General features: G+C 43.2%; 1 protein-coding gene across 1 annotated transcript; it reads left to right on the top strand.

Moving 5' to 3' along the window:
- The first annotated feature begins 40,053 nt into the window (after positions 1-40,053).
- smad6b (SMAD family member 6b) lies at positions 40,054-63,761 on the top strand. Its single transcript, XM_080027817.1, has 4 exons — positions 40,054-41,506; positions 47,461-47,517; positions 48,340-48,417; positions 62,871-63,761. The coding sequence occupies exons 1-4, from the start codon at positions 40,702-40,704 to the stop codon at positions 63,410-63,412; spliced, it is 1,482 nt and encodes a 493-aa protein (XP_079883943.1). The 5' UTR covers positions 40,054-40,701; the 3' UTR covers positions 63,413-63,761.
- The last annotated feature ends 8,328 nt before the right edge of the window (positions 63,762-72,089 follow it).

The raw sequence follows: 72,089 nt of genomic DNA, 5'->3' as shown, positions 1-72,089 counted from the left end.
ATTATCCCCTCCACCTTTCACTACACTGTAGAATTCAATTAATTATTGTAGGAGTATACTCTGTTATTCTTCTGCTACTGACACATACTCTCATTGTCTCAGAGCGACAGTGAAAACAACACCGTTTGAGACATGTTTTATCTGTGGTAGGTTGCAGTGTGAGGCAGGGAAAGAAGAAAAACTTCCTTGTGAAAGTAGGAATGCAAAGCATTCCCCACAATGCCACACTGCTGCAATTACTCCAGCGCCTGGTGCCGGGCCAAGACAATGAGATGACAGCTTGTGGTGTTGAGGGGGAGACAAGTTCAATTTCCATCTCTGCAGTGTATTGTGGGCCTGCAGGAGACCTATCTACACAGTAACTTTGTTTCTCAGACCTCTACTTGGTGGTCTGTGTCCAAAATTAATGTAATTCCATCTGGTATTTAGATCATTTGGTTTCAAAACATCTTAACCCAATAAAGCCTTGTCTCACATTGCAATTTTTGAATAATGAGCAAAGGATTTGGTGGGAGAAATAAAGAAATATCATGCATGTGTGTGAAGTTGTGCATGTGCACATGAATGTGTGGTTATGTATTAACTGCTCCAGCAATGATTTTCTCCTAGTTGTCCTTCTCTCTCTGGTCTTCCAGTTCACCATAGTGACTGATAGTTTTCACTCTCACTTGGCAATTAACTGACACAATCCTCCTCTTTGAAAAGAGACAGAAAAGAAAAGAAGTGAGATTAGCCAGTCTGGGGGGAGTGAGGGATGTGGGAAGGGAGCTTCCTGTTGCCAGAGTGTCTGCCTCCCCAGGCCTTGTCCACTGCCGCCAAGGGCCGCCTGCCCTCCCGCCACTGTTATCAGCTGGCTCAGCAGCGGCAAAGAAACGGCTAAACAAGGCAGTGTTTATCTGTGCAGATTGTATTCACTGCACATCCCAGCTGCCGGGCTGCGGCACCAACCAAATCTGCCCAGCTCTGCAAAGAAAGGGCCGGCAGACCTGCTCTCAACAACACTCTGCATAGAGGTGCCAGGGGTGCAGATCAAAAGGCGACAGCATCCCAGCTCTGTCCAACACTTCAGACCGGACCCCCCCCCCCCCCCCCCTTTCCATCAAAACCTCCCCTCAACTCTCTCTTATCCACATTTAGCTTTGCATATGTATGTTGAGGCACTTGTATTTAATGGTGCATTGCTTAAGAATGAGCTGAGTTTACCCTGATTCAAAATTAATGAGCAAAATGCTGAATCAACACGACCGTTAGTTATTTATCCAGGGCTGAGCAGAATGTTAGAACCTTTAATCAAAATTCATTGAATTCACGCTTAATGGTTGTCATGTTTATACAATTATCGTACAAGGTTTACGATAATTGTTTCTTTGTATACACTCCTCACCTGTTAACAATAAGCACATTAAATGCATGTCATTACTGATGCAAATATACTGCACTGGCTATCAGTTCATTTAGCAGACTAGATTTGAATGTAATTCATAATTCAATTAGACATACCTTTTCTTGAGATGCTCTACTAAATAATTATTATTTGCCTCTTAGTTGCCTTACAGTGACAGAAACTGTGATGGAAAGGTCTCTATCAGTGATAGAGAAGCTGTCCTGTAGGACCCAGTGTAACAAAGTTTGCTGCAGCAAGTTAGGTGTACTCTGCTGACATGATTCATTTCTTTACCTTATTTTCAGTAGCCATTAGTCTCACGAAACTCAGAGTCAAGGACCTGCCAGAGGGCTGCTCAGATATGCCGGATCTGTAAGCACTCTCACTATTCTAACACACACATATACACACACGCACACACACAGAAAACCGTCCCCCTCTTATCTGTAGGCCGAGGAGCCTGACTCCAGCCTGTGCAGACAGTGCTATCTAACTGAGCCATGTCTCTATATACACAAGGAAATCACCCACTCCTCATGAAGAAATTAAATCTGCTTCAGACATCCTGGTCCTGAGCTGGAGGGGAAAAAACATATTTTTAAAGGTTAACTCAGCTTTAGAATAGTCACTCACAAACCCTTGTTAAAAACAAAACACCAAAAACCCTTTTGGCCTTAAGTATTTGAACAAATCTCTCTTATTCCTCTGAGCATGTCAAGGATACCGTCTTTGGCGTATGCTGCCTTAGCCTTTGTCCCAAGCCATGTATCGAAGAAGCATTACACAAGCGGTTGCATTTTATTCAGACTTTTCACTAAATGGGCTGGGTTATGCTTTCTCTATTCTTGTTCATTGCCTGCATTTCAGTCACAGACAGTGGTTAGGTGGTTGTGTTGTATTAAAGTGAAACGGGCATACAGGACAGCACAGGGCTGGAGGTAAGAAGTCAGGGGTCAGAGGTTATAGGGAAGTGAGGATGGCTGACCTCTCAACAGTACAAACTGTTCAGTGGTGTTGACTTAACACTGCCCAGACTCTGGTGTGGTTCTCACCCTCCGTTTTAGCTGTTCCTGTCCCCAAGTGCTCACCACAGGAGGGATCAGCAAGATTCCTCATAATAACCCGAGGCAAGAGACACAGTAGGAGTTCTTTGACACTGATACTCCCAGGATCCTCGGTGGCGGAATATGCTGACTTATCAACACCACTTGATGAAACACGTGTTTTGGATTCCTGGAGAGTGTTTGGTGTTTCCATGTCAGTCAGACTCATCACTGTAGGAGGTGTCCCAGCTCTCACAGCTCCAGCCGCGAATTAAACACTCTGCTGTATCCTTGTGGCCATAAAAGAGGAAAGAGACATCCAGTAGGGTAGCTTTACAGTTGTGTATTCATATATCAATACCATTTAAAAAATCTAACCTGCATATGTATGAGAAGACTTAGTTATAGAGGCATTTGAAGTAAAAGTGGCATGCTTAAGGGTCTGTAAAGAAAATATGTATAAATAGCACAAAATAATATATTTTTGTTAAGCACGTAGTCAAACTGTTGGTAAACATGTTGTGGCAGGATGAAGACGCGCCACTTGTCTCACTTTTGGGACCATGAGAGGGAAGTTAGTTAGTTTGTGTTTACAAAGCAGAGAAACCAGTCTGAGAGCCTTGCTCCATGAATAATTGATGATTATTCAAAAGATGACTCACATTAGTGGTTTCTATGGTAATGAATCATTTTGACATTGTGAAGCTATGTGGAGTATTATTAGGCCTGGGCCTGTTTCGTGCCTCCGGCTAGATGTTACAGAGGCCCTTTACATAGATGCAGACACAGGCATCAATCTGGCTCCAGTGGAGGAGATAGGACCTCAATGGTTAAAGTTTCATGCTGGTGACAGGATGGCCAAGCTGTCTGATTTTACAATATCCCTCTTATTATGCAGCCTGGATGATATTATTTTGAAAATGGATAGTTGGTTAATGTGCTGTTGCATATCGTATAGTGAACCATACTAATAGTGTGCACACACACATTTAGCGTTTGCAAATAACTAGCTACTTTGAAAAAAACACCGTAGTGAACTATGCTAAATTTTTCCCTGCTTCCTGAGTATGTATTAAAATGTTGAAGTGAGCCTACAAGCACTAGATGTACCAAATTAGTGATTATAAATATTGAATGATTTATGTGTGGAATACCCTAATTTAATTTAAATCATCATAAAATAACTACAAAATATCAAATGTTATGAACACCACTGGGTAATGGGGTGGATGAGGCTGCTAAAGTGTATAATAATCAGGAAGAAGAATACAATAGACAACAATACTGAGATTAGCTTGTTACCTGCAGTGGCGGCACATGTAATCCGCATCTTCCTCCCAACCCCACAGACAATGTATCCACAGACTATTTCATCCTAAATCCTCCACTAACTTCATCAATAAAGGTCAGCCCTCTTACATGGGTCAATATTTCACTCAACATACTCTGGGTGTTAGTATTAATAATTGTTGTAGTTTTTTTTCAGACCCTCTTCATCATATAGCCTTTAGGGCATATCAAAGCCTGTTAAAATCATGCATCAAACTATTAAGCTGATTTGAAGATCTAAAAATCTGTTTTCAGCAGGACAGGAACAGCCTCAAGATAATATTCTTAACATTACATAAATCAGTCAAGTATTTGTACATGATTGATGCAGTGCATGTTGCAGAGCTTTATATTCAAAATTAATTATTTCCTTTGTTAATTTTGGGATATTTTTACTTGCTGTGCTGTGTACTCTAAGTCTCACTCATTCGTATATCTGGCATTTATAACTTCCCAAAAGTTTATTATCGCCAGTGGTCTAAATAATTTCTGTTTGGATGTGGACATATTGACAAAGCGGGTGTCCCTGGATCAGGCTAGAGAGGGTTTGGTTTGGGCAACACTGGGCTCTAATGGATGATGATGGATCTAATTACAGATCTTTTTCTCTCTATGTCTCTGTCTTTTTGCTCCCCTCATTCTATCTATTTAGCTTTCATCCTGTTGTTCCATCTCCCTCTTAAAAGCAGAAGCGTTCCTTTGTTAGCTGCTGTGGGACTTATTCTAAATTGACACACAAAATGTTCGATTTTTAAAAACGGTCCCTATGATTATGTACACTTGGAGAAATGGACTAACAGAAAGAAAGAAAAAGGACAGTGGGTTCTGTGCAGCGCTAAGCTCCAAACTACTCAAAAAACAGCATCTGCAGCAGCACACCAGGCCAATAAAAATGTTTAGTTAGAGCAATAATGGATGTTTGCACAAGTGTCAGTTTGAAATTATGATGTACTGCTCCCAAAAATTATAGACGAGTGTATTGTTATAAAAAAAACAACGTTTGCTGTTATTTCATGCAGGGTCAGCATTGTGCAGACCATCAAACATTATATAGTACCTCCAGAAGCCTATATCCACGTATGGCTGGCAGCTGTCACTGTATGGTAAAAAGTTGGTGGATTAGAGGCTTCTATGTCCTACAAGGACCTGATTGGAAAAATGCGTGGAAAAAGAGAAATCCGAGAGGTGGTGAGTGGTAGAGGAGGAATAATAGTGGAGAGAGGGAGGTAAAGGGATTGAAGTGGAAGTTTGCACTTGAGAGGAAAGAGAGGGGCAATGCAGGATTAGAGGCTAAGAGTAGAGCAGTGTGGAGAAAGGGATCATAGGGGGGGTAGTGAAAAGAGAGAAGAGAGACATAGCAGAGGGGAAGGCGTCTGCACCCACCAGCAGGCCATGGCTGTCAGTGGCAGGGCCTCTCTCCTAGCACCGGGGGCTCCAGGGCTGTGGCCACATAATGAAGGCTTGTTTGAGTTCACATTCAAACATCACAGAGAGCGCCTGGAAAAACAGTGCCCCACAGGCTACTTTTATTAACCCGGCTAGGATTCCCAGCCTTCAACCCTGTGCCAAAAGGCTTCCTCGCTTCTCATCCACACACATCCTGTCTGTCTGTTGAAAATGTGTCTGTCATGTAATGTTACGCCTGGAACCTATACGTATGTCAGTTTGGTTGTGAATCTGATGGTGTTCGAGACTGTCCTCTGTCTCACGGCTGTGAGAAAATGAGCAAACCATTTTCATAAGCGAGCAAGATTAATTGAGAATGATGCTGTTGCACAAGATAGTTTTGTGCTATTACTCTTGGCTGTTTCTTTCAATTGCAGAAGCTCATCTGATTGCTCTGCTATTTGTGTTTTCTCTCTCTCTACCTCTTAGTCATAACACACACATGCCTTGCTGAATGATGTCCCTTTGAGATTCACTGGGGATGATATTTGACTCAGAATTTTCCAATAATAGGATTTGAAGCATGCTTGCAACAGATAGTGGTTTTGTGGTGAAGGAATGGTGTGTATGTGATCCAGCTTCTGTATGTAAATACAGAAGTGGTTTGTGACTGTTGCTTTTATGAAGATGATTCTGTTTTTTTTTCATGGCTGGAACAATAGACCATGAACTTTTTAAATTTCGAATCAATTTGAAGGAGCACAGTTTTCAGCAGTTTCACTATGTTACAAGTCATTGGGGTTTTATTATAGAAACAGGGCTTTGTTTGAAAAATACCTCTCTTAGCTGGACACAGTAGGAAACAGAATAAAATCAATAAGAAGTCTTTGTTGTTAACTAGTAACCTTGGAGTTGAGCTTTAATTTAATTTAACCAGGGGGGCTGGTTGAAATGCAGCATTGTATAGAAGTTCCAACTTTTTCCCAGGGTCTCCTGTTTGAGGGGGGCTGTCAGTCCTCTGGACTTGCACAAATCCCCTAAAAACCCCTGGAGTCACTGAGGGTGTATCAGGCCGCTGGATCTGCTGTGTGCAGAGCTGGGTGACGGGCTGTGGTCACGAGCCAGCCAGGGGGAAAGGACAGCTACTGTGAGGGCGCCCGGGGAGCTGGGAGTCACTCAGCCACAGAGCCCCTGTGTTTGTGTATGGAGCGCAGTGCTCTTATCTCCCGCCTGAACTGACGCCACACTCTTCCTGTTTCAAATCTTTACTGCTGATTTTCTCTTCACTCCTGCCTCAGCCCCAGCCAGTTCTGTTGTTTTTTGGCGTTCTTGTTCTTTTCAATGGAGATTAGATTGAGTTGCTGTGGCGACACAAGAGACACAAGCATCGCTGGTTTGAATGAATGTAAAGCAACAACAATATTAGCTTGCTTTATGGCTCTTAACTAATAAATGAATTACCGTTAATCCCAATATATCTAGTATGATTGGATCATGTTTCAGTGCTGAGACTCATCTGTGGAAAAATAGTTGCTACTACAAAACAGGTTACAACACAGCAATTTGCTTTTCTTTCTATATGTGCTGTAAAATGTTATAGTGCATGATGTAAATCATGAGATGAAGTTCAATATTTTGAACATCTTATAATAAGTGGTTTTTCATATAAAAACTTACTGAAGATTTTTAATATTCAGATAATTTAACTTATTTTCATAGTTTTTTTTAGTAACCATTCCTGTTGGGGTCTCTATCTGACACAGTGATATAACAGTATGTGGTGCATCATGGGGGATAAGACAGGTTTTTATAAAAGTCCAATTTTATCGAGTGAAAATTAAAGTGCCTAGGAAGCCGTAACGTGTCCTTTCAAAATAGTGCAATTTGATGCCGACCATGTGGACTTATTATAAAGATGCCGACCAACACCGTTAATGACGCACAGCGTGTGTACAGCAACAATATGAGCTGGACACTATCTAACCGTATCAAACACACGCTCACTCTTTCTGTTGTCTCTCGTTCTGAGCGGAGCATAAACGGTAGGCTACAGCGGGGAAGACGAATGGGAGGAGTTTGACAATGCTCCCGGCCACTCCCAGCTCCATTTTGCGGAAGCGGGATCCTGGTTGTCTATATCCGATCAGCCAGACTAGTTATTGGCAAAACGTTCTGAATTAATGAAACATATTACGTGTACAGTATATAGATATTGAAATGCATTTCAGTATTTTGCAGTGTGGGCACCAGTGTGATTGCTGCCCTTAATAACTATTGTGTCAGGATTGTACCAAAATGGCAGGCCAGAACCCAATAGCACGACAACAAACCGTTCAGGTATAGCAACAAAGTTTAATAAAGAATCAAACCAGGTAGTAGCAAGGCAACAAAACCAAGAGGGGCAGGCAAAGGGAATCCAAAATCCAAAAGGATGGGTCAGAACACGAATAGGCAGGCAGGTAAACAGGCAGGAATTCGGAATAGGCTGGAGAGCAATGTAACACAAAGACAATCTGGCAGGGAACTGAGGGAATGAACCGGTATATATACTGTGGGGCTAATAGCTGATGGGGAGCAGGTGAGTGTGGTTAGGCCAGGTGGAAGTAATCAGCAGGGAGTGCAGAGCAGGGGGGAGTGGCCGGGTCTGAAATGACAAGAGAGTTAATATGGGAACAGACAAGTGACAAAAAACTAAATTGTGGCTGAAGTAGTGACAGAACCCCCCCCTCTAGGGACGGCTCCTGACGTCCCACCAGGCTGATCAGGATGGTCCCTATGGAATGTGGTGATGAGGTCGGGGTCCAGGATGTGGCGAGCCGGGACCCACGAGCGCTCCTCAGGGCCATAACCCTCCCAATCAACCAAGTATTGGAAACCCCTTCCCCGTCGTCGCGACCTGATGAGACGATGAACTGAGTAGGCAGGCCCTCCATCAATGAGCTGGGGGGGCGGCGGGGGTCTGGAGGAGGGCTGGAGCTGGGACTCTTTAACGGGTTTGATCTTGGATACATGGAAGGTGGGATGGATCCTCATGGAGCGAGGAAGACGGAGACGGACTGCAGCAGGATTGATGACTTTATTGATGGAGAACGGACCCACAAACCTGGGAGCCAACTTCCTAGACTCCACCCGGAGCGGAAGGTCCCGTGTAGACAACCAAACCTTCTGACCCGGAGTGTAACCGGGTGCAGGGGTCCGACGGCGATTGGCATATCTCTGGTATCGGTCGGACGAGCGCAGGAGAGCAGCACGGGCCCGCACCCAGGTGCGCCGACATCGCTGGACGAACGCCTGCACAGACGGGACACTGGCCTCTCGCTCCTGCTCAGGGAACAATGGAGGTTGATATCCTCGAGAGCACTGGAAGGGGGAAAGACCTGTTGCTGAACTTGGAAGTGTGTTGTGAGCATACTCCACCCATAGGAGCTGCTTGGACCAGGAGGACGGGTTCTGGGATGTGATGCAGCGCAAGGCAGTCTCCATCTCCTGGTTCATCCGCTCAGTCTGGCCGTTGGATTGAGGATGGAAACCCGAGGATAAGCTGACCGTGGCCCCCAACAGCTGACAAAACTCTGTCCAGAAACGAGAAGTGAACTGCGGCCCCCGGTCGGAGACAATGTCACAGGGAAGGCCGTGCAGACGGAAAACATGATGCAACATAATTTCAGCTGTTTCCTTGGCAGATGGTAACTTGGGCAACGGAACAAACTGAGCAGATTTAGAAAATCTGTCCACAATAGTAAGAATAGTGGTGTTACCCTCGGAGGGAGGCAGTCCGGTGACGAAGTCGATCGAGATGTGGGACCACGGACGATGAGGAACAGGCAGTGGCTGAAGAAGGCCCGCAGGGGCATGGCGAGCGATCTTGTGCTGGGAGCAAACACAGCAAGCAGCGATGAACTCCTTGGCGTCCCTTTCCATGGTAGCCCACCAGAACCGTTGCTTCAGCAGGGCTAGAGTGCGCCTAACCCCTGGATGACAGGCAAGGCGAGAAGAATGTCCCCACTGGAGGACCTGAGAGCGGAGATTCACAGGCACATACAGACGATTATCAGGGCAAGCACTGGGGGCCGGGTGGTCGGCCTGGGCCCGTTTGACCTTGTCCACAATGTCCCAGGTAACTGCGCCGATGACCATCTTAGTGGGGAGGATGCTCTCAGGATGTGTGGGAACATGTTCGGATTGGAACTGACGGGACAGGGCATCTGGTTTGACGTTCCTAGAACCTGGGCGATAAGACAGGGTAAAATCAAAACGATTAAAGAACAACGCCCACCTGGCCTGACGGGAGTTCAACCGTTTGGCTGACCGGATGTACTCCAGGTTTTTGTGGTCCGTCCACACCACAAACGGATTCTTCGCCCCCTCCAACCAGTGCCTCCACTCCTCGAGAGCCATCTTAACCGCCAATAGCTCCCGGTTTCCAACGTCATAATTTCTCTCCGCTGGGGACAATTTGCGGGAGAAAAAGGCACATGGATGTAACTTTTGGTCTTTACCTGACCGCTGAGACAGGACTGCCCCCACCCCGGAGTCTGACGCATCCACCTCAACGACAAACTGGCGTTCTGGATCTGGTAGGATGAGGATGGGAGCAGAAGAGAACCGTGACCTTAACTCACTGAACACCCTTCCTGCAGCAGGGGACCATTGGAAGGCTACCTTTTGGGAGGTGAGGGCTGTCAGGGGAGCTGCTACAGAACTATAGTTGCGGATAAACCTACGATAGAAATTGGCAAACCCCAGAAATTGTTGAAGCTTCTTACGAGTGGTGGGGACCGGCCAATCCACCACCGCTTTAATCTTGGTGGGATCCATGTGAATACTTCCGACTGAAATTATGTATCCCAGGAACGACACCTCAGTGGCATGGAACTCGGACTTCTCGACCTTCACGAACAGCTGGTTCTCTAGGAGTCTCTGGAGAACCCTGCGGACATGCTGCACATGGTCCTGTTCGGTCTTGGAGAAGATGATTGATTGATTGATTGATTGATTAAACTTTATTTCAGACATATCAAAAAAAAAAGAAAAACTAAAAGCATGAAAACACAACACAAAGAATATGTTCAAATGATTTCACAAATAAAAATAAACAAAATAAACAAAAAATAAACATAACATTGAATTGATATGCCTGAAAAGGAGTAGGAAGAAGTATAAACTTATTTAATCCTACCCCTTTTCCACAGCTCAATAACTTTATAATAATTTTTTATATATATATATATTTTTTTATATTTATACAATCCATATATCCATATATACTCGACGCCATTGCAAATGAGGGACACCCCTGAATTGGTCTCCCGAGGATAAACAAAAGTCAAACGAAAAATGAAATGAAATATCCACTACATACATCCATACAAAAATACATCCACCGTATGCATCAACACAATTCATACGTCCATATCTCCATATTTGTACAACTCACATATCCATATCCACACATACATATACTTTCCGTCTTAAATCTCTCCCTCATCCCTGTACCTGTTAAAAATCATTGCTTTGAATTTTTTTTTGAACTGAATCATGTTTGGACATTGCTTTAACTCCGTGCTCATACCATTCCACAGTTTCACACCACCAATTGAAATGCAATGACATTTTAAAGTCATGCGTGCAGCCAGTGTCTTAAAGTTTAACTGTTCCCTCAAATTATAACCACCCTCTCTGTCAAAAAAAAGTTTTTGAATGTTACCTGGTAGCAGTTTGTTTCTAGCTTTGAACATGATTTGTGCAACTTGATATTCAACCAGGTCATTGAACTTTATGATACGGGAATGTAAAAAGAGGAGGTTGGTGTGATCATAATATCCAGCTTTATTGATTATTCTTATGGCTCGTTTTTGAAGTGTGACTAGTGGTAGCAGTGAGCTTTTGTAAGTGGTCCCCCAGACCTCCACACAGTAAATTAAATAAGGTAAGATCATTGAGCAGTAAAGAATATGCAATGATTTGTGATCCAATATATGCTTTGCTTTACCCAGGACTGAGATGCTTCGTGACAGTTTAGATTTAACATGATTTATGTGAGGTTTCCAGCATAGCTTGTGGTCTATTGTCACACCCAAGAATTTATTTACATACACTCTTTCAATATTAACACCATCTATCTTGACATTTATATCACTATTTAAATTACAATTTCCAAACAACATGATTTTTGTTTTGCTTAAATTCAATGATAATTTATTATTGTCAAACCACCTTTTTAATTTGCTCATTTCAGAAGTAATTGACTCCAGAAGCTGCTGCAAGTCCTCTCCCGTACAAAAAATATTTGTGTCATCTGCAAATAACACAAATTGTAAAATATTTGATGTTTTACATATGTCATTTATGTAGAGAATAAAAAGAATTGGCCCTAACACTGACCCCTGGGGGACCCCACAAGCAATGTCCAAACAAGCTGACACGTATTCACCCATCTTCACAAACTGTTGCCTGTTCTGTAGATAGCTCCTCAGCCAGTTTAATACAACCCCCCTGATACCATACCGTTCTAATTTATTAATTAATATATCATGATTTATGGTATCAAATGCTTTTTTGAGATCAATAAAAACACCAGCTGCATATTTCTTTTGGTCCAGGGAATTTGTAATCTTTTCAATTAGCTCAATGACTGCTAATGAAGTGGATCGGTTGGGTCTGAATCCGTATTGGCTGTCAGTTAGTAAATTGTGTTTATTGATGAATTTATTAAGTCTAGCAGCAAATACTTTTTCTAAGATTTTTGAGAATTGAGGAAGCAGTGAAATAGGCCTGTAGTTTGTGAAGTGGTGTTTGTCTCCAGTTTTGTACAGCGGTATGACTTTTGCAATTTTCATTTTTCTTGGGAATTCACCAGTTTTAAATGATAAATTACAGATGTGCGTTAATGGCTTCGAAATTCCGTGAATTACCTCTTTGACTATTCTCATATCAATGTCACTATAGTCAGTAGAAGTTTTATTTTTGCATTTATTGACAATCTCTATAATTTCACTCTCTTCCACTGCTGTTAGAAACATTGATTTTGGATTAATGTCTATGAAATCATTAATCCTGTCATCAGATCTCACAGGAACAGGTATTTTTTCAGCCAGTATTGGTCCAACATTTACAAAATATTGGTTGAAGCCATTTACTGCATCATCCATATTATCAATAGTCATATCATTTTCAATAAACTCATGCGGATAATTAACTTGTCTAGAACCATTTCCAATAACATTATTCAGTATCTTCCATAGACCTTTAATATTGTTTTTATTATTATCTATTAATTTTCTATAATATTCTTTCTTACTAATTCTCATAATGTTAGTTAGTTTATTTTTATATTTCTTATATTTATGTTCAGCATCTTTGGTTCTAAGCTTTATAAACTCTTTATATAGTGTATTTTTCTTTTTGCAGGCATTTTGTAATCCCTTAGTTATCCATGGACTATCTGAATATTTTAATTTAATTTTAATTTCTTTTATTGGACAATATTTATCATACAACAATTTAAATATCCCCAAGAATATTTCATAACCTTTATCAATATTTTCTTCTTTATATAATGGTTCCCAATTTTGATTTAATAATTCATTTTTTAAAGTGTTTATTGCCTCTTCTGTCCGTACTCTTCTGTACTTGAATGTACTCTCCCGTTTTTCCCTTTTTTCCCTCTTGTAGTTGTTGTTGTACACAAGAAATACTGGCAGATGGTCACTTATGTCATTGATCAACACCCCACTCTTGGTTTTACTCTCTAAAATATTTGTAAAGATATGGTCGATCAATGTCGAACATGTTGATGTTATCCGAGTTGGCTTGGTGATCAATGGGTACAACCCTCTACTGTATAGCAGCTCCAAATAGTCACTAGCTGGTACTTGTCTCTGCAGACTCAACAAATCAATGTTTATGTCCCCACACAAAATATACATTTTCTTTTCGTTAAGCTGACACAACACTTTTTCTAGATGTTCATTAAATGTTTCTATTTTTGACCCAGGTGTTCTGTAAATACATGTAACAACAGCATTCCTCTTATTTTCCATATCAATCTCCACTGTAACACATTCAAATAAATCAGTAATGGCTGTTGTCATACATTCTACAATTCTGCATTTCAAATCAGTGGTCACAAATAAGGCAACACCGCCTCCCCTCTTATCTCTTCTACTGCAATGATGCAGTTCATAACCTTCCATACAGAAATCTACACCTCGATCTTCATCAAGCCATGTTTCTGACAGCGCTATTACTGAAAATTTATGTTTAAAAGACCTTATGTAATCCTGGATCTTGGCAAAATTTGCATACAAGCTCCTGCAATTAAAATGTATGACTGAAAAATTGTTATCCAGGTTAACTGTGTCATTAAACTTTTCTTCTGTATAGTAATCACACATGGAATCAATTGAGTTGAAACAGTTGTTTTCTGGATCAATATTGCATTCAAAATCATATAACTTGTAGTCTGTGTATTCAGATCTTAACAGTATATGGCCCCCTGTAGGCACGGGCAAATCCGTCTCAGTCATCATTTTCTATTATCAGTTAGATAACATGTCCATGCCAATAAGGCTGCGGGTGCAGGCCATTCCCTCAAACCAGAATCTTTTCGGTATAACTGTTGCATCCACGGCACAAATAGGCACTCCTGCCCGCATCCATCCACACAGTCCCATAAAGAAACTATAAAATATAGGCCTACATCAAGCAGCAAGTGCAACCAGTTTGAGAACAAAATAAATAATTTAGTCCACAATAAGTCCAAAGTGAAAATAAAAAATAGGCTCAGCTGCAATCCTGAGAAAAAAAAGATCTGGGGGAAGTCCCCGCGGCAGAAAACGAAAGTAGGGCTACATAGGCCTATGAAAAAGCAACGGTAGCAGAGGCAGTGTGGTTTTAACAGTTTATAGAGCTTGAGCCTGTGTCTCCATGGAAGCATTATAGATCCAGATCGATTAACAGAAAATATAGGCCTACTATATACAGTCATAATGAAGGTGGAAAAGTGCTTCATACCTTGTTCCAATAGGCGCGCAGAACTCCATTCAAAACTTAAAAAACATAGAACTATGAGGATAGAGGCTTTTCGAACGCCCTTCAAAAGAAGTAGAAAATAGAATGAATATCCAGCCAAAAACGTGGCTAATCTTCTGGTCTTCACCTGGCACGGAATTCCTATATTACCCAAAAGCATATTTGGCATCATCTTCATTTGTAGCGGTCCAGGTCTTTCAGCTCCCTAATCATCAACACTTTCTCCGCTTCAGGCGAGGGGCCATTCAACCTTATCAACACCTTGCAATCTCTGGTCCAGGTTGCCTTTATTTTGTGTTCCTTCCATAGCTGCCGTGCTACTCTAGCAATCTCAGCATTTTTAGATGTTAGGTGTTCGTTGATGTACACTGCCGTGCCTTTGAGCTTTTTCCCCTGCATCAATAGCTCTGTTTTGTGTTTACGACTCACAAAACGCATTATGATTCTGGGCTTGATCGCGCGGTCCTTACTTGGTAGAATGTGACAAGCTGCGATGTTGCTCTTGTCCAGGTGGATGTTCCTACTTTGAAGAAAGGATATTACCTGCGATTCGACCGATTCTTGATCTTGCGAGCTTAAACTTTCCTCGCCGTCTCTCTTGGTCGCCGCGGCAGCATACGTCCTCGGTTTAACACCAAGGCCGCTTATTATTACATCTTCTTTGCGGGTGAACAGTTCCATGTCTTGGATTTTACGTTCCAGTTCATCCATCTTCAACACTTTGTTTTCAAGTACAGCAATCCTGCGATCTTTTGCAGCCATACTTTCTCTGAGTTCTTTGACTTCTGCCAAAATGTTTGTGATCTCAGTTTGCTTTGCTGCAACGTCTCTTATATCTAGCGTCAATTTCTTCAGTGTTTCATTCATTTCTCTTATTGTTTCTTCCATCGTTACCTTCCTTGTAGTCATTGTAGCCTCTATGTTCCACAATAATATTAATTTGACTTGCCAATTAAGACTTATATCGATAGAATCAACAAACCATAGAGGAGCCGCGAGCTGCAGCTGCGTTGCGTCAGGGGATCTCTGAGGATGTCATCAAGATAAACAAACACAAATACATTGAGAAAATCCCGGAGCACATCATTCACTAAGGCTTGGAATACTGCAGGAGCATTTGTGAGTCCGAAAGGCATTACCAGGTACTCGTAGTGGCCCCTAGGGGTATTGAACGCCGTCTTCCACTCATCCCCCTCCCGAATGCGAACTAGGTGATAGGCATTCCTGAGATCAAGCTTGGTAAACACAGTGGCCCCTTGCAAAAGTTCAAATGCAGAAGAGATGAGTGGGAGGGGGTACCTGTTCTTAATGGTGACATCATTCAGACCGCGGTAATCGATGCAGGGCCGGAGGGATTTGTCCTTCTTACCCACGAAGAAAAACCCTGCTCCAGCAGGTGATGAAGAGGGACGGATGAGGCCTGCTGCCAGTGAGTTGTTTATGTATTCGTCCATGGTCCTGGTCTCCGGGGCTGACAGAGAGTAGAGCCTCCCCCTGGGTGGGGATGAGCCAGGGAGGAGGTCAATGGCACAATCATACGGGCGGTGTGGGGGAAGAGAGGTGGCCCGTACCTTGTTAAACACCTCCTTTAAGTCGTAGTACTCCGACGGGACACCTGAGAGATCTGGGAATTCATTAGAAGAAGGGGTGCTGCAGGCAGGTAACAAGGCAGATTTCAGACAGACCGCAAGACATTGATCACTCCATTGTAGAATGGAACCGGTTCTCCAGTCAATGTGTGGATTATGTTTAATTAACCAAGGATACCCCAAGACCACTGGCTGCTGAGGTGCATTAATCAGGTGAAAGGTTAGTGATTCAGTGTGGTTACCTGATATGCCCAGATGAACAGGAACTGTGCGATGGGTTACAGTGCAGAGGAGGCGCCCATCGAGAGCAGTAGCCTCAATAGGCTCGGCCAAGGGTTCCAGGTTAATACCCAGCTGCATGGCAAGGCCCCGATCCAGAAGGTTGGTGTCAGCTCCCGAGTCAATGAGGACAGCGACAGTATGGGACAGACCATTAAAGTTGAGCTGGGCATGAAGTAGTGCTCGAGAGGGACCTTCAAAGTTCTTGATGCGGCTCACCAGCGCCCTCTGGATTCCTGGTGAGCCCTGTCTTTTACTGGACAGGATGACACGTAATGGCCTCCCTCTCCACAGTACATGCAACAGTTCTCCCTTTGGCGCCGTTGTCGTTCAGCAGCTGACAGCCTGGTCCTGCCCAGCTGCATGGGTTCAACTGGGTCACTAGAGGCAGCAGCGGTAGGAAAACCCGTTGAAGTGGAAGGTGAAACTGGAAGACGTGGAAGGCTACGGGAAGTGCTGGTCAGTACCTTCTCTCGTCTCCTCTCCTGGATACGTCCATCGATGCGGATAGCGGTGGCGATGAGAACGTCCAAATCCCCTGGAGGATCCCGGGCCGCCAGCTCGTCCTTGATGGCATCAGAAAGTCCGTTGTAAAAGGCGTCAGCCAGGGAGGAAGAGTTCCAGTCACTCTCTGCAGCGATAGTCCGGAACTCGATGGAATAATCAGTCACTCTCCGGCTCCCCTGAGCCAGGTTAAACAGACCCCGAGCAGCCTCTCGACCAGGGGTAGCATGATCAAACACCTTCCGAAGACCCTCAGAGAAGGCAGCCACAGAAGAACAGAGAGCCGACTGCTTCCCCCACTCGGCGGCACCCCAGTTCCGGGCCCGCCCAGTAAGCTGGGTGATCATGAAAGCCACTCTCGACCTCTCCGTGGGATATGTGAGAGGTTGTAGTTCAAAAGTCAATGAGCACAGAGTCAGAAAGGAGCGACAGGTATCTGGAGCTCCAGAAAAGCGCTCTAGAGCACTTAAGCGGGGCTCTGGCCGGGAGACAGCAGGGACAGGAGGGCTGGTGGGTGGTTGAACCGCTGGGGTCTGGCTGTCCAGCGTGAGCTGCTGGAGCTGGCCGCTCAGAACCTCAAAATGCTGATTGTGGCGTTCCGAAGCTTCCTGGAAAGCCACTTCCATAGCGGTGAACTGTCTCGAATGCTGGTGTAGGGCGGCACCTTGTGCTGCCACTTCTTCCTTAAGAGCCTTTGTGTCGGCTGGGTTCATCTTTTGGCCAGATTGTACTGTCAGGATTGTACCAAAATGGCAGGCCAGAACCCAATAGCACGACAACAAACCGTTCAGGTATAGCAACAAAGTTTAATAAAGAATCAAACCAGGTAGTAGCGAGGCAACAAAACCAAGAGGGGCAGGCAAAGGGAATCCAAAATCCAAAAGGATGGGTCAGAACACGAATAGGCAGGCAGGTAAACAGGCAGGAATTCGGAATAGGCTGGAGAGCAATGTAACACAAAGACAATCTGGCAGGGAACTGAGGGAATGAACCGGTATATATACTGTGGGGCTAATAGCTGATGGGGAGCAGGTGAGTGTGGTTAGGCCAGGTGGAAGTAATCAGCAGGGAGTGCAGAGCAGGGGGGAGTGGCCGGGTCTGAAATGACAAGAGAGTTAATATGGGAACAGACAAGTGACAAAAAACTAAATTGTGGCTGAAGTAGTGACATATTGAGCATGTTTCTTCAAGTTCCTAAATCATTTTCAGGCTATACTGCATCATTGTGTTTTATTTGTTGTTGATTTGAGATATAATGCTTGATTTAAATCGAAAAAGTAATCATACATTATATATAGGGGAGAACGGGGGAATATGAGACATCGGGTAATGTGAGACACCCCCTGTATCTAGGCAACGGAACACATTTTTTGGTCAGGTGAGATTTACTGTATGTTTTCAAGCCCCTCTCATTTCCTCGTGGCCATGAAAGAGAGGACCTCATGGTGATGTTGTAAGCATGTTTTTTTCACAAAAACTTTTTTTGCATGTAAAAGTAAATTTTCCTGCTGTCAACTTAATCAACTGTTGTGCCAAAGCAAATTGAATCAGGTAGAAAAACTTATATCATACATGTTGATGAACTATGTGATGATGAAAACTGAAGATTAGCCTGAATTGCTGAGAGAGGTAGTTTTTTCTCAAATTGTGGCAGTGGGGTAAAGTGAGACAAATGCTGTGGGGTAAAGTGAGACAGTGTCTATGCCCTCTTTTAATGAATCCATTCTATTTGAGGTAACAAGGAGACTAGTTTGAATAGGACAAAAGACAATGCGGGCCAGAGGTGGGGGTTGAATGATTATAGGGGTGTCAGCAAGGGCATGGTTTGGCAGGTATGTATCTGGGGGACAGGAGTGACATTTAACTTCAATGGACTCTAAGTAATATGTCTTTATTAAATGAATGATCCCAATAAAACAAATGCAGAAAAATATTTATCAAAAACTCAAAAGATGGAAAATGACAGCTGGGTCTAGTCCTGTGTTCTGAGTCCCAGGCTGTTCAAGCTGGTCCTGATTGTCCTTTGCTCTGACCCCCAGACACTAGCTGGCTCTAAGGGTCTTGTGTTCTGACCCAAAGACTGTTTTTTAAACTAACTGGTTCTATCTTTCATTTGAATGATAAGTATTGAATATGAATTATAGGGGAGAACGGGGTAATCTGAGCCACTTTTTACATTTGCTCCCCTCTAAGCAAGCTAAAATGATTTATCACTCAAATTTACACATTTCCCATTAATTCAGGATGTTTCCTAGAAATGGGCATTAGTAGAATTTTTTCAAGACAAAGGGCTGTGAAAATATGATTGTTTTAAAAAACGTTGTCATGTGGCTCACTTTACCCCAGCTGTGGGGTAAACTGAGACGGACCAGAAAAATCAAGGGGGTAAAGTGAACCAGCTAGGGGTAAACTGATTCACTTACTGTTTCCACTCTGAAACTACCATAACAACACATATTGTAACAGTTAGAATCCTGAAAGCTAGCCACACATTCCAGAACTAATGTCGGACTAGTAAAAGAATGATGGGGTTTGGCCAATTAAGCAAAGCAAATTTTCTAAACACTTGAAAGTAACTCTGAACAAAATCAAATACAACATATTATAATTCAAAATGTTTTAATAAGATTCAAATGAAAGGTAGAACCAGTTAGATTAGAACACAGTCTGGGGGTCAGAACACAGGACCCTTAGAGCCAGCTTGTGTCTGGGGGTCAAAGCATAGGAAAATCAGAACCAGCGAGAACAGCCTGGGACTCAGAACACAGGAGAAGACCCAACTGGATTATAACATCAGCCTGTCATACTCTACAGCTAGGCCTACTCTACATTCCAGCCCTGAAGGTTACAGGGAAAGATGAGAAGGTGCTCTTTCCGTGTGGTTGCCCCAGGTTGTCTTCCTGGTGTATTTCCTTGGCATGATGGCTTTTCTACAATGTGTATGACATTAAAATAAAACATATGTTATGTAATATAACATAAAAATATGTTTAAGACTAAACTTAACGTGTGCCTCATGGTGGGGGAAAGTGAGACAGTGTCTCACTTTCCCCCACAGCATTTGACTCACTTTCCCCCACCACCACAATTTGAGAAAAAAAGTACCTCTCTTAGCATTTCAGGCTAATCTTTAGCTAATATCATCACATGGTTTTTATATGTTGGTAGTTCATCAAGACGTATGATGGAAGTTTTTCTACGTGAATACTTTTGCTTTGACACAACAGTTGATTAAGTTGACAGCAAGACAATTTACTTTTACATGCAAAATACCTATTTTGGTGAAAAAAACATGCTTACCACAGCACCATGAGGTCCTCTCTTTCAGGGCCATGGGGAAATGAGAGGGGCTTGAAAACATATATCTCACATGACCACACATGTTTTCCGTTGCCTAGATACAGAGGGTGGCTCACATTACCCGATGCCTCAGATTCCCCCGCTCTCCCCTATGTTGTATTTGATCAGAGTTACTTTCAAGTTAGAAAAATGTTTTGCTAAATTGGCCAAACCCCATGATTCTGTTACTCGTCCGACATTAGTTTTGGAATATTTGATTTTCAAGCTAGCTGTCAGGATTGTAACTTTTATAACGTGTTGTTATGGTAGTTTAGAGTGGAAAAGCTGGGGTAAAGTGAGACACATGAAAACCTTTTTTGAAACAATCATATTTTCACTGCTGTTCGCCCTGAATAAATTCTGAAAACGTGCATTGCTAGGAAACATCCTGAATTAATGGGAAATGTGTACATTTGACTGCTAAATCATTTTAGCTCACTAAGAGGAGAGCAAATGTTAAAAGTGTCTCACATTACCCTGTTCTCCCCTACTAATAAAACATATCAACCGAAAGACTTCAGTATGTAATACACCAAATCCAATTAAATTGCACAATGTGCTTACAAAACAAGTTTGGTTACTGTGGGGGTGCCTATCTTTCTTCTCCTGCTTTGCAAAATCAAAAACAGCCATCTAAAATACATAAACATTGAAAGAGCTGCCTCACAGTCCCCTACGTGGTATTTGCAAGCGTCACTACCAGTCTTCCTCTCCCCTGTCTGGCCTGCCCAGCTGCCTGGATGGCCGATTTTGATGGCGCCAAGCACTCTGCAACTCTGCCGTAATCAGGAACAGCGAGGGGCAGTCTCTATCACAGAGAGTTTCTTTCCCTTTCCTTTGTTTTCCACAGATTTCCTTCCTCGTTTTCTTAGATATTCTCTCCCAACTGATGTAAGTCCAAACAGAGGCCTATTTAGAAAGTAAACAGATGAATGAGGGGAGGTTCTAGGCTTGGCGTCCATGGAGTCAGGCTCAGAGCGGAGACGTCTCGCTCCACCCGCCTAGTGCTGACACAGCCTGTAAATATACAGCATGACAAATGGCATGGCTCTGCAGCAGTCCCCCAACCAATCTCTGGCAAGCAGGCCTGATGCCGGAGAGGCTAGCCGACAGGCCATGTCTGATTCACTGTCACAAGAGACACATTGTGAATAGGACAGAGAGACACTGTAACACAAACACTAATACCCCTCGAGTGGGTGACACATTGGGAAAACCCTTGGTTTGTGGCTCCAGTGTTAGCCTCAAGGAGAAGATCACAATGTGAAGTTTTTTGCAGCTCCTCGTCGCAAAGTGTGAGCTATAATGTGTGTCCCTGTTGTGTATGCTGCTGATCAATCACTTCCCTGTACCCATTTTTCTCTCCCATGGCTCTCTTTAAGATCGCTCTTGAGGCCCTGCTCTGGTTACATCTGGCACAGCTTGGCTGCTCATGTTTGGCTTCCACCAAATATGTGTATGAATGGGAACCTATAGTTTTACCATGGCAAATCTATTTTCATGCTTCTCTCTAAAGGACATCCTATTGGGGAAAATCCATCTGAGGAGAGCTCATATAACTTTATCCTTGTCTAACTTTTGGCAATAAGCTTGGCTATCATGCCTGCCCTAGTTATGTGCTTATTCTTAATAACTAAGTGAAAGGCCATACATGGGGAATCTATTGAGATGTTGATGGATCAGAACTGTTTTAGATGCAAGGTTTAGAGAAAGGAATGTCTTTGAGGAGTGTGGTGGACCCTGAGGGAAAAGGCTCTGTTGACCTCCAAGGATAGACCTGCAAACTGAAAGGGCTATGCTCTTTCCGGCTATGTTCTCTACCAGGATTTCCTTCCCTTCTCTTAGGCCCACTGAAGCACCAGGGACATGGGACGCAGTGGGCCACCTATTGTGAGCACCGAGCAGGTTTACTAGCTGAGGTCACACAGGGAGTCTGTGAGCGCCAGACTGGCAGGCGATCCACAGTTTCCTCCGAGATAGGAGATCAGAGTAAATCAGAGTTAGGAGTTGTTACCCTTTAAGAGTCCTAATGACCACTGCTCATTTCCCCCCAGCACACAGCTATGTCTGAGATGTGGAGCATTATGAGGATGGTATTTTGTGCTCTCATCCGTTTTTCATCGACTGGCTCTCCTTTCAGCAAACATGATATCATCCTGGTATCATGGCTAACTTAATGCAGCCAGTATTAGTGTTTTGTTATGTAGCATTAGCATATAGACTGGAGCTCAATTAGTCATGCTCTGGACTTATGCCCCGCATGGATACTGTGTTACCTCTTAAGAGGATTTAATTTTTCAGAGGCTGCCGGGGCCATGAAGACAAAAGACAAACCAATTGATTTTAATTTGTTGGCAACGTCAGGGGAGCCTGTTGGAATAGACACATGAAGATAAATCTCCTAAGCTCTAGTAATGACAGGACTGTAATGACAACCAGCTGATCTGGACAGAGCTACTGCTGCTGAGACTCTAGGAAACTGCTTGATTCTGACCACATTGTATAGCATTATCTATATCTATTGTTAAAACTTTCATGAAGATGTGAACAAACCTTCAGAATTTGGATGGTGAAAAGAGCACATACAGTATTTAATATCTGACATTTTCAGATTGCGGGTATCCCTCTATATAGCTCAAACTGCAGTATCATGCTCAGAATAATTAAATTTGAAACACAAATAGGAAACACACTTGACACAAACTCGACAGCTTTGTGTGATGATTGTACTCCTACCTGCTCTGTTTTTTTCAGTTTTGATGGTCAAATCAGTCTTTATATTGTACGGTTCTTCTCAGCATGTTGGGGTACAGTTCAGTAGCTAAACACATTAAATCCAGATTCCATTGGTGTGTTATTATAATGCATCATACAAGCATGTCACATTTAACAACTGTCAGGGATTGATACATGCTCTTAAATCCTTATTAAAGTCTAGAAAAATTGTGTTCTACTCCAAGCTAATACATTTTGTTGTGTGCACCAAATGAAACATAGTTTGGGTATAAATCTTTTTCTCTAATTTAGAATTAATTCAATCTGTTTCTGTTAAAGCATTTGCTATATTTCTTGGAATCCGTCCAAAGCATAATCCTTGTGGATCTGACAAGTTAGTGATTTGCCATGGATCATTGAATTTCACTTATGTATTTCACCACTGCAGTTATTTCACCTCCTGCAAACCCCACTCCGTTGTGATTGGTTACCTTCCTTAGCCCCTTTTACACAGCCAGTGAAAGCCGGGAATATGCCGGCCTTTCGGCCCTCCGCCCTGCTGTTTAAATGCGACAGTTGCGGAACGAGGGAAGAAAGGTGCGAGAGATTGTTCCGGGAATGTTACTACCTCGGGGGGTAGTAAGATTCCCGACACAATCAGTTCCGCCTCTCTGTTTAAATGCTCCAACTTGTTGTTGCGGAACAGGGGGGCGTTTGACGATACATAGCCTACGTTCTAAACATGCGACCATGTTAGCAGTTGAAGGACGTGTGTTTAACATTAATCACGACGGCCTGAGTGTATGAGTCTATTTCTGCCCAGGAGAAGTTGTACAATGGGAAAGCTAAGCTAGGCTAAGTAAGGGATAAAGTATAGCGAACGGGTCACTTGCTAGAAATAAAGACCGACAAGCTGAAGCAGGAGCCCGACGCGCAGCGGAGGGCTCTTGTTCAGCTTGAAGGGGGAATAGTCTGCTCGCCCCGCTAGACTGTCTGCTTCAGCTGACTGAAGGCTCCGGCTCAGCTGTTAGCCACAGAGCTACTGTTTTGCTAACTCAACTCAAGACGTGAAGAGGTGAAGCGGATTGATTTTGTCAGTTTGGTTAACAGTCCCAGTGATGTTGGACTCAGCGCGTAGCGAGATCAACTGGCACATCGTGGGGACAGTAAAATACGGCCCTCTTACTGCAAGCTCCAGCACTTCTGCTCTCAATTGACCTGCCAGTGTTGTTGTTGTAAAGCAGCTGACCGGCGCGGCGCTAAATGTTTACGTCACACCTGACGCTGTTTACAAGCACCTCTTTCATTCCGGAGCGCTGTGTAAAAGGAGCTACTGATGCGCCTGCAGGCCGGCGTTGCTTGGTTCTGTGTAAATAACACAGAAGCAAGCAACGCCGGCATTTTGGAGTGATGTTGTTCCGTCAATATGCCGCAATCTCTGTGTAAAAGGGGCTCTTGCCTGAGCAGCATTACCATACATGGAAACAGCCGGGAACGTGACGACACGATACCCGGAAATTTGAACAAGTGAATTCTCGACCGGCTGCCCTAGTGTTTAGTGCTCTGCATAGCCACCCCAGACGGTAAGCAGGGAATACGTCTAAATGCATGTACGTAATTATTTGATACGCTAGTATGGTTAAACATGACTATAAATCATTATAACAACGTTTATAGGTCATAAAAGTCGAAAAGTATCATAGGTCCTCTTTAACTTTATAGAGCCCAGCATTGGAATTGTAACATCAAGAACGTTTATTAGCCTTGCCATCTACAAGCAAAAGAGTGACTTCAACAATTTTCAATCAGGGAGAACCTGATCAAAGGTCGTGTCCTGGGCAGAGTGGAAAGTATGCCCTCTCTGCAAAAGTAAATCACCATTGGGGAAAGACAGGGTCACAGAGCTGACCCCGCTGCACCAGCAGGGTTTAAATCACAACCCCTAGGTGAAGAGAGACAGCATCTGCTACTTAAACAAAACTAGTGCTGTCAAACGATTAAAATATTTAATTGATTAAATTTACTATTAATGTCATAGTTAACTTGCTATTAATCGCAATTAATCACACATTTTTAGCTATTCTAAATGTCCCTTGATTTCTTTTTGCCCCATTATTTTTTCTCATTTTAATGCACACATTCTCTGCACACCCTTGTAATTCAGTGTAGTTTTTCTAAAATATCATAATTTCCATTTCAGTGCAAACAATGTAGATACCCCCATCCCTAGAACTAGCCTGGTCCAACCAGACCATCGTACTTCATTTCATTTGTACAGAAGGTCTGGAAGTGCTGTAATTGGCAAACGTTCACTCACTTGGAGGCGGGTGTCTGTTGAAGTTTAAAACTATTGGATCTGCCCAGTGCCACTCTGGATTAGCCAACCAATCGCATAACGTTTGGTCACATGTGTCATGAGCCGGCTTCTGGCGGTGTGTTCCAGTTGGACAGGGAACTCGGAAATTTCCGACTTCACTACATATTGTGGTCTATGGATCTACCGGTACCTGGCAACGGTAACTTGTTAGAGCCTAACGTTTAGTTATTTGGACGAGAAAGGTTGTCGGCGTCCATACTTTTGCGAGCAGATGCACTGGAACACAGACAGCTCGGAACTCGGAACTACCAAGTCGGAAATCTCAGTGTTCCGAGTATAAAGGAACGCAGCATTCAACTGAAACTGGAGCGCGACTTCGACGTCATCGTTCTCAGCCACTCGCTCTGTTCGCTGATTGGACACAGAAATCTGTTCGAGCAGGATCCCAATAATACGCCCCATCACCAGACTGACTACTGAAGGGAAAATGAAATTTGGCCGGATGTAGGTAGGCGGGCGGAGCCAGGCTACCCTAGAACAGCATACACAAACATAATTGGAACTTAATTTTTTTTATTAAAAACCAAACTATAAAACAACATAAACCAAATGAGTATTAAGGCTAAATTAAACTGGTTGCTGCCTAAATGTTTTGGAAGTTGTTCCTCCAATGCTTATTTCCGACTTGTGTGTGAACCATAGATAGTAAATAAAAGGTGTGGACCTGTGGACTAACACTATACGCCTGTGTGCACTCAGGTGGTTGCAATGACGCTGCTGCAGCCGAGGCGCTCCAGTCGCCCTTTGTAGCTAAAATGAAAGTGAACATGAATGACTGCTGGCTGCCATTAACTTAAATTAAGCTTTCGGTTTGTGCGCAAGTAGTCATATTGCAAATGGCAGGCTTTCTTTTCTGTTCTTTCACCGCGTAGTCCCGTAGTCACACACGGAAGACACTTCCTGCAAAGGAAGCGCAGCAGGGCTAGGAAGTGTGAAACGGCCGTAAGGGCCCATGTCCACCAGATGCGCAATTTTCGAGACGGAGTGCTCCGTGCGTGCACCAATGGATGGTCATTCAAAAAGAAGAGACGTTGATAAGCATTGCAGAGGGGTGCTTGCAGTGCAAACAGCGCATTCGGTGGACACGGGCCCTAAGGCTGCAGAATTTCTCTTAGGTTGCCAGTCAGGCCTGGTGGCCAGAGACAGAGCACTATCACTGTTAGTGATAGTGAATTGGTCATAATCATTATCAGCTCTGTAGTAGTGAGTGGCTCCCATTCTGTACAGGCGGCTCAATGTCTGACCTGTCTGTGGTGTGGCAAGGCTTGCTCAGTGGGAGAACTGAACGCTTAGGGTTGGGGTCAGTAAGTGTCTGCCTCTTCCCTTGAAAATCTGCATTCCATTAACAGCAATGGCTCTGATGACATGTTCTTCCTGAGCTTGCCTCGTCTGAGCTGCTTTCCTTGGGGCTGGAGGTGCCTGTGGCCCCTGGTCTTGAGGCACTTGTCTATTTTGGGAGGTCATTTGGAGCCGGACACTGCGTCTCCCCAACGCAGCCTGTCTCCTGATACTGCTATCAACTGCCGGCTTTTAACAGGGAGACATGGCAATTTACTAGAGTGACGCCAAGCAAAGCAGTTATCAGGACCCCAACACTAGATTAGCTGGTTGGTCTTCTAATGAGCATCCTTGAACGGGGAAATGGAGGGGGGGACTTACAGAGCACAATAATAACACTATTATCCGTGGTATTGACAGAGCAGGAAATACTCCGCAAAATGCACCATCCAAGAGAAACTGCATTTAATTTCTCAAGGTTAGTGATGTACAGAGAGAGGCCTTTGAGATAAAAAAAATCAAATTGAAGGACGCTTTGATTTTCTTTGCATTCTGTGTAGGAAGAGCTATTAAATATTTGTCGTTATTTAAAGGTGGACAGTAGAGAGGTAATGGGAAATGAGGAGAGAGATTGGGAATGACAACCTGCAAAAGTCTATAAAGTAAGTAACAAAAAAAATGGCAGTTGTTTGAACAAGAAATTACGATGAGAAATCAAAAACTGATTTCTCCCACCTCTTCTTTTTGGTTCTCAGAGTTACAGATCTGGAGTGAATGACTCAACTGGCAAAACTGGTCTCTGCCTTCTCTCAGTATGGCGTCTGTGTTTTAAACTGGACTCTGTGTCCCGCCCAGCCTTGGTCTCTGTAAATGAAGTTAAAAATCATAAAACGTGTCTGCACAGGGGTGATGTCATACTTGGCATAGTGTTTCACTGTGGATTTTTAGGAGGGTTAGATTTACAAGCATTCGGGAAACGTTATAAAGTGCAGTGGTTCACACTAAGTGCCTGTGCTCTCTGTCGTGTTTCCCCATTTCCCTCCTGACTTTATGCAATACACTGCCACTGTTGGCGCAGAGCAGTTAAAACAGATATTCACAATAACCTTACAGAATATGAACTGAAACCATTTAACAATGTATTCAAGCAGGATTGAATATTGTCACTGCCTTTAGTAAAGCTTAAACATTGAAATAATGAGTTATGATTGTATGGAGAGAATATAAACGTTGAACATCTAGCTGTGAATGTTATACCTATGTATGTATGTTATACCTATGTATGTGATTGTATGACCTTCCCCAAGGTGTGAAACTCATCTTGCTGCCAGTTTGTTTTGGCTTCTGAAACCGTGTTTTCTTTTTTCCCTGCATGTTGGCAGTCCAACATAAAATCTATGATGGCATTAGAAACATTATACCATTCAAATGAACTGAGTGCAAATATGCAGCCAATCATAATTATGTAGTAGGTATAATTGTATAATTGCAGTAACTTCCCTCTGCCACAATCTTTACTGTAGGCACATTGAAGCAGCATATTAAAAATCGCAGCACCATATTAAAAAAAATTATCTAGGGTTTAGCACATTATAATGAATGTGCTGAACCTGTGGCACCACTTGGATATGACAGCCTGTGATAATGTTACCTGTTGGGGTTGTATTGGGTCAAGACAGGGTGTGGCTCCAACCACAGGGCGTGTTACGTTTGCGACTAGACACACCTCTAATTTGCAGCCAAGAGGAATGTAGCTGTGATTAAGACTAAATCAAATAGTACAATGAAGGAGGCAATGCAATTAAATATGTTAGAAGTCTATAAAATGAATCATGACTATATTAGCACATTTAAAAAAAGCTTATACAAAAGGGAATGTTATGTCAAATAGTAACCCTATATTTGTTTTTATAATGTTTCCAAAGCGCTGCTGACTTTTGTTTTGGGAAGGACAAGTCAACATTAATGCAAATTACCTCTGATACTTGATTACATTACATGAATATTTCTTAGTGTGTGTGTGTGTGTGTGTGTGTGTGTGTGTGTGTGTGTGTGTGTGTGTGTGTGTGTGTGTGTGTGTGTGTGTGTGTGTGTGTGTGTGTGTGTGTGTGTGTGTGTGTGAGTGTGGCTGGTTGTGACTCCATTCCCCAGACTTTAATCTAAGTTTGTGTTTGTAGTCTTTGAGGTGTGGATTAGTGGGAGTGTTGAGTCAGGCCCAGGCGACGGCCAAGGAGGTCAGCCCGAAGAGAGGCCCGCGTAAGCAGGCTCCAGTGCTGCTGAATGGGCCGATAATGGCTTGGATCAGAAGGAATGTATTCATGGACCCTTGCTACTGACAGCCGGCCCCTGGGGACATGAATTACTCTGACTGATACAAAAAGAAAATGACAAAAACATTGCCTCAGGCACTGTCTCCCTGGACTCCTTGTCTCCAACACATCTAAATGAATCAAATTGCCTCCAATTAAAGATTTAGCTTCTTTCCCCTCGTCTGTTCCATTTTCTCTCCCTTCAGTTTCATATACCAAAATAACTTTTCACTGCATGATTCTTGTAACAAGGATAAAAGGTTAGATTTTTTAGTGTTTATACAGGTATAATTGGAGTGCACGTTTTGCTACTTTTTTATACATTACTTATTAAGCTAGTCTGATAGTCGAACGCGATAAACAAAACAAAATTGACATTGTGATAGTTTAAAAAAACATGTTTTATTCATATCATAGATCATGTTGCATCCGTTTTATTTTATTCCTATATACCGAAGGATTTTAGCACTATAATTACACTACCAAGTCATATATTCCCATATTCTCCAAAGATGATAAGGGGGCCCGAGAGAGGATATCCCCTTCAAATAAACTGCTAATTAACTAGACCCATTTTTTGCCATCACAAGTTTACTCTGGGACTGGGCATGTTCTCTTCCAAACAGGTTCCAAATTAACCAAATTAAGTAGTTACTTGGTGTGGCTTGTAGCACAGCTCCCATCACAGCCTAATGCATTTAATTGACTCTTTTGCACCGTTATCCTTATTGTGACTATAGATTAATCTCAGTTTCCAGTGACCCGTGTTCATGTTGGCATTTAGATGGTATGCTTTATCTAAATGACCAGCACAGTTGTAGATAAGAAGCCTGGTTTGAATAATATTCGTCATAGATATAAAGTCAATAAACTAATAGTGTTCAAGCACTAATAATTAGCTGCTACCTAGAGCTAGTTCATCAAAGTTATCTGTATGAGGCTTTTGGAATCTGACCTAACGAGAGTAACACTGAAATTGGAAATATTAGGGTAAAAAGACTTATTATTGTTCATGACGTTCTTGTAAGTGCAACAGTTTGTACTGTATATTTTTGCCATGTTTAATGTGACTGGCTCACCCACTTTTGTCTGAAGCGTCAGTTGGGAGATTGGCTGGCGTGACCACTGCATTATTACCTAGGGGTCTCCAGGGGTGCTTGGGCCTGGACCTTCACAGTGAGAGGGGCAAGCCAGGGGACAGGCCTGTGTGAACAGCTGTGCCCTGTTTTAGATCTGCGTACACAGTTACCTCTTACTCTTTGAAGAAGTCTTTCCTTAAACACTTTCACACATGCAACATGCAATAGTAGAGAAGGGCTCGGACGTGACTGTAGGATGAAAAGTTAAAATGCCTAAACTATGATTTCTTAATTTAAGAAAAAGGCAAATGATTTTGGTGGCTTTTTATAATTGCACTTTTAAAAATGATGAATCTTCAATGGTTCTTCAAATGGAGCTGTATGGAATCATCAAAAAAGTGTTAGCTGCCAAAGGGACTAATTGTGATTCCATATAGTAAAGAATCATTTAATTTCAAACCATAAAATCCTTTGTAGAAACACTGAGTGTTCTATGTATAAGCCATAATAGGTTTCATTGCATTGTAAGACTGAAGCATATGGCCATCACATGGCACACAATATTGTATATTTATATTAGCTGGCACAACAGCATTTCAGATAGATAGCCTCTTCTATTGCATTGCTGAGAGGAGCCTTAAAGCAGCTCCGAGTAACATTTAAATATCTTTTAAACAGCCTCATGTTTCCTCACATAATCATAAATTACCTGTAACAGCAAACGAGACTGTCAGTGCAAAGAAAGACGTTTTTATATAGTTTTTATTACTGCATTTGGTATGGTCGCACACCCAGTCCGATTTTCGGTTCACGCGTGCATGCTCTATGGTCACATATCCATATTGGTCGCAGATTTCAGTATGGCGCAACAACGCGATTTGAGAAGCCTATCCCTCCAGGTGAGGGAAGGGGAGCCTTGTTTGAGACAGTTGTTTGTCGTCATAATGACTGATAACGGGGCTGAACCATCAAAGAAAAAAAATAAAATGCAATGAAGAAAAGCTAAAAGGGAGAGATAGGCGGGCGGGAGGGCGTTGCCAAGCAAAGTATACACAATTTCACGGGAGCGAACTAGACTCCTAAATGAATGAGCGGTAGCCTACTAATACAAAGTTTACTTTGCCTCACCAGCATCATCAGATGACCATTATTCATCTGAAATAGTCATTATTTACAACAACATAAAGACATTACCTCATCGTGATCCATACTAACTGCCGTCTCTCGTTCATTCGCTTTCTGTGAGGACACGTAATCTTTCAGCTCCGTGAGAGGTGACACTGCATCAACTCATTGCAATCAGGTGTGTGTAGCACTGACTGGCATTAGTTGATGCTGTGTCACTAACCACTCTCACGGAGCCGAAAAGAGTCCGGTGCCCTCACACTTTCAACACACGGACATGCACTATATTGCTTCCTGATGATTTGAATCTTGCACGCCCGGCACGAGCTAGAAAACAGCTTCACGATAGCTGGCGTCGTAAAAATACTACCGCTTTTGTCCAAAGGGGACGCCAACGTGCCATGTTACTGGTAGTGGCTTTAAGCTTAAGAATTTAATTGCCAATGACCGCTTCTTTAACTGTTGTGCACATGACAAATACACCTTGTTCTGGCACCTGAGCGCGTAGCGATGCACACATCACCAGACAGCTAAACACTTTTCCCACGAAACTTGAAGACAGGATCAATAATGAAGGACCGATAAGGATGTTGTCGACATGCACTTGTATGTCCATTTATTGAAGGTTGTTGAACAAGTTGTTTGTAGCAGGTTTAGAAGTGTGAAACTGAAAATGAACCAATATGCAAATTGGTTATAAAATGTACTTATAAAGTTATGAAATACAATGAAATATTAACATAAATAATTATATAAGACATGTATGAATCAAGTTACTCACAAACAAAGCTTCTCCAAGGCTTACACGGATGGATGACGTGAGATGAAAAAAGAGATGTTTCACCGTGTGGATCTCTGGCTCAAATGACAGATCAAAATGGCTGCCGTAATAATGACCGATCACGTGACTAACAGAATGTGACTATTATCAGCCAATGAGAATGGACACATGTTAATTACTTACAAAAGACTGCATTCTAGTTATGGCCTACAGGGGGCTCTAAAATGCCTAATAGAAACTCAAACGTGTAACGTAACACTCCCCGCCTGGTATTGAACACAATATCACCTTAAATGACTAAACATCCAGAGGTCAAGAAAGAGTCTGTGCGGCCCTAAGGGGTCATCAGAACTACCACCTCAGTGATAGGGCGAAGGAAGGTCTTGGAAGTCCCTCCTCTGGTTATCTTGAGCTCCAACTTCCTGATCTTTCCGTCACTTCCAGGGAAAGTTTTAGTCAACAATGCCACGGGCCACTGGTTCCTTTTCAGCTGAGTCTCGCGAAGAAGCACTAAGTCTCCCTCCTTGATGTTGGGGTGGCTCTTCTGCCACTTAGAGCGACTCTCGAGGGTTGAGACATACTTACGCCGCCACCTTTCCCAAAAGGTGTTGGCCAAGTGCTGGACTCTTCTCCACTGCTGGCGGTGTAAGTCTGCGTCGACGAAGCAGCCTGGAGGAGGATAAGTACAGCAAACCTTCTGGGTAAGAATCGTGTTGGGAGTCAGAAGTAACGGAGCATCTGCATTGGTAGAGATGGTTGTCAGAGTTCTGGCGTCTGAAAGGCTGAAAGGAGTTTCCACAGGAATGTGTTCTTTAGGAGGTAGCAGCAGAAAGTCAGGCCCAGTGAGCCAGCTGGTGTTGCTGAGAAGTGCTACATGATCTTGATCGAAGATTTGTTGCATGAAGGTGACAAAATGCTGCTTCATCTCCGGCTTTCTTCCAAGTGCGCGATAAAGAGAGTTGAAGCGATTCAGAGGTTGCTGTATATTGTTAGGCAGACGTGGTCTTGACGCACGGAACGAGAGTGGGACAGCCCAGCTGTTACCATCGTCGATGTAGCTCTCTTTATCGATTAACTTGATTAAAGGCTTGTCTACAATAGAGGGAGCAACCTTGCCATCATCTTCAGTGCGTTGGAAAATCTTGCTTCCCAAGGAGTCATCGTAAGTGCATCTCTCTGATAAGCAAGACAGTGGTGAGCTTAGCGGTTCCCGGAGACTGTTGGTGCTTTGGCTCTCCATAGTAAGCTTCTCTTTAACTGTGAGATCGTTCGGACAGGGTGAGAAGTGTGAATGGCGGTCGTTCTCAAGAACGTGAGTGTGAAACACACTTGCATCTTTGGATTTGTGAGCAGTGCCTAGGCAGACTTCACCGATGATGACCCAACCAAGATCCAAGCGCTGGGCATATGGTGCGTTATTAGGTCCGTTGCGCTGGTCTCGGACCTTGTGAACCTGTAGGACATCACGCCCGAGGAGAAGAAGGATCTGAGCCTCTGGGTCAAGCGGAGGAATGTGCGCACCAATGGACTTGAGGTGAGCGTGATATTTTGCTACTTCTGGAGTAGGTATCTCTGACCTGTCTTCAGGGATGTAGTTGCATTCAATGAGTGTCGGAAGATCTATACTGAGAGTTCCATCCAAAGGTTGTGCAACAAAGCCTCTGCCTCTCCTACCTGACATCTCAGTGAAACCGGCACACGTACGTAATGTGTAGGGAGCCTTTGAGCTTTCAAGGTTAAAGAGATCGAAGAACTCTGACCTGGCGAGTGACCGGTTGCTCTGGTCATCAAGAATGGCGTAGAGTCTCACTGACCTGTTTGGTTCTCCCTTAGGATGCACTGTGATGAGGCAGATTTTAGAGCAGGAGCTTAGTCCGTTGTTTCCTCCACAGATCTCGGTGCACTTGGAGTTCACAGTAGGAGGAGGTTCCGACTCCCCGCCGTTCTCTGCCTGAGGGGACGGGTTAGCCCAAGGAGCTGGCCCAGGGTGGAGAGCCGATATATGCCTGTCGCTGTTGCACTCCTTACAGTGCACTTCTGTTTTGCAATCTTTGGCAACGTGTTTGCTTGAAGAACAACATCGAAAACATACACCTGCTTCTTTGAGGAATGCCTTGCGTTCTTCAATATGTTTGGATCGAAAGCCTCTACAATGTTTGAGGGGGTGAGGCTTTTGGTGGATGGGGCATTGTTCACTGACATCAGGCCTAGCACTGGAAGTCTCTGTTGAGTCGGAGTCAGAAACCGGAGAGACATCCGTTCTATGAGTGGATACGAAGTTTCTTATCTTCTTATCTGCAGCGTCTGGCTTGGTGGTTGTAGGAGCTGAACTGGCAAAAGAGAAACTTGGGTCGTTGCGGATGTAGGCCTCTCTGGAGACAAAGTCAGCAAAGTAGGTGAAAGGTGGGAAGAGCACGTTGTGCTCTAACTTGTAGCTACTCCCTTTAGAAATCCATTTTTCTTGGAGGTTCCACGGTAATTTTTCCACTATGGGGTTCAGACCTCTAGCTGTGTCCAAGCAAGCAAGTCCAGGTAAGTAGCCCTCGCGCTTAGCCGATGCTAGCTCCTGTAGCAGGTCTCCAAGCTCTCTGAGTTTAGGATAATCCCTGTTGTTGATTTCAGGAAACTTCTCCACTCTGTCGAAGAGAGCCTTTTCTATCATCTCTGGTGAGCCGTAACACTCCTGAAGACGAGACCATGCCATTCTCAGGCCTTGAGTTGAGTCGTTGACGTGGACGGCTCTAATCCTCTTGATGTGCGCTGAAGACTGCGGGCCTAACCATTTAGTGAGCAGATCGAGCTCTTCGCTACAGGTGAGATCAGTTCCTCTAATGGAGTTTAGGAAGCTCGACCTCCATGCCCAGTAGCTCTCAGGTTGATCATCGAATGTGGTAAGACTGGAACTCAATAGTTCACGTCGAACAAGGAAACGAGCTACCTCTCCGAACCCTGTATGGTCACCATCGTAAGTATGAGGAGCCTGTTTGGGGAAAGTGGACGAGGGTGGCTGATGTGTCCCCATTGGGTAGGGGATGTGAGGCTTATAATCAGGAGCAGGCCTTGTTGCCTGGGTGGTTAAAGCATGTTGCCTAGACCTGTTGAGGTCTCCATCAAAGGAGTCTTGATTATCTTGCCTTGTGCTATTAACGTTAGCAGGGTTACGTTGTTGAGGCTGACGTATTGGGTCAGTGGGTGTAGGCTCTGAGGCTGCTTTTGAATGACACTCAACGTAGTTAAACGTTCTTTCACGTGGAGATTGAGTTGGAAGAGAAATTATAGTGCTGGAGCCTCTCTCCAATTCTGCTGCAGTTGACTCAAGAGCTTCGGCTTCTGCTTCTGCTGATGCAATCTCTTTGTCTAGCTTTAGGGTAGCAAGAGCAGCGTCCATACGAGCTTTTTCTGTGGTAAGAGCAGCGTCCATACGAGCTTGTTCTAATAGTAGGTCATTTTCTTTTTGAACAAACGTGGTGCGGGCACGTGCAGCTAATACTTTAGCCCGTGCTTTAGCTGCAGCTAGGCTAGCAGAAGACGACCTTGAGCTTGAGCTGGAGCCACCAGATACGGACTTTGTAGCATCTGCTAACGTAGTTTCCTTTTTTTCTTCCGTTCGTGAAGCAGCTTCCATCTTAATGTGTAGCGAGATCACACTGATGCACTGGAACGGCTAACGAAGAATATCTCTCTTGATAACGGTTGGTATCCGTTGTGTAGAGCCCGCTGTGATGCTGTTTTTTCACTGTTCTGGCACCTGAGCGCGTAGCGATGCACACATCACCAGACAGCTAAACACTTTTCCCACGAAACTTGAAGACAGGATCAATAATGAAGGACCGATAAGGATGTTGTCGACATGCACTTGTATGTCCATTTATTGAAGGTTGTTGAACAAGTTGTTTGTAGCAGGTTTAGAAGTGTGAAACTGAAAATGAACCAATATGCAAATTGGTTATAAAATGTACTTATAAAGTTATGAAATACAATGAAATATTAACATAAATAATTATATAAGACATGTATGAATCAAGTTACTCACAAACAAAGCTTCTCCAAGGCTTACACGGATGGATGACGTGAGATGAAAAAAGAGATGTTTCACCGTGTGGATCTCTGGCTCAAATGACAGATCAAAATGGCTGCCGTAATAATGACCGATCACGTGACTAACAGAATGTGACTATTATCAGCCAATGAGAATGGACACATGTTAATTACTTACAAAAGACTGCATTCTAGTTATGGCCTACAGGGGGCTCTAAAATGCCTAATAGAAACTCAAACGTGTAACGTAACACACCTCTTGAATCTTGAATCTCTCAATCCTATTTAAAGCAATAGTCTACTTGACAGTTCTGTTTTAACTGTGTAATTCAAATTCATGAAAAAAACAGCTCTGTCTGAGAGAACCAGTCTGATGAGTTACAGTGCAAAACACAACAACGACTATTGTCATGTTAGTTTTGTTCAAATGAATTAAAATAAGAACATATTAGTCATCAACACATAAACATAAAAGTGAAATCTTTAAATTGTTTACATATTTTTGCAGTTGGCACCAGCAAGTTGCAAAAGCAAAAAATGGCAGTGTTATGGAAGGTTATGCTGAAAATAGCTCTTTCATTGAATCACCTATTGGAAAATCTTGAAAAGTGCACCAGTTAGGGAAATGTGTTGTAACTCTGGTTATCCTTTATTCTGATATTTAATGTACAAACATTGTTTGAAATGTTTTTTTCAAATCCTGACAATGAGATTTATTTGTTTTGAACAGACTCTATTGGCGCTGTCAATCAGGACACAACAAGCCGGGACTTGATGAACAGCATTTCTCAACCATAGAGAATAGAGAGAATCTCCACCAATTGTAAGTTATTTTAACATAATTGACATACCTACAATTTTTTATTGTATAGTTAACAGCCTTTAGTGTTTGCTTTTGGACCAGAGTGTGAGTAAAAGTGACAGAGTAAATGTGTATTTACAAAAAGAGGAAATTATTCTAAATGGATTTGTATACGTGATAAGCGACCAAAAAGTGACTGGATTAAAATTTTCCTTTTTGCTGTCTGAGTTCACATTGTACAAAGGTGTTTGTACAAAGTAAAAGACCCCATTCACTGAAAGGAAATCCAAACATCATTACAATTGTTTTTGTTTTTCTGCCTCCATATATCCGATGGCGATAATACAAAATCTAAACCCCTACACTCTGAATATCTAACTCTACATGTAGACATGAATTGCTTATGTCTTCCTGTATGCTATCTTGTTGATTTAAACATATGAATGACATATTTGTGTGCTGCACTGCACCCATCTGAGAGACAGTAGTGTATTAGAAAAATTAAGTGAGAGTCCTGTATCTGTTACTTTTGACAGTAACTTTGGCTGCTTTTCGACTTATTGTACATATTTAAGCAGGTTCTATAGTTCACTCACTGTAACAGTGACCGAGTCAAGACCCTGTTACAGGGTCGATGGATCATCCGTATGTAACTTATGCTGCACCAGATTTAAAGCATCTGAAATGTCTGCATGCTCCTGATGTCTCATGTCAATCAGTTGCAGCAGCAGCCAGACTCACTGACTTATGAGCCAGCTGGGTTTTCCTTTGACTTAATTGAAAATTGCATGACACTGATTTAAATGTAGCGGTACTCTGTAATAACAGTTTACTTTTTCTTGTCTGACATGTGATTGAGTTACAAAGGGGAATGCATTTGCAACAGGTGCCTCTAACACAGTGCAGGCATGAGGGCCTCCATGTCCACCCTCAGTAACCTCCCTCTGCCCCAAAGCCCTAAGGCTGCCAGGGAAACCTGATTCCAGTTCAGACACTGGCACACTGCTGCTGCTGCTGCTGCTGCCCTCAGAGTATCCACTGGTGAAACACTGAGAGATCCAGAAATGTCCTAGTGACGTGTGTGTGTGTGTGTGTGTGTGTGTGTGTGTGTGTGTGTGTGTGTGTGTGTGTGTGTGTGTGTGTGTGTGTGTGTGTGTGTGTGTGTGTGTGGGTGTGTGTGTGTGAGTGTGAGAGAGAGATACATTTGTAGTATATTAGTGTGTCTGAGAACATCCTTTAAGATTCAAATGTGTGTGTAAAAAAGGCGATAAATAAAAATAAAAATAATAATAAATAATTTCAAGACTTAACACTTTTGAAAAGATGTGTCAAATGAATAACATTAGTGAATAGTCTTGTGTAGGTGGGAAAATAGTTTGGGCACATCAACAACTGTTAAATAATTGTATTTCATTCATGACTAGTTACAAATTCAACATTGGGCGGGACTTTTTCACCAGGGGCAAAGCTTCACAGATTAGAAGCCAATCGGCAGTGTCCTCTCCTTGACTTCTGCTTTCTGGATCATGTTAATACATCTTGGGGTGTGGCTTTGTTTCACTGATTTCAGAGCCATGATTATTTTAACTCTTACAAAGCCAAATCAAATTAAACTGTAGTAACTGTAGTTTTTGTGTAGTACTCAAATGAGCTTTGTACCCATAATGGCAAAATATAACAAAAATATTAGTAAAATCCATATCTTTCTGTTTGTCTTCTGCAAACATTTTCCTTCGTACACTACAATTAGCATTGAGTGCATGTGTGTCATGTTTGCCCTGACGAGACAAGAAGCTTGAGATAAGGAGAAGACAGATTTGAGGAGACGTCAGTGAAGAAGAATTCCCGCCTTGTCTCCAGCCAACATGAAATCTGCTTTGAAAGGTCAGGACTGTTATTTTTTCTTGTCACCTTTGGCTGCTGTAACACTTTGGTTTCTGCATGGACTTCTTAGAGATTAAAGCTAAATAAAAAATGTCCTTGTAACTGCTCGCTATTTAGTTACCTAGGGAGGGTGGTAATACTCCTGTGTTTGTCCTTGATATACGAACTGTACAGTGTGTTGCTGCTTCCCGTGCCAGCTTCATTCAACCAGCTTCACTGGGAGGGTGCAACACATGGGAGGTTGTAGTGTCCAATTGATAAATAAGTCTGTCAGATATTATCTTTTTGCAGAAATTGCGGTACAGAAATGCCATATGAAAAAAAATTCCTGTTACCTACACATTTTTTTTTACATTTTCAAATATTAGCAGGATTTCGTCTTTACTTCCCAACCCTGTCCCACTTCCCACTAGGCCTGCAGCCCAGCTCACCAGTAGGAGTCGCTAGTACAATGACATGGATGTGAAACGGCCTTACTTTCCTAGAGGCAAGCACAGCTAATTGTTTTATTTTAAATTAACGACCCAGCCTGGACCAACCGCTATCAATCAAACACAAGCTCTGGTGTTGGGTGAGAGTTTGACCTCCTCTTCATATGTGTTTCCATTGACAAAGTAATATTGTGGGACAATTTATGATGCGTTTGACATATGTAGGCTATCAGGCTAGTGGTTCAAATTACAAATAATGTTTGGGCTGTCTGGATTTTTTGTTAAGCTATTTTTGGTTTGGTTTATTTCCCTTTATTTATTTAATGTTTTCTATTCACAACTTAAAATTACTATTATTCTGATAACTAATTTGGGAGTTACTCTATGTGTGAGTAAAGTGATCTTTAATTGCATTTCTGGTATTGTAATGGTGGTATCACTGCAATACTAATTGTCTATGCTATGCAATACATTTTCAATTTAAAACCCCTGTCAATCATGTTAGATCAGTTAAATAGAAGCACTGGTGTTTCCACCTAGGTTAGACGTGTGTCCATTTGAAATGTATCCAGTATGGATCACTTTTAAATGCTAACTAATCGTGTAGGCCTTATAATTGTCAGGATACAGGATAGATTATTGGTGTATTGTTGTTTGCTATATCTTTACTTTTCATAATCCTCCATAAAAACCCACTGGATACAACATGGTTAGTGTCCATGTCATGCCATTTCCAATGGATGCCCGTGTTTCAGTGTTAAAAAAACAAAAAAACAAGTCTGACTTTTTAGTGGAGAAAAAACAGCTCTCTTTTGCGTGTAAGTTCCTCGGTTGCTGTTTTATTTAGCTACGAAACAATCACATCCTACCAGTAGAGTAAGAGAAAATAAGTTTCAGTAACTTCAACTTTAAAACTAGAGGTGGGTGTTTCGCCTTTAAGAGTTAAGAAACTTGAAACCTTGTTTGCGCAACAATCAGTGCAGCTCACAGCCGCCAAAGTGTCTAGACTAGCACATGATGGTAGTCAGCCAATGGCTCCACCGCTCTCCTCGGGGGCCCAGTGCGTGTGTGCGTGCGTGTGTGTGTGTGTGTGTGTGTGTGTGTGTGTGTGTGTGTGTGTGTGTGTGTGTGTGTGTGTGTGTGTGTGTGTGTGCGCGCGCGTGTGTGTGTGTGTGTGTGTGTGTGTGTGTGTGTGTGTGTGTGTGTGTGTGTGTGTGTGTGTGTGTGTGTGTGTGAGTGAGTGTGTGTGTGTGTCTGCGCGCGAGGCAGAGAGAGAGAGAGAGAGGAAACGGGAGGGGGGAGAGAAACGGAGAAAGAAAGAGATCGGGGCTGCAGTTTGGTTTAGATCTTAGTAGAGAAGCAGGAGCGCGATTCAGCACAGGATTGATCCTCCTCGCGTCATTTCATCTCGCATGGATATTTTGTTGGGATTGTAAAAAAGAAGTGCACTGACCTCTCAAGAAGACGACACGGATCCTGACTTCTAGATCAATTTCTTGGGATTAAATCGCCTCGAAGTACCCCGTGCTCTATGTGCCGGTGTAGAAAGTAGATTTGAGGTTGTTAAAAGTCCGAAACTGTTTCTGGCTGCGGGTTTGCCGTCTTCGGTCGAAGGCTAGTTTTGGATTATGTTACGCTATTATGTATTGTACTTTTTCGAGCTGTTCCTAACAAACATATAAACAGTCAATTCCGCAGGGATCCTGGATAATAACTCGCAGTTTCAGCCGCTTGGTTCTTCGCAGTAGAATCGGCTAAATGAATGCATTGTGATCGGAATGCTGCGGTGCATTTAATGCGCGATTTTGTTGTAAATGCAAAAAAATATCCTTCACTCTGATGTTGCGGTTCTGCCACCAATGCTCGTCAGTTGGCTGTGCATGCATTGCACGGCGTTTCACAGACATTAATGTTTTGCAGCGACCGTAGAAGTGTCTGCGATATTCGGATATCCGTACAAGAATAAAAACCCTCATATAGATTGTCAAGTTGTCGTATGTTCAGGACGAAACGCTCAGGTCTTGTGCGGCGACTCTGGAGAAGCCGATTGATCCCAGATTCAGAAGGGGAAGATGGAAATTGCAAGAGTAGCGAGGGCTGTGGGGACGATCTGTTCGGAAACAACCCAGAGAAAATTCCCAAAACGGAGCTCGGAGCGATGACCCCTAGCGGGTCTCTGGTAGGAGGGGACATAGGGGGTGTGTGCACTCGGAGCCCCGTGGAGAGCAGCGGCTTGGGGGTCACGTCGGACCAAGATGGAGGTGAGGTGTGCGAGCAGCAGCAGGGGAGCCCCCGCTCCATACAGGACAGAGAATACAGGACAGTGACGTGCTGCTTATTTAAAGACCGGGACCACTCCGAGGTCCTTAGGAGTCCAGAGACGGCTCAGGGTACCAGGGATCCAGGGTCATGTCACTTCGTGCTGAGGAACCTTAGGCCGCGGGAGAGCGGCTCTCCCGAGGCGCAGGAGGCGATGCCGCGCGCGGTGTTGGAGCAAGAACTCAAAACAGCCACATACTCTCTTTTAAAAAAGCTCAAGGAAAGGGCGCTGGATACCTTACTGGAGGTAGTGGAGTCCAGAGGGGGGATGCCGAGCGACTGTGTTATGATTTCCCGGACAGAGCTGAGGTTGGGCGGCCATGTGGCATCCCCACAGCTGCTTGTGTGTAAACTGTACCGCTGGTCCGACCTCCAGCACCATGCCCAGCTCAAACCGCTCTGTGAGTGTAAGAGCTTTGGGGCCCTCGACAGTCCAACAGTATGCTGCAACCCCTATCACTACAGCCGGCTCTGTGGGCCAGGTAAGGACATTTAGCAGGACACAGAAAGTGTATATCCAATTGCAGGCCTACCTAGATGTTAAGTCATCAGGAAGTCCACTAACAGATAACCATATGGCTTCTTGGTCTAGCTTTCCTTAATTTTTTTTAACTGTGACTGGAGCTACATCTTCTCAACGGTTTTCAATCAGGATACCATCTTTACTTCTGAACATCATGCCTGTGTTCTACAAACATACAAGTAAATCTAGCAGATAGGCCTACATCCTAGCATTCAAGTATACTTTGGGCATATGCATTTCAAATCTTGCAACATGATGATTATAAAGACAACTGAAGTGGCTATATTGATAGTTTCATGGCATAAATTAACTTTTCCAGATGGTAAACTGAATGGCCTTGACACATGCTCAGAAAATCTTTACCTTTTATTTGTCTCCCATGGTTTGGCTTACTTCCATACAGAGAGATAGAGAAAGGCTGGCCATTTGATTAAATGGTTAATGATTACTAAATTCATTATTATGACAAGGTGAACAATAATAAAATGTCTTGCAGCAAGGGACATGAGGTGAGCTATATTCAAAACAAAACATAATTGTGGGACAATCTACTTTTTTGAACCAGTTTGGTGTTAACCTAATGTATACTTAAATTTAGTATATTTGAAGAAAAAAAAGCCAAAATACGTGCATAATATTGAATCATTTCAAATATTTGTTTCACTTTTGAAGTCATATTTGAACAGTTTGGTGCTACACCAGAGCATCGCTCACACTGCCCTGCAAAGTCTTGGCCTTTCTATGAAAGAGGCAGTTTGTTTGGACTGCTGCTTTCTTTACAACTCTTCCAAGTTTAAGTCTTTAATGAATTCCCTTACTACATACAGTACATGACATCTTCAGCTTGTGTCAATATTTCAGTGCCTTCAGTTTGAAGCCGTTTCCTGTTTTTAACCCAGTTTCTTGCAGCATTTTTGCTAGATAGGCCCTATCAATCAACAGTGTTGGATGTGTATGATTGTATAGAATCAAAGGTTTGGACCTACTGCCAACAGTCAGTTTAGTGGTTTGTGTTTGTGTATTTTCACAATCAACGAGCTGTCCTTGGCAAAACATCCCTGACCTTTATTAAACAGTCTTGGCAGCGGACATGCCTGTGATTTGGCAAACGTTAAACGCTGGGCCACTCGACCCTGGTGACCCTATGACGTGGCGTGGTATCATGTGTAAAGATGCAAGCGTCAGTATTTCTGTCTTCTCACTGGCACAGGAGGTGGATTTTCCATAACATCCCTGTTTACTAGAGCCAGCTGGCTGCGACAACCACCTCAAAGTCAAAAGTCCAACAATATCAGAATTCATTGCTCACAAGTGTGGGAAACTGATTTGGATTTAGCCCTGATGTCCTACCATACAGCCTTACTTAATAAGAAGTATGGTGATAGTATAGATCTCCATGTTAACTCCCTTATTGTTGGTGAAAATAGACTAGAGTGAAAGTTAGACAGAATGGATAGGAAATATCTTCCCCTGCTGAAGTGGATGTGAGGATCTCCTTTGTGAGTTTATTTCCACTGAAACCAGTAAGATGGATTGTACGAGGGAGAGGGGCACATACCCCATATCTGGACTAAGGCTCGTAGTAGACATAGCTCACATGCGCTCATGCGTGGCCTGATAGAGCTGGTATTTCTTTCATGCTATTCAAGAAGGGGGGCTTTGAATCAAGACCTTAATCGCCGGTTTTTACATTAGCCCCTTTTACACAGAGATTGCGGCATATTGACGGAACAACATCACTCCAATATGCCGGCTTTGCTTGCTTCTGTGTTATTTACACAGAACCAAGCAACGCCGGCCTGCTGGCGCATCAGTAGTCCCTTTTACACAGCGCTCCGGAATGAAAGAGGTGCTTGTAAACAGCGTCAGGTGTGACGTAAACATTTAGCGCCGCGCCGGTCAGCTGCTTTACAACAACAACAATGGCCGGTGAATTGAGAGCAGAAGTGCTGGAGCTTGCAGTAGAGGGCCGTATTTTACTGTCCCCACGATGTGCCAGTTGATCTCGCTACGCGCTGAGTCCAACATCACTGGGACAGTTAACCAAACTGACTAAATCAATCCGACCGCTTCACCTCTGTGTGTGTGTGTGTGTGTGTGTGTGTGTGTGTGTGTGACAGGTTGGTTGTGAGCGAGTCTCTTTGTGAGGGCAGCGATCTGCCAATCAGACATACACATACACACAGTGTGTGAAGTCACGTTACTGTAGACAGAAATAAAGTGTGGATATACGCTCAGACTTAGGATAATAACAGCGGCGGCGGAATGTGTTAGCAAAACAGTAGCTCTGTGGTTAACAGCTGAGCCGGAGCCTTCAGTCAGCTGAAGCAGACAGTCTAGCGGGGCGAGCAGACTATTCCCCCGTTACTAGATCGACCTTCAAGCTGAACAAGAGCCCTCCGCTGCGCGTCGGGCTCCTGCTTCAGCTTGTCGGTCTTTATTTCTAGCAAGTGACCCGTTCGCTATACTTTATCCCTTACTTAGCCTAGCCTAGCTTTCCATTGTACAACTTCTCCTGGGCAGAAATAGACTCATACACTCTGCAAAATGAAGCGCGGGGGTTTGGATTGAGCAACGGACCTTATGATCAGCTAGATTATACACCGTTCCTTTTATTTGGTGATTTTTACGGGACATCAGGCCGCCGTGGTTAATGTTAAACACACGTCCTTCAACTGCTAACATGGTCGCATGTTTAGAACGTAGACTATGGAACGTCAAACGCCCCCCTGTTCCGCAACAACAAGCTGGAGCATTTAAACAGAGAGGCGGAACTGATCGTGTCGGGAATCTTACTACCCCCCGAGGTAGTAAAATTCCCGGAACGATCACTCGCACCTTTCTTCCCTCGTTCCGCAACTGTCGCATTTACACAGCTGGGGGGAGGGCCGAAAGGCCGGCATATTCCCGGCTTTCACTGGCTGTGTAAAAGGGGCTATTGTTTGCAAATGGGGAAGTTATAAATATGAAATGTTGTGCAAAAAGACATTGAATACATTAAATAGATTTGATTGAAAAAACGTTTTAATCTTTTACAAAACACAACTCAAAACGCTTTAAACAAGTGGTGTTGAAACACTTATCAACTGCAGTTCAATCGACTTGTGTTTGATTTAAAACATGATTTGAAAATGAACTACTCATATATGTTTTATGTGGGAGTTTTGAAAGACTAAAACGGTTTCAGGGTTCGACATAACCAATGGCCCGCTGGCCCGGGGCCAGTAAAATCATATGCAGGGAAAGTTGATTGGCCAGTCACTGGCCCGCCCGGGCCAGTAACGGCCAATCACAGTTCAGTATCTTTTTGTAGACTACATCATGGTTCATTGAGATGCGCGTTGAGAGTCGTAATGAAAGCAGTGTTTATTTAAGACTCAATATAATAAACCTAATATAAAATATATGTTTTAATGAAAGGCCAGTGGACAAACAATGCGTGGGCGTTTTGACAGGCGGAGCAACAAGCGGGCGCACTCTCGCTCCGTTGGCAGAGCTGCCTACCGTCCGCCTGCGAGTCGACAAATCAATCGACTTACTTTGCCCCCTTTCTTTCCTCCCACAGCAGAGGTTGAGGTGCAGAAAATGAAGTGATAACTGCGCTTTTCCTTTAGCTGCCGCCGTAATGTTACAGTATTTGCATCAAAGCCGTAATGGTAATAAAAAATGTTTTCAACCGCTGTGAATGCGTTTCTGGTGATTGTGTCGGTTGTAGACAGAAACTAACGGAGGGACTCGGATCACTGGACAGTTCCTTTAGTCGCACAGTTTGTCTGCCGACATGGCACTGTGTTTTCAGGCTCGAGACATACAATCAGATCGCGGAAGTCTTTCCCATTGAAATCGCTAACGAGGGGAATATACCCGGTTATTATTTTAGCCACAAACCACAGTTCTTCTGCGCGGCAGCTCACTCACTGGCGAGATCTCACGGTAAAACGCTGCTATGCTCGGACGAAGGCATTGTGTGTTTCTAAGGTGATTTAACGTCATAGTCTTAGACGAGCGTTTAACTTATGCTGCATATTTTGCATTGTCAATAGTTTGAAAAAATGGTCCCACACCGGACTCTAATGTGAAGCTGACACTTCATGCTGAAGTGACACTCCTGCAGCGCGCTCACGACCAGACGTGAACTCGCATACACGGTGAAATCTCCCATTAAAAAAAACGGCATAACCCTCTGATTTTCGGATTTCTATTCTATTTTTAAATTCAACTTGAGCATAAGTGGAAAACCTGTCATTCGGTCGACACATTCACATCCCTAATGCATATAGAAAAAGTAATAAAAACAGCCTACCACACCACAAAGACTGATCAGACCTTCATCTCTTATTTTTCCCTATGTTTGATCATGACTTCCGCAGGTGCATGACTTCTATTCAAACTGCCCAAATTCAAGAATAAAAACAATAATCAAATTACTGGACTTTAAAATACTGGCCCACCCCTTCCACATAGGCTTCAAATTCAATATGTTTGCCTGGTTTTATATTATGTGTATGAGCAATCTCAACATTTCATATAATTAACTAAAAGAAAAATAACCAAATCTAAAGATATCTATACTGTTACAGTATAGATATTCCCTTTAGATTTGGTTATTTTTCTTTATTTTTCTAATACATATTATAATTATTTACACTAAATTATGAAGAAAAAAAAAGTTTGTGCAGGGCCAGTGAAAATATACAAGGGGCCAGTAAAACTCAGATCCACTGGCCCGGCGGGCCAGTAGGAAAAAAAAGTTGTGTTGAACCCTGGGTTTATAATGTATGGCACAGAGCTTGGGTTGAAGTAGACAAAAACTTTCCCCTTTTATTTTGCCAGGCATTATATGTGTCAAATGAGATCAGTTTCAAGTTGCGCTTTAAAAGCCCTTTTGTCCTAAGGAGGTCCCCTCATGCTATTTAGGTGAAAGAGTGGTGATAATATACAGTTTGCATACTACTGGCGCCAGACTGACTAGCTGTGTATCTGAGTGACTGAGTTCAGATCCCAGCAATTACTGCCGGCACTCTTAAAGGACCCGCTGCTATTATGCTTTTCTCCTTCCTCTTTTCCCTGTAGGCGAGGTCACAGTGTGCTCACAAAGTTTTCTTTCCTTTGTGCTTTTCCTTCTTGTGCAAGTTGTTCTCTTGGTTTCTGCTCTTTTTATTGGATTAAATGGAGCTCTCTGAACACAATGAAGTTAAAAAGCAAAGATTTACCCTTATTCATTAAACACCAACCTAAAAGTTCTGGTTAGTCTCTGTGGTTGTTGTATCGAATGTTTTGGTTGAGTATTGCGAGCTTAAACTACAAAACAAACATTTAATTTGGCTTCATTTGTTTTTTAATGAGCTTTCAAACTAAAGGATTTGATTTCATTGGGCAGACAGAGCTGTAAGAGTTAATAGGTAGTCTGAATATTTGTTTTCATGTAGTCTGTTGACGCCATTCTGATGACTTTAAGTTTTTGCTTTAGCGAGTGTCTTGTTTAGTTTTAATAAAGACTCATGCCTGGAACCTCAGACAACATATGATGTGGTAAATTATGTTTGGTGACTTTTGAATAACTGTAATATAAAACACTAAATAGATTGGGAACTTCAGGTGTGTCAAGAAGAGTGTGGGCTACAAGATTTGTGACAAGGTATTCACAGTTATTTCACTGGCCAGCTTTGTCAGCTGCTTTACACCTCCTTTTCTTTTAACCACGCAATTTATTATTTTCATAGTCAATTTGTCCCATTAGTGCTTAATAAATATCAGGTATATTTTCTTGGACCCCAATACAGTGAATTCAAGTGTATAATGCACAGATATGACTTTGTTATGTTGAATGGCATTAAAATAGTGTTAACGCTTTCTTTCTTTTGATGAGCTCATCTTTGTTAGTTTTTTTGACATGACTGTTCTCTGTTACAGAGTCACCCCCACCTCCTTATTCGAGGCTTTCCCCTAATGAAGAACACAAGCCACTGGGTAAGTGACCAACAGACCAATGTACCACCAAGTCTAATCCCTGTGTACTTTTGTACATTTGGCGAAAGAAGTGAAACTGATTCTGATTCTGATTCTGATAAGCTCTGTGGCTTTCTATTTTGTTCTTACTTCTGAATTCTGTCATCATTATTCTATCGGCGGTATGACCTGTCATCAGGTAGTTTTTAAAGTATGAAACTTAATTTATCATACATTTTTGATATTTATAATAACAGATACAAATTGCAATGGGCATGGTCATCCTTTAGTGTAGGCTCTGGTTTCACTAGACTAAACAGTAAAAAAGCAATGAGGAGAATTTTAATGGCTGTAATTGGGAACAGTGACTGGCAAACTGCATGGTATCTTTGAGGTGGGACCTATAGGCCAGCATCTGGTATAATGTCAGGATGCCAGCCAGAGCCAGTGTGGGTGGTATGGTGTGGGTCATATACTGTGGGCTGCTGCTGGGATCCTGGAACCTGGCTGCTAGCTGGGGCTGCAAGCCTAAGTACAGCTGAGGTTTCTGGCGGCATTTTGGGGGGGGGGGGGGGGGGGGGGTGCCATCAGGTAGCGTTGTTAGTTAAGTTGCCAGGTTATCCACAATGTGATGAGGACCAACATGGTGTAAATAGTTTTTTGTTTTTAGTTTGATATGAAATATTTGTCAATCATAATTGCATCATTTTGTTGTCCAAATAAAAAAGGTACGCAGGGGTAGCCATTGAGTCTGTTGTTGGTGCTGATGATCAGTAAGAGTTCAGAGGAGCTATTATCGCTAACTGGAGATGAAGAGCTAATTTTTGTTTTTGTTCCCCACAGATCTGTCGGACTCCACATTGTCTTACACTGAAACCGAGGCAGCCAGCTCACCAAACACCACACCAGGGGAATTCTCAGGTGTGTGTGTTTTCCAATTGTTCTTCAGTCACTTCAGTTCTTCATACCCCAAATGCATTCCTCTCATTTTAGAAATTAATGATTACCTCAAGTTTATCATCCCAATGAAGCCAGTATGTAAATACTGAAGTAATTTGTCAACCAATGACTCCAGTTTCTCAGAGAACTTTTAAAGTTCATTTCAAAAGTAGGACATATTCATTACTTTGTTGGCACAGTAGACATACTGCATAATAGCGTTGGATGGTCAAAGGCTGTCTGCAGCTGAAGTGCAGTTTGACATACATTACATAGAAGTCAGTGAGTATGGGTTATAATCTGTGAATGATATGGACCAGGGGCCATATTACAGAAACTTCCTATCTTAAGTCCTAACTTAAGATAGGAGAGTCTAAGATAGGATTTTCTCTGATTTGGTATTACAGAAGCAAATCCTAACTATCTTTAGGAATCCTATCCTATCTTACCACATCCTATCCTAAATCTGTTTAGGAAATCCTAACTGCTAAATCAAATGTCAGTTTGCAGCATTTCTGTCTGTTGCATAGCAACCGACAATGTTCTATCTCAACTGACTCTCAGCCCAGCCTGACAGTATTGTGTAGGCTAACAGCTAACTATGCTTTGTGAACATTGAAAAGGCCTTTGACTTAAAAACAGACAAGTTTGAGCTGTTGGTGACATCTGTGGAGAGGGTGAAGGAAGTTGTCTCCAACAATTTAATTTTTTTTTAAGAGTAGCCTAATTTCAAGTCATTCAATATATCCTTTCAGTAAATACATTCACTGTGTCTCCATTGACTTGGTTTAAAAAAAGAAAACACAGTTAGTCTGGGTCCAACTGAAAAGTTAGGCTGGCTGAAGGGTTATCCTAAAGTTAGGAGACTTTTTTGAAGATTCTGGGCAGTTAGGATGCTTCTGTAATACACTTTTCCTATCTTGACTTAAGATAGGAACATTGACTTAGGAACTGTTCATCTGTAATGGCTATTTTCCTAAATCAGGTCCTAACTCTAATTACCATGGTAACCATACAGTTAAGATAGGAATTGTGAGTTAGGAAGTTTCTGTAATACGGCCCCAGATCCTAAATATCAATTTACATTTGTTTTGTTTACATTTGTGAGCAGCTGTTTGAAGTTGTAGGGCTGGTACAGTGACACTTTAACTAGCTTGAATAAAGAGTGACTGTATTACTATAGAAACATAACTTGGACTTCCACCTAATACTTTATCAGTGAAAATATTACATCTAGTAGTGACAAAACGGAGTCTTGATGATGAAATGATCCCTGTAGTTAAGATTATTAATGGATTAGAGCCTTTCCTTTTTCCCTGAACTATGATTCAAATTGAGTTTTGGTAGTAAAACAAGATAGATCTATCAAACAAGATAGATGTACTGTACATAGATTGTAAATAAAAGATTGGTGTCTTTCATGCTGATGGGTTAACAAGTGGTAGTGCAAGTATTTTTTAACATTGGTCTATCTTTGAATATTTAATGTTTGCACACAGCTTTAAATCAGAACAAAACAATCAATTAATCATTGTATTATCACAGCAATAAATCAAAGAGCTTTCATGACTCGCTCTGTGACCGGCTTTGGTTAAATAAAGTCTGGCTGAAAAAGAAAAGAAAATGGAGGTATAATTCTCTGAGTGTACTTTAACAACAATTCAGTGCTTTACTCTCTGTCACTATTGAGTGTATCTGGATGAATACGCAAACTAACAAAGGTCATTTCATTTTGATCTTGCACTTTATTCGGTCTCTTTAAGAGCCATTACCAACAGTCCGGGCTTTAAAGATAAAGGTTTCATTGTGAGCGGTGCAGAGGTTCAGCGGGGCGTGTGTGTTGGCCACAGAGCCGCCCTCCCCTCCTCTGTTTTCTTTCAGAAATATTTGAGTGGGATCAAACTGTAATAAGATCCAAGCTCACTCAGAAACACACACACACAAACACACATAGTTACGCACATACATGTGCACAGACATTCACACGTACAACTCTATCTAGCTTGGCTGTAAGTGGGCTTTGGGGAGGGGTGGGCTCTGGGAAATGGAGTTGCTCCTGTGAATGGGGCCACACCAAAGGAAGTGAGGAGAAATAGTCCTGTCCTCTGATTTGAAATGAAACACTCCTTTCTCATGGCTTAGAGTAAGCATGCGCCCCCCCTCCCTTTCTCATACTAGGGCCCCATCCAGCATGCACAGTGTCATGTGGAAGGGGAGTCAGAGCCCTCATTTTTGGGGCTTGCAGGAACAACATTTCCTGTTAAAGGGGTCTGCCACGGCTCAGAGGCCTGGACCGTGAGCAGTTGACATGGCTACCTGGCAGTGAAGTATTCAGTCAGCGAGGGCCCCTTCCTCCCCAGCACACATGCTGTCACCACCTCAGCATGGCCCAGCGACACTCCCTGAATCAACAAATGAGGGGCTTGTCAGAGCGCGCACCACAATTCCTCAGAGACTGTGGTGAGGAGGGAGGATCTAGGCATGCTAGGCTTTGGTTTCTTCCAACTGGGTTGCTGCTTTTACAGGCCGAGCCAGATCACTCTGCATTGGCTGTGACACTCTCAGATACCTGGACTTGGGACATAGGAATGACCAGTGCAATATAGGGTGGTAGTTTTCAGTGCTGTGGATTCATTTGTGTGTCTGATCATGTTGCATTTGGACTTTATGACGGTTCTTTGGATTCAAACATGTGTGCATGTCAAGTGAAACAAACAATCTGTTTAAGTATTTGCACTTTGCTACTTTGACATATACAGCATACATAATATACCATCATGACAAGCACAAAGAGCCTGCAGGCCTTTTTTTAGCACTTGCTGTGACACACAGGCCTGTTGTAATGCAGATTGTCAAGTTATCCTGTGTTGAACATGTTCCTGACCTGGGGATGACTTTCGCTCCGAGCAGCTTAGGTAGAGAGAGTGTCTGTGTGTAACCGGAGTTGTATGGGATCTAGTCTCCACCCCTCATGCAGGAACAAGTAAACCTCTTAAAAGCAAGTCTGGGGGGCATTGGGTGGATGGGTGGAGTGTAGTCAAATAATCAGCTACAGTTTGCAGCCCAGGGCTACAGAAATACCCACTGAGCATTCTTCTGCATCACACAATGGCACAGAAACGGTTCGGAACTGGTTGGTTTGGTAGATAAGATAACTCTACCACATCAACAACTAATCCGAAAATATTCAGTCGAATTTGAAAAGAAGTTCTGCTTCAGATTATCTGGTGCTAAGTTAATGTCACAGTTACATTTAAGTGCAGATACATGTCTCTCATCCCTCTTGCTGAATATAGCATTTGTTTAACACGCTTTTGTGTTCCTCTTATTCATGCCTTCTTAAAAAGCTTCCCCATGTGCACACTCTTACTGTCATGGTGTAATACTCATACCTTCAGTCACAGCATGTTTAAAGGTACTTGGGCCATTCACAGTGTTTTATTTCAACATTGCTGTGTCACAATTTGGTTGAAAGACAGCCACACCAGCCACTCTGTGATGTCTGTTTACGTCCTGAGCAGCCCCAACACTTTTAAAGTGTGTGCATTCAAGTATACCTTGGTGCTATGTGTGTGTGTGAGGGAATGTGCCTTTGCTGGTGTTACCCTCCCAGTCTGCCCTCACACCTGTTTCCTCACTGCCTGGGCCTCGTCGTGTGGACATCGGAGTGAAGCCCTTTGAAGCAGGTCTCATTGCTTCCTGAATGACTGTCTGAGGGGGTGTATTCCCCCTACACATTCACTTTATTATGTCAGTCACATTGTCTCTGACATCGGGGGCTCTTTATGTTTGTCACTTCTTCATTATAAAGCTTCTCTGGCCAGCGCTTGCTCTCAATGTTAGGAGGCATGCCAAGATGTTTTTTTTGTGTTGTTGAAGAGTGTCAGTGTTTCAGAATGATAAGTGTCACTGTGTGAAACAATTACCATGTTTGCAAATATTTCCGTACGGTGAATGATGCAGGCCATCTTCCCTCTGTGCCTGCTTTACACCATTGTAAGATCACAGCTCCAGTCTGCCTACATTCTTCAGTCATCAGAGGTTGCGTCCTCAATCAACCCAGTGGAATTTGTCAGCATAACACTGAGTATACACGCTCATGTTGGTGTGAGTTGAGATCACCGATGTGAATGAAGGGGCTCCCTCAGATTTTCTGGGTCAGGTGACCAGAGGACATGCCCCCTTTTTTATTTTCCTTTTTCTTCCCCTTCCTGACAGTGTAGGAAAGTTGGACTGGAGGAGCGGAAAGATTGAAAGCTGTTAGAAGTGGATTACACAGAGTGCTGTTGCGCTTAATGGAGGAAGGGGGGCATCAGCAGGTAGTCAGGGTTCCCACGCAGTAATCAGACAGTTCTCTCCTCCGCTGCCTTCCTGTCTCTGGAGGAAAGGCCAGCGCTGTCTCTGTGGATGTCTCGTCTTTAGACAGGCACTGTGTCACGTCCACTCTGACATTCACTGATTCTTCCAGGCAGAACAAGACAGTAGATTGATGGAAATGGCTTCTTGTGAGTCATGCAACTCATTGCTAAATTATCTTGATATGTACAACATGCTGGTGCCAGGGCCGCAAAAAAAGGCACCTGTGTAATTTTTTTGTTTGTAAAGACGGTGTTACTTCCTCAGGGTGCTCATATATATCCAGATGTACACTGACATACATTCAAATGCAAGAGCAAAGCAAATTAAATCGTGCAGTCAATACTTATCACAGCCCCATCAGTGTGCGTCAGAAAAAGGCCAGCACTAAGCATCAAACCATTCCCTCCGTCTGTGTCAAAGACTGTGGAAATGCATGGAATAATTAGACTGTCTTATCAAGGCATGTGATGCCCCCTTTTGATCAGAGTAGATTAGACTGGGCCAGAACTTGTTGATCTGCATTTGAAGGCATGTGATTCCACTTCTGCTAGGAACTAATTAAATAGCATATCTACTCCACACATCAGAAAAGATTTGGGATAGATTGAACCCTTTTAATTTGCTCTGAACTGTTTGGCTTTGTGTTGCCATATTAGATCATCCATTCCATTCATTGCAGTGGATTTGGTATTTTAATGAATGGCTTTTTGATGTGGGTGACATAATTTGCAGCCAGCACACTCAAATCCACAATTAAATGATTACTTTACATCTAAGGGACCATCATATCCAATTGAATGCTAAAAATTACAATATCAAGCCTTTGTCGTTTTTGTAATACTGTCTTATGTAGTAGTATCTAACGTACTTTAATGTTTATTTTTTAAAGATATTTATTTGGTGTTTTCACCTTTTTATTTGATAGTTTAAAGCACAGAGTTGAAGTGGGGGGAGATAGATAGGGGGAAGACATGCTGTAAACGGCCCGGGCTGAAGTTGAACCTGGGACCTGCTGCGACATGGACTTAATGGTATACCGCGCTCTATCGGTGAGTCACAGGAGACGGCAGGCATCTAGCTGTCTTTATGTAGCAGCGGTTTACTGACTTTGCAATGCTCAGAGACTGAGGTAGTAGGGGCCTGATGGAGTGACAACTGCATCAGCATGTTAGCGATGGTCCTCCTCCCTGCCCGGAGGCTCCGTGCCACAGACCCCCACAGAGTGATGGCGCCCCTGCAGCCTGGCACACAGCCTCAGGTTTCCACCGCAGCCCTGAGCCATTCCCAGCGCCGGGCAGCCCACACTCCCTCAGGAGCCCCAATGCTCCAGGATACGGGATGTGGAAATAATGTGACTCGAGTGCTTCCACCCTGCCTCCCGAAATCAGGTTTTGCGGATTGTTTATTTGAGGGGAAGGAGGCCTCAGACAAACATCCTGTTTTAAAAAAGCTGCCTGGGTTTTGTAGCATTTGCAGGGCGGTGAATTGCCCCCTTTGACAGTGGGGGGAGAGGAATGTTGAAGAGAAGGCCAGCATCTCGGGGGACATGAAGGGGGCTCTCCTCATCCGTTTGTCATGTCTAGTTTTGAGGAGTCCGTTTTAAGCTTGGGGGGGGGGGGGAGTTGTAGCTATACATCCTGAAGGGTCTTGTGCTCTATTCTCTTTGTAGTGGTGTAGGGCCTGGTGTACCCACAGTCCTCGTCTCAAGTATCCGTTCCTGTCCTGGGAGGCCGGCTTCCGTTTCCCCTTACGTAACACACATAGAAAAAGAGCCATTGATAACAGCGATAAGGCCATTCCTCATTTTCCCTTTCTCAGCATTGTTAGACTTGTGGTGTGTCCGAAATCCACTCTCAACTCTCTCTCTTTTAGGGTTATGCCATTGAGAATCCTCAGTCGAGCCTTCCACAGTCTACATGACCTATTGGCTCATTAATATAACATGTTTGTTGTTGTGTATCCAAGGTTGTAGCTTGTTATGTGGTTGTTTGTGATATGATTGCTGTGTAGTTGGTTTCCCATCCGTCAAATTGCAACAATGTCTCCTCTTTTTAATTTTTGTTTTACAGCATTTTCAACTAAATGACTTAAAGATGTTAGCTAAGTGAAGATGAACCGCATTTTCAACAAACCTTGTTGTAGGTTAATTGAAGAGAAATCTCCAGAGTTGTCTGTTTGTGTCAAGCAGTGTAAATTCAAGTTTGAATCAGCACTTTTTTATCATGTAAATGTGTCATCTAGATGAAGTGAGAGGTATTTTTCGTCCTGTGTGGAGATTTTCAGTTGATTTTCAGTCAAATCTGGCAACCCAGGCTTTAGACGTGGTAAGATAATGTGACCTCTACGTGCAGTAAAAAGCCATGCTAATCTAAAGCAGTCTTTGCAGAGGCCTGAAACTCCTTACATGTCAACAGAAAGTAGTCTGCTGAGGTTAGTATTTATCCGTCTCTGCTTGGCAAGCCAGTGTGGTGCCAGTGCTGCTGGGTGTTTGACTAACTTCTGAAGGGCTCCCAGATAAAGATAAATCTACTGCCTCATGCATGTCTATGAGTCTAAGCTCACTGTGCTGTTCTTGTCATTTGAATGTACAGTGTGTACTGTGCTCAGCCAGGATAATGTTAACCGTTTTTTATTTTAGGGTTTACCCCACAGATAGAAAGCAGTCTGTCGAAATAACAGGAGGTGTGCCCAGGCTATAATTTTTGCCCCATATTCTACTTTAGCAAACAAAGTAAGTGAGCTAATCTTGTAGTGTGCTCAGGGAGGGCTGCTGTTACCATCTTCTCTTCCTTCACACCGCGGCTCAGCTCCTGCCTCCACCAATAGCCCCATTCATTCAGCTCAGGGCACAGGGTTACAGCAACAAATAAAGAGTGTGCGATGCCATTAAAAATGTAAGGAATGTCCAACTGTTAGTTTAGAGTTTTAGTGTGCCTCCTCTGAAGGCTGAGAGGGGGAACAATACTCCATTTGAGCCAGCCACTGTAAATGTGCTAGCCTTGCAACGCCTGGCAAGCAGCAGCCAAGGAGGTGCCAGTTGTGGATGCTGTTTTTATTTTCTGACCATTTTACCCACAATTATAAATCCAGACACTGGCGTTGGCCAGCTATGATTTAGGCCTGTGGTGTGATTGCTGGCAAAAATAGATTTAAGATTTTTTCTTCTTCCTATCCTTCCTCCCCAGAGGAGCATTGACAGTTGTGCCTGAACCTATGGCTGTCAGTATTTTTAAAACTCAGAATAGCCAGCGCATTCTTTGAGCCTCCAGAATGCTGTGTGTGGATTAACTGCTGGGGCCCATGTCATTCGACATCTCTACACAAGCCTGTTACAGCCAGAGGGAAGGGATACAAGCTGATTGTTGATGGGTGAACAATAAACTCGTTTCGAAGTCTTGTTAATTTTTTCTTTTTGTAGACTGCTTGACTTGATTTTTTTCTCTCTCTTTTCTTATCTTGAACTTGATCTACTGGAGCTATATCTTCATTCCACTCCCTTGTCCTAACATGGGGCCAAGTATGATAGACATAATTTTAAGCCTTTGATCTTGTTCCCGAAAGATGATGCCTTTTAAATCAGAGCATTATAGCTTTATTTTGAGTGACGGTCCAGCAAAACAACACCTGATAATACATTTATTTCAATGGCTTAGCTTACTGTCCTGATCAAGGTATTTTAATTCCTTAGCATGTTCAAGTTAGTATGTCCTCAGGTTCAACACAATCTGACAAGGTAAATTGTACTCTCGGATCAAGCTTTTACAAGTAGTAGTTCTTACAAGTCATAAACATGCTTAGTGACAATTCTCGTTGATGATGTCCCCAGTGAAAACTCTATTTACTTTTGCAATGTGTGTTTCACTTATCTTTTATTTGTATGCATTTCTGAAGTCTTGGCTGTGTGGTTAAGTATTTGCAGTCAGGCTGTCGCATTTCAAGGTACGGTTTAGATTAGAGGTCTGGCTGTAGCTTCCCCCCTCTTTCCCTCTCTGTGACTGCCAGCACATAATTTACTTAATGAAATCCTGCCATTCCCTTTAGCTTCAAGATTTTTTGCAGATGTTGACAGGGAAGGACTTTGTGAATTATTGAAAATGTTCACTCCTGCATTTTTAATGAATGTCTTACTTGTTGTGAACGGGCTGACTTGTCGGAGATTGGAGGGGGGGGGGGGGGGGTGGACAGTTGTCTTTGTTTGGGGAGCTGGTGTCTGGATGCCCGCGGTGGAGCAGTGTGGGTTACAGCCCAGCAAGTGTTGTGATTGAAACCGAAACTCTGGTGCCACATTATCCTGACAGAACACATTCTCCTCACAGACTCTGATCCACTGGGCTGATCAATAGGAAACCATTGTTTCGACTGCAACTCTGTCCATCATAGCTGGTCCACCTCTCTGCCCGGTGGAAACCAAATACCTACCTTTCGCCTTAAATTAGTCGGACTAATAAAACTCGTAATAATATAATATAACTCAAGTTCCTTGTTATTGTTCATTTGAAACCAAGCATTCAATGTAGCTTTAGCATATAGGCCAGCCTGAGTCAGTCTTTCCTCAGTGTAGGGTCTTGCTTTGAAAGTATGAATATAGAAGGAGTTTATAGTTTAAAGTTTCAGACCACACGGCCAACTCTTCCTTTCTCACGTGACGTGTGATGTGGTGTGAATTTTTTGACCAAGCGAGGCTCTTTTGAGGACAAGAAATAAAACAACCTTCTTGATGCCCCCCCTCCCCCCCGCCCCCCACAGTCCTAACCAGAGTAGGAAGTTAGGAGGCACAGCGAGGGGAGGAGGGGGAGTTCAGGAATGTGCAGGATCTCCTCTACTCAAATGCTCCAGCCTTCTTGGCTCAGGCCTACATCCCTCAGACACACTTACACACACGCACGCACACACACACACACACACACACACACACACACACACACACGCACACACGAACACACAGAGAGAGATAGGTTGTATGTGAAGGTGAAAGGGCACAGCCACCCAGCAGGATGTTCTTTTGCTTTCGGTGCTCTTACAGACTTTGTTGGCCTTTAACACTGCCTGTAGATATGACATTTTAAAAACATCCCCCCGCAGTTTTCACAGAGTTTTTACGTGCCCAGAAGGACTCCAGTATGCCTCACTTGCATCACTACCATCACCTACTCTCTATCTCTCAAAACACTTTGCAGAGCTTTAAATGGAAACGGAGAAACTGAGCAGCACATACCCTTACCCTAAAAATACAAAAAAAGAACATTCTCCCTTAAACAAATGGTCTCTTCCCTACGCGCCCAGAAGGCTCCTCCGTATTAGTCACTTCAACTCCCTGTTCTTTTTGAAACCCTCTGCAGTTTATTGATTTCACTTATGGAGTCTCATAGTTATGTGCTAACAAGGGTTCAACACTTTTTCTCTCTCATGTGGTCATCCCAAAACAGAAACGGAGGGAAAGTGGAGAGGAAGTGGATGACAATGTAAAGCATTCCCATTGTGACCAGCCCGGCTTGGTGACTGGATTCAGTTTCTCTGGCTCCCACAGCGTTTTTCTGCCAGCACGTATCTCTCTCTCTCTCTCCCACTCTTTATCTTTCTTTCTCTCGCTCTCTCTCTCCCTCTCCCTCTAGCTCTCTCTATCTCTCGCTTTCAGCAGAGAAAGACCAGACCTCAGGGAGAAAAAATCTATAGACACATAAGAGCAGCTCCAGTTAGCGTGTCTGTCTGATAAAGCCGACTTTGATGGCAGCGATAGCCCAGACGCCAGCTTAAATGTGGGCTGCTCGGGGGTTACAGTCGGCCTGTATGAACCATTGTCTACATAATTAAAGCCATACCATGCTCGGAACAGGGATGCTTTGTTGTTGTAGTAAGTTAAATCTTAGAAATTATAGGAAGCAGGGAGGGGGTGCTGGAATGCACAAGAAAAATAATTTGTTCTACATTTTTGACAAACACAACCGCAATGTACACACACACACCCACACATTCACTTCATACCCCCACCACCAGCCTATCAGTTCATTGGTAGATTCTAATAGCTGGAGGGGAATCTAATCCTTGGCACAAGATGAGAGACTGCTGTTCCCCCTGCTCTCCTTGCTGCTCTCCTCCCCTCGACTGCACTGCTTAAAGGGACTGGCAACAGGACTTTATTTTATTTATTTGTTTACTCCTCAGCAAAGTTAGTGGAGGGCTGAGTTCATCTCTGCTGGATTAGGAGAAATGAAGTTTAATGGAGGTGGCCCTGGAGCTTGGTGGGGAGATGTTAGCACGGAGGGGAAGCTGTTGTTTGTCTGCCTGTCCCTGACACTCGGCCTCCCATTCATCTCACTCCAAGGCTGCGGAGCTGTGTTTACCCCGGGGCAGCTCTTTTCTGCTTCTCCCTCTGCCCTCCCACCCCCTTCCTTTTCATGCTGTCTTTAAAAGCATTACTGGATGATCATCAAGGATTGCCATTAAAACTTTCAAGCCCCCATTTTTGTGTACTTAGTAGTAATTATCCAGACTCGCCCTAGAGTGCAAGGCACTCGTAACAGGGTGATCTGCTTTTTTCCATTTGTAAACCAGTGGAAAAGGCCTGTGCAATCTGTGTTTAACACAGGCATATTTAAGGGTTTTGTAAATGGCATGTTGGTTTGCTCTTATAACAGAGGAAAAATGATTTAATAGCTATAATCGGTATTTGCCGTTTCTTCAATCCATGACAATCAAAGTTGTTTATATTATCTTTGGTGGTGGAATGTTACTTAGTATATTATTTATTCAAACTTAAGTACAAATTTCAAGTATTTTCACTGCAATTGAGTATTGTCATGCTTCCTACTCCACAAAATGGGCCTTTTTTCAGTTCCATCCTTTTTGCTGACATATGAGCATGCGTCACTGTTTGCTTTTTGAGTTCCAGTGAATGGATAAAAGTCTGTGTTTGTTGTCTGATACGATGTCCTGCTTTTGACTATCTGAATTCCTCCTATCAGACAGGCCACAGGAAAACAGAAAAATCAACATTCTCCACTGGCTTCCATTGAGCTCATGCCTTGTTATGAAAATCAAACTATGCACACCAATTGCTTTTCAATAACATTGTATGTTAAATATGTATGTAAGTTTACTGAGTGACTGTAACACGTACGTGCAGATACAGGCGTCCCTGGCTATTTGTACTTGTAATTCACTAAAAGTGTGGGCTTGTTATATTCTGAGTGTTGTAATTTGTTTACTTATTTCTTGATACTTATGTGAAAGCCAAACAGAGACTATCCTTATCGTACTGTTAGAACTCCGCTATCTGCTATTTTCCATGTATTTCCTGTTGGACATGGAACATGTTGTAGCCCAAAAACACCTTCCACAGATCTATGTATCTCAACATTTTTGATAGTGGCTCTCAAGGTCTGGTTATGTAAGGCGTTAGGAGAAGACGTGAAAGAGTCAATCTCTTTCACGTGTTCAGCCCCTGGCTGCCGGAACAGGAAGTGCAGCGTCCATACTGTGGCTGTCCCATGGACTCTGAGACTGACACTAAGAGGAGAGGCTTTTGAGAATAAAATAACAATAATAACACGCGCTACTATTCTAATGGGTAAACGGAGCTGTTAAAAGGTGGCAGGGTTAAATGGATGCAGAGCACCAGTAATTGCTTCCAGACCTTTTAAAAGGCCCAACATTGAAGAGAGTTGGGTGTCTCTGTTGTGATCTGGGTGGAAGATGCATGTACCACTGACACTTTCTGGTCCTATTTTGATAATTAAACATGGCTTCTTACTCTATTGGATCATTTAGAAAATATACAGGAGCATCTACAGAACGTCAAAATATTGCTGAAAAAATAAAGCTTCCTTAAGAAAATCCTGGCTGAGCATTTGCAGCAGGTCGAGCAGTGGGCAGCTTCAACTCTGGACTGGAGGCCATAGTTGCCGTGGTGATATTGTCCAAACAGTCTGTCGGTTGGTGATAGCTCTGCTCTGTTAAAGAGATCCTAATGAGTTCTTCTCTCAGAGCCCTCACCTCAGCACCCCCACCTAGCCAAAACACACAAGTACTGGAACAAAACACAAACACACTGGCTGATTCTCTTCCCCGTCCAAACAGGCACATGTGCGCACAGGCACACGTAGACGCTTAACACAACAGAGTGACAGGAAAAGGCCTGGCTCATGGTGTGCTCATTGTCTTCCCTCAGGCTTAACATTTGAAACATTTCTAACCTTTGTCCTGCTCATTCCTCTTCCTGGTCCTTGCAGTCTCACTGGCTACCTTGGTTCCAGGCTACGTGTGAAAACTAGACACTACTGACCAAATTGTTTTTGCTTTATTCTGCCCATCTGAAAAGGAGGAGATGGTAGCCATTTGGTTTTTGTGTATGCACAGTTTCAAAGTGAATTTACCTTGATCTGTGGGCTCTATTTGATTTGAGACAATAGAGGGCCATAAACAAGTTGGGGCTGAGTTCTTTGTATGGCTGAGCCGCGCTGAAGTAAAAGCTGAGCTCAGAGTGGAGGAGCTGCAGTGTGGAATTCACTAATGGCACATGCATGTTGGGGCCCCTGAAGAGAGGGGGTCATTTCAGCCATCAGTGTGTGCGCAAACACACAGAGAGCCTGTCTGCAGCTTCCCTCCACCCCCGCAGATCCCCACTCACTCACTCACTCACTCACTGTTTTCCTCCCCCTCCACAACAGCCTTGAACCAGCAGGCGTTTTTGTCTGTGCAAGTCTGGTCAACGTGTTTGCTAATCTTTGTATAAACTTTACTAGTGTGGGTCAATCAGCAGAAAGGTTTAGTTTGGTGGGAGGTGAGCAAGGCATTTTGTTGCTGTGTGGATCTTCGATGCTCCACCTTAAAGGCGTTTGTTAATGGGGCGGGCGGTCATTAAGCCCTGAGAGCAGAGAGACTGAAAGGAATGGGGCCACAGGCCCAGGCTTTAAATCCTCTGTGCCAATAGACTCTCTGAAGCAAAATAATGGCATCACTCTGTGTGTGAGTTAATGGGAGCTGATAGCATGAAGGCTGGGGGGTCAGCGGGTCACGGGCTTGTGCTAAGTTGTCAGGGAGCTGAATGCCGTCCCTGGGCCCACAGCAGGGGGAAGAGCTGGGTGGAGGGGGAGGGGGACCCCCTGCCTGGCCCTCCTCCGTCACCCCCACTCTTGTGGAATGTTAGGAAGACGAGGGAAGAGGAGAAAGAGGCACCCTCATTCTCCAAGAGTAAATGCTAAAGATACGGATGTCAAATCATGGGACTAGTGAGAGACCAGCACCTCTCCTCTCCCTCCTCCTACCACATATTTTATGAACAATATAAACATATGAGCAATGGGGACTGAAGCAGCCTCTGAACGTAGTCAACTGTGCTGTGCGTCTGTTCAGTATGATAGATATAGAATTCTATAGGGAGCAGTAACTCATTTTTCAGCAGAGTTCAGCCTGCAGCCATGAAAAATGAATCAACAAGCTGATATACTGGACAGAGATGTTTAGGAATAAGATGCCAATTTTGTTCTGCTCTGTTTTTGTATTAAGCTGTGTTTGTTATGTTATGCACTGGAAAAACACAGATTTTTCCAAAAGTCGCCAGGATTTTTAATCCAGCCCTGACACACTACTGCAGGGACTTATTTTTCAGTGGAAACACTGAGTGTAATCTTAAACTTATTTTAAACATGATCTGTTTTGAAAATGCATGTGTGAGCAGCAGTGACAGCCCTTGGTGCAGGCTGGTCAGTGTTTGATAATTACAGTGCCCTCTTGAGGCAGAGGCGAAAACTGCGTGTGTCTAGCTGGACTGACCTCACTACACTCTCCAGCCCCAGGATATGTATAGTTGTGTGTTTGTGTGTGTGTGTGCGTGTGCGTGTGTGTGCGTGTGTGTGTGTGTGTGTGTGTGTGTTGGACGGATGTGCATGCAGTGGTATTTATACAAGGGTTACATTTCAATACAGTGCCTCCTTCAGTATTTATAGTGTGGCCATCTGCTCTGAACAATAAAAAGAGATAGTTAATCCTTTAAAACCTAGGCCTTCCTTTTTACTAGGCCTGTTTGCGTTTGTTTATGTTTTGTTTATTGACGGCGACCCTGTCTCTATTTTTTCTAGATGCCAGTATGTCGCCGGATGCCCCTAAGCAGAGCCATTGGTGCAACGTGGCATACTGGGAGCACCGCACACGTGTGGGTCGCCTCTACACAGTGTACGAGCACTCTGTCAGCATCTTCTATGATCTACCTCAGGGCACGGGCTTCTGCCTGGGCCAGCTCAACCTGGAGCACCGCAGCAGCACCGTTCAGCGCACACGAGGCAAAATCGGCTACGGCATCCTCCTCAGCAAAGAGCCCGACGGCGTGTGGGCTTATAACCGCAGTGAGCACCCAATATTCGTCAACTCCCCGACCCTGGATGTGCCTAACAGCAGAACTCTGGTGGTGCGGAAAGTGATGCCGGGCTACTCCATCAAGGTGTTTGACTATGATCGTTCGTGGCTCCTGAGGCACACCACAGAGGCCGACCTCATGGACGGACCCTTTGACCCCAACAGTGTGCGCATCAGCTTTGCAAAGGGCTGGGGCCCCTGCTACTCAAGACAGGTCATCACTTCCTGCCCCTGCTGGCTGGAGATCCTCCTCAACAACCACAGATAACACAGACGGACCCCACAAACTATCCCAAATATCATCTACCTAGATTTAATATAAAGTTTTATATATTATATGAAATATATATTATACTTGTAAATACGGAGTCATTTTTACAATGTTATTATTTATGTATGGTGCAATGTGTATATGGACACGAGGAAAAAACGGAAAATGCACTTTGGCTTATATATATATATTATATATATAAATATATATAAAGATAAAGAATCTTTCAATACCAACTTGAGAAATTATACAGCAAAATTAGGATGAGTCTGGATTTGGTGTATAGTTTTCATATACTATTAATATCCAGACAAAAAGCTAACACCATTCACACATTGATAATAAAGTATTCGCATAATAATTATCTTTGTTTGGTCTGCATCATTATTTCCTTCATACACATTCAAGTTATTTCTGATTTATTTTCACTGTATCTTAACAAGTATAATAATGTATTTAGGACACCGGTGTACCAGACATCACGGGTTGTAATTTCTTGAGACACCGCCATGTATTATGAATTATACTGAAATAAGCTGTCCTTGAGTGGCATTTCTCATTAGGCAGAGGGTTGAGATACTCTTCTTATCGTCCTCAACTTTGCCAAGAAGAAAATGATTGATTATTCAGAATGGTTATCATGGAGACTTGTGGGATATCTGCACTAAATTTAGCTATACATGAGTTTACTAAAAGACCTAAGCAGATACCTGATGCTTTATATTTCAGTAGCATCTACAGTATCAAGTTCATAGTTTGGACATTGAGAGAAGTTAGCTCAACTGATCCACATGTCCTTGGGGTCCTGAGGAACCCCGATAATGAGGACGGAGACGGTGGTGTAGTGGAGGACAGTGTGGGAGGACATGATGAAACTACTCAGGCTCAGCAGTTAGGCCATGCTCTCCAAGGTGTTTCTACTTCAGCACATCAGCGTTGACCCGTAGCCGCAGGTCTCAGGCTTCCACAGCCAGCTTGTCTCACAATGAACGTTGTTATAAGTGACCGGGTGATGTGGCACCCTGAAAAACGCCACAGTGATACTGGAATGTATGCAGAGAAACCAAGAAGTTTTACAAGCCTACTGGAATCTTGAAAAACTACAGCCAAGGTGGATGTGGTTTAGCTGGCTTCCTTCATAATTGCTGGTGTTGGGTTTGGAGATTGGCGGTGGTGGTGAGGGAGGGGGCGGGGGGGCAGAGGTCTCTGCCATCATTCAGCAATAGAAGCATTCACAATCTGGTTTAATGAGCGCTGAACTGAGCAGTTACAAGGATATGCGTTTTTAAAAGTGGCCTCTATCATCAACACTGTTTGATGCGCTTATTGAAGTTTGCGAACGATGCACTTTGAGCAGAGAGACGCAGTGAAGAGGGGCTCCTTTTTTATGACGGGTTGTCATCATTTTTGTTAAAAAATATTACTTTCCACCCGTGTGTGTGCTGCTGAGTGCAGCCTCTCCGTCCTTCCCCTCCTCCATAAAAGCTCAGACAGCCTCCTCCAGGCCCGCTGTCTGTCTGGAGCCAAGACTGTGTAGAGTTCAAACAGCACAGAGGAGTGGCTCCACTCCGCCTCTGTCTCTGCCTGGTGCTCTCTTCCCCTACAACTGGGGGCCATTATCCTGCTCCTTTGTGTCTCTGTTATGGGAAAAGGGCCCACATCACCACTGGAGAGGAACTTGCAGAAAATTATATGCGGTGGAGAGGAGCTAAGACACATAGTGGGCAGATTACACAAGCCACCACAGAGGGTATGAGAGAGGGGGGCCTAATTAGACAGGGCTGGGGAGTGACCAGGCGACATTACACATCTACTGAAGCTGCATTTCTGAGAAGGTGCCTTGCTCTACTCCGCTCTAGAGCTGGAATAGTTGTGGCAGCATGACTCTAGGCAAGATGAAGGAGGGTCAAGGAAAAGCCATGTAAGCAGCATTTTGTTCACCACAAGCTAAGGAATGGCATTGATTAGCAGACTGAAGCCCGTCATTATTTTCTAGTGAGAAAGCTGTCACCCCCCCTCCAAAAAAAATACAGCCGCCATTTTGTTCCACTGTTTATGATACGCTGCATTTTAGTTGCAGTGCTGCGATGATTAAAAAAGGATGTTTGAGGGAAAACAACATAGATACTTTTCACAACAACACAAACATGGAACACTCTCCTTGTGTGATGCAGAAATGCTACATGTTGATGGGCGTTGGAAGGGTTTTCTGTGCACAAACGTGTCTCTCTGAGCTCTTGTGCGGACAACTGCTTTTTAAAGCTCTGAGTTTAGAAACCCTGTTATTATGGCTTCTGTCCTGCCAAAGCCTCAGCGCATTCCTTAGACGGTAGATTCTCGTCTCTGAGCCTCTCCTCAAGGCCTGGTGCTTTGCGTTCACAGTTGGCAACAAAGGATCCAGGTCTCTGACAATTACAATCAATGCCCTGAACTCATCTGTTCCCTTTTAGCAAAAGGTGAGAACACCTGGGAAAAAAATATCTCACAAAACGAAGAGTGATAATCTCAACCTGAAGTGATTTCAGGCTCTCCTGTTGTTCCAAGTCAGTACAGTGATTTGGCAGAGAGTGGAAGTACCGTAGCACTAGCTCGCCACCACCACCAATTGATGACCCCGTCTTGCACATCTGGCCCAAGTAAAAACACAGCGAGTTAATAGCACCTTTTGAAAACGATGAAAGATTACACAGCGCCTGAAACACTTCCTTTTCTCTCTCTCTCGCTCGCTCTCTCTCTCTCTCTCTCTCTCTCTCTCTCATGAACACTGGCCCACAGAAGTCTTCTCACCTTGGCTGAGAGTGTTAATTACGGTTCCTCACACAGCTGCCGCGCTCGCCACTTACAGGGCCTGCTGACACATGCCAGCCAGCGCACAGGGGATCCACGCTCTCAGAGGGGATTATGGGCCGGCACGCAGGGGCAAAACACAGAAAAGGGAGACTTTCCTTTTGGTTTGTTTTTTCCACTTTGAAAGGGTGAAATTAAGACAGCAGATGAAGAAGCGGTGCAACTGATGTGTCTGTGCTTTGGTGTGGGCTGGGCTTGGTTCCTTTGCCCACACAGGTGTAGGATTTTGTTTCCAGCGCCTCACGAGCACTTTTTAAATACTTGCCCTCACCTTGTGCTGATCAACCTCGCCTCCTAAACTGACATTTGTGTTTTGTTATCTCCCAGATGAGACACCATGCTTCTGCTACTGTGATGCAGGGCTTCTATAACTGAGCCTAGAACAGACCCTTTGAATAAGCATTTAGGTGTGTTTTTTTCAGGAGCCACAAGCAGCCCAGTCCTGAAGCTCCTCTGCAGATCCCACCCTCCCTTCGGTAATTACAGGGTGCACAGGGGCCTCTCTGACGTACGAAAAGGATTTATTTTAGTGAGTTTCCACAGAGGTTAAAAGAATGCCACAGTGTGAGCACACGCACATGGACACAGACACACACATACACACACACACACACACATACCCTTAGGCTCAATTCTGACAGCATTTATCAACAGCCTATATTGCTGCCTCCCCCCCTTGTGCAGCTCGAACCATAGGAGCACCGTAGTCCACATTCATTTTTATTAAATAGGTTTTTACAAATGATTGGATAACTGAGTTAGCATGTCCATCATTCAGTTTCTCAGCCGATCTACGTAACAACAAGAGCCCCTCTGAAAATCCTATTGTCATTTGTAAGAAGGAAAAGGGACACACTCCGTCTTCACTAAAACACACTTAACCCAACAACCTGACACAGACGTCTCTTTTATTTTAGGTACACACTGGCATGACTTTGCTCAGTTTCTCTCTGCCTATACTAGGATGTTTTTGGCCCCTTAAAATCTGAATTCCGCTCTCAATTAATCCCTGCCAAGGGACAAGCCTTCATAACTCTGCAGAAACCACTTGAATTACATTCTTTCATATTCCATTTTCCTGCCTGCATGAGGAGTTTTATTGACGAGAAGAAAATATGTTTTTCGCCGAGGTCCGTGTGATATTGCCTCAAAAATCTTTAGAATTTATGCAGCCTTTAATAGAGTTGCTTTATGGGCTATAATCAAATCCCTCAAGATCCTTCTATCTAAATTGTGAGGTAATAGCACATGAATGAAGTGTTCTGCAGCGGTGCTGAGATACTGTACATATTTTTATGCCTGCATGGTTGTGGTTGTGCCTGCCTGTGTTTTTATTTGGAAATGTGACTCCCTGAGTCTCGAATAATTTCTACACTTGGTGCTAAGTAATACAAAATTCATTCACTTAACACGGTGTATCACATGTTTTGAGAAGTAATCCTATATATTTAAGTATGTCATGCGCATTGATCTTGCCAAGAACTCAACAACTTTTTTCCACAGGCCCAGTTTTGCCAGGTTTTTTTTCTTTCTATCTTTCTTTTTTTCCAAAGGGGCTGTAAAAGAGGAGATCAACGAACATGGCCCCCTTTTTTTCTGCAGGGCTCCTAATATGTTCCATATTGTGAGTTTAAATGGGGTGGACTCAGGAAATGCAGTCACACTGCTTCGCCTTCCAAGCTTCCAGTCTGAGGTTTGGCCTGCAGTGCTAGTGGTTCTGTGGACTGGGGCTGATTGGCGGCTGGAACTGCCGGGGCGGTTAGGCTCAGCCATGTGGGCTTTCTTCCTCCTCTGCTCAGGAGCCGAGATGTCCACGTCGCTGGTTCTGTTTTATTATGTTTCTCTGGAGCTCCATCTCATGTAGACTGCACGTTAATGACCCACTCTAGGAATCTAGACGTTCTTGGTTTAAAAGAGTTAGATGAGAAGATCGATACCTCCCTTTTGTCTGAAGGTCATTTAAGAAGCTAAAGCCATCAGCATTTTAGTTAGCCTATCATGATGACTGGAAACAGCTATCCCGGCTCTATCTGAAGGAAAAAAATGCGGCAAATTCAGGAAGTTAGTCCAGCACATAATCCCATGTGAATCACAATTTTAGTTGTTATGTTGGTTTTAAGGAAGTTAGATACAACATTTTAATTAGTGATTTTAAGAGGAACTGGTAGGCAGATGTTGTTGCCGTCTGACAGAGCTAAGATAGCTGTTTCGCCCTGTTTCCAGCCATGATGCTAAACTAAGCAAACATATGCTGGCTGCAGCTTCATGTTTACTGCACAGACATAAGAGAGTTGCATCCATTTTCTCCCCACACTTTTGGCAAGAAAACAACAGAGACATATCCCCAAAATGTCAAGCTATTCCTTTAAAGTCTTCTTTATCCTTTCACTAATGCCGTCCTCTTGGATGCTTGGTTTATGTCCAACATGTTGTGAGATTTCATTGAGGCGGTGCCAGAGCTCAAACCACACATTCATTCAGTTGTTGGAGATGACTTTATGTAGCTGCTTAAGTGCTCTGCTGGGCAGTGCAAGGCCCAGCTATGGGAGCATATCTCTGAGAAAAGCGTGAAGATGAGTGAGGAGGCTCAAGTTCCATCCCAGAGGTCAGGTTTCGCATTCCTGGGGCACACACCACCGCCTGTCTCCACACTGACATACCTGCTGAGTGTGTGAGGGCCAGCGAGGGGCAAGGAATGTGTGTGTGTTTGCAAATTCACGTGGTGTGAGTGTGTTTGTTATGCAAACTAATGTGTCAAAATGAACACATAAGACTTAATTGATAGTGACCAAACTGGTTTTATCTGTAATAGATTCCTATCTGATAATGTAAGACGTAATCTCTAACATAATTGACTTTTCCTCAAAAAATAATAAGGATTTACTATTATTAACAACACTGGATGCAGAAAAAGCTTTTGATAGGGTACTGTGGCCATATATTTTCACAACAGCAAAAGCATTTGGATTTCACGGCACTTTCATCTCATGGTTAGAATTAATGTACAAAAACCCAGTCGCTCAAGTGAGAGTCAATGGTACCAATGCCAAGACAAGGGGACCCAATGCCAGCACTGATCTTTGCTATGTGTATGGAACCTCTTGCTGAGGCAATCAGGCAACAAGACAAAATAAAGGGACTAACTAGGGCAAGCATGTCACTAGGGCAAGCATGTCATAAATTAGCATTATGTGCAGATTACGTTATTGTATATCTTACTTCCCCTGAACACTCACTCCCAGAACTAATGGAAACAATAAAAGAATACAGTGATCATTCAGGATACAAAATTAATGAAAATAAATGTGAGTCTATATGCATAGGTAAACAACTGACAGATTACTCTAAAGGAAACCTCAGATTTAAGTGGAACCAAGATAAACTGAAATATTTAGGAATAATAATCCATAAAGATTTAAGTAAAGTTCACAAAGTTAATTATCAGAATCTAGAGAACAAAATCAAACAGGATCTGAACAGGTGGAAAACTATACCGGACTCTAAAATGATGGTACTCCCACAATTCCTTTTCCTTTTTCAGAACCTGCCAACATCAATTCCTTCCCAAAGTTTTAAAAGATGGAATGGCATATTAACGAATTCTATCTGGAATAATAAAAGGAACTCTACTCTATCGTAGAGAAATGGCATGGGATCCAGATTTCGAACCAAACAAAATGGACAGTGTCTTACATGTCTGGTCCTTAAAAGCACTACAAATATATTCACAAATAATAACTAAGTATGAAGTAAATTCTTTTGATGACATTTTAAAGAAATATGATTTAGTCCAGTCAAATTTCTACAAATATCTACAACTTAGAAACTATATAAAAACCTTTCAAAAAAGAAAAGGCATTCACGAGCAGCGTCCCTTAATACAAATTATGATTAAAAACTATGATATTGACATCAAGAATACACTTTCCAAAATATATAAAATACTACAAGAAAACAATGAAACACAAGACAATAAAGTATATGAAAAAAAATTAACACATTACATTTCTTTACAAATTATCAAACATACATACAGGAACCTACCGAAGCAAACAAAGGAATGGGCAGTTTGTTTTCTCTCTCTCTCTCTCTCTCTCTCTCTCTCTCTCTCTTGTGTGATAGGCTACATGGGGGTAAAACACACACAGATGTAGAGAGGAGTTGGCCCACCAAATCAAACCAAGCACTCATTACTCCACGCACGCCATTCACAATCATCTCAGAGGGTGGATGGGAGTCCAAAAAAGCAAAACAAATCTGAAAAAAGCAGGGCTCCTTCTAGTCTCATTTCAACAGAGCCTGGTGCCCTTGAATCCAGAGAGGGGGAAACCGCGGCAGCTTTTAACTGCTCACAGTGCCTACTGGGCTGCTGTGCTGCAGCATTTTATTTCAATGTAAAAGCTTTGCTAAACAAAACTGACTTGTCTCTGTAATTGTTCAGTCATTTTGTTGTGACTTTAATGAGGAGAGGGATATGAAAACCAGCCCAGCCGCACACAATGGTTTTCATTATTTTAACAATAGTGTTTATTTCACTGTCTTTGAACTGGGCCGGTATGAGTTACATGAGGGGAAAGTTATTCACTAATTTGATTTAAGTGCTGTGTTCTGTCCTTGCAAATATAGTAAGAACAAATATCTAATATGGACTTGAGTTTGGGACTGTGCAGCTTATTTCTGCATAATGAGTCTTAAAGATGCAAGGACAAAAAAATATATAAACGCATTATAACTTACATGAGTCCAACCCTGTGTAAGAGTGTTATGGTCTATAACATCGTCTCGGATGTTAAAAGCAGTTTTCTTGATGCTATCGCAATACAAAATGTATGTCAGGCTTGGCAACCCCAATGCAGTGTAACTTTACCTTCAATACTCACCTCTTTGCCAATATGGTTGCAGAAGAGAAGGTGGCCACTTTACAGGAATTGTTGGCTCATCTGATCAATACAATGGATCAGCTACATAATGCCTCCCACCAGTTATTTGTAAGTTGTTTTGTGGTAATAACATGCTGAAATGTATGTAGTATGGCTCTTTCCAGATCAAGGGGTTATGAAACAACGAATTAGATTAAATGGAACTTCACCAAAAGAACTTGGCCCGGAGGACGGGTGTTCAGTCCCCAGGCTCAGTGCTTTTGTGGTGTCCCTTGATAACATAAGTGTCCCCTGGGGGCTTCCCAGCCAGTGTTAATAACATGTCTTTATTCCTCGAGGGCTGTGCAACATGATCTCCATCTGACATTCCTGGGCTTTTGTTTGTCTCCATTTCCACTGCGCTCCGACCCCAACTGCTTCACTCGTCCCATGCCATCCCATATGAGGCTGTTTAACATCTTAATCTGTGCTGTCTTTCATCTGGCTCCTGTTAAAGCCTTAACAGAAAGATTGTGAATGCTAACTTCTGTCAGCACCTGGCTGTAAGAGAGCAGGGGAGAGGTGGAGAGAGGGAGAGGAGCCGACAGGAGAGGGACAGGGAGTGGAGCTTTTAAAAAAGCTGCGTCGAGAGACTGCACATTTGTTCCGAAGTGGAGACTTAAGTGAAAGAAGAACCAATAGAACTAAGTGAAAATACAAAAGTAAAAGCACTCATTCTGCAGAAATATGCCCTCTATCTATCTATCTATCTATCTATCTATCTATCTATCTATCTATCTATCTATCTATCTATCTATCTATCTATCTATCTATCTATCTATCTATCTATCTATCTATCTATCTATCTATATGTATATATGTATATATCTATATCTATCTATCTATCTATCTATCTATCTATCTATCTATCTATCTATCTATCTATCTATCTATCTATCTATCTATCT

This window comes from Ammodytes marinus, assembly GCF_949987685.1.
Source record: "Ammodytes marinus genome assembly, chromosome: 5".
Lineage (NCBI taxonomy): Eukaryota > Metazoa > Chordata > Actinopteri > Uranoscopiformes > Ammodytidae > Ammodytes > Ammodytes marinus.
The sequence above is the reverse complement of the archived record's forward strand: the minus strand, read 5'-3'. Positions and strand labels throughout refer to the sequence as shown.

Bases quoted from the DNA above. Each gene is read 5' to 3' on its own strand.
- smad6b (XM_080027817.1), top strand. From the start codon at position 40,702: ATGTTCAGGACGAAACGCTCAGGTCTTGTGCGGCGACTCTGGAGAAGC. The intron at 41,507-47,460 runs GTAAGGACATTT...TCTCTGTTACAG, and splicing joins CAGCCGGCTCTGTGGGCCAG to AGTCACCCCCACCTCCTTAT. The intron at 48,418-62,870 runs GTGTGTGTGTTT...TATTTTTTCTAG, and splicing joins CACACCAGGGGAATTCTCAG to ATGCCAGTATGTCGCCGGAT.